The 66163-nt window shown below is 33.9% G+C and overlaps 1 protein-coding gene across 1 annotated transcript; it reads right to left on the bottom strand.

Moving 5' to 3' along the window:
* Positions 1–12074: 12074 nt before the first annotated feature.
* LOC145273791 (neurogenic locus notch homolog protein 3-like) lies at positions 12075–27966 on the bottom strand. The gene is made up of 3 exons (XM_080127128.1): positions 27884–27966; positions 25577–25731; positions 12075–12214 (listed from the first exon to the last, which is right to left on the bottom strand). The coding sequence occupies exons 1-3, from the start codon at positions 27938–27940 to the stop codon at positions 12076–12078; spliced, it is 351 nt and encodes a 116-aa protein (XP_079983254.1). The 5' UTR covers positions 27941–27966; the 3' UTR covers position 12075.
* Between the last annotated feature and the right edge of the window lie 38197 nt (positions 27967–66163).

The following is a 66163-nucleotide window of genomic DNA, read 5'->3' as shown; positions in this document are numbered from 1 at the left end:
AGTTAATGTTAGTTGGGTCCATATAAACCCCCCTGTCCCCACTTTTGGGTCTTGTGCCACATTTTATGTATATACATGAATAAATAGAGCTTAGTTTAACTGTTCTGAGTGAACCCTAGAACTCTTTCACCTTATAATTATGACCCCTTAAACCAGACCACAACATTGGCGACAAAAAGATTTAGAAAGGGGGCTCAGAAGGATCTCTTTTGGATAAACAACCAATTTTTATTCAACAAACTCATATTTTTTCTACCTTCTTTGAAAATAAAAAGATTGGCTCCACAATAGTTTTTTAACGAGATGAAAAACAACCTCGGAAAAATTTCTTACAACATAATAGACATACTGAGACTAAAGCCGCATTCAGGACTGCCAGCAACCACTGTAAAAGAGTAATAAAGAACATGAGAGTTGTATGCTCAGTTCATCAAGTCCAAAGTAGCTGAGAAGTGGCTTGGTTCCCATGAATTTTGGCAAATAACAAACCGGGTCCTGAATTGTGTGTGCTCTATCCCAACCATCATCAATGACCCTTTGCCAAAAACTTTGCAGCTTATTCTGCCCTATGCAATCAGGGCCAACAGATAACCGATATGATTTTGAGCAGCCTTGATTTTTCCATCGAATACTTGAGTGATATTCTAATGAAAAGCAAAACTATAGGGTAACATAGAAAACACATCTTTTACGTATTTGCAAGGATAAATGAGTAAAAGACACTAAATGTGGTTGGTTGTTTTTGTTTTACGGCATATCAACCTTTTTCAGGTTATTTAATGCCAAATACAGTGATTTTGAAGAAAAACTTTTTAATAGAATATATTTGTTTTTTTCAAGTCGGTTTCTATTCAACCCATAGTTGGGACCCTAACAGGTGCTACCACTCCGAGTCAGAATAGATCTGGGAGCAATGGCAATTAAAGGGTGGCTCCACACTCCCCAAGGCCCGCAATCTGGGGCCTCACCATTGGTGATAGTTTAAGGTCATATCCAGGACCCACTTTTTCCTTGAACAAAATAAAGTAGTTAAGACAGACAAAAACGATAGATGGCTTAATCCATAAAGGTCCATAGCAATAAAAAATATGCCTGAGCCACACAATATAATAACCTTGCAAAGTTTTTTGGGCTTAGCTAACTATAACTAATCCTTCATTCTAAATATTGCACGCACCTTTAAACAAACTACTTAGGAACCATGGAATGCAAGATGGCATTTGAAAAGCTGAAATAGGTGCTCACATCAGAATTATTCCTGACTCACTACAATCCAGATTTAGACATTATCGTCACATATGGTATCTTTAGGCGTAAAAGCCCGACTACTGACTTCACTATAAAAACTCTTCAGGAGTTATTTGCATGGTTTGGAGTGGTCGACTGCTTAATGTCAGACAATGGCACTCAGTTTACAATCTGGGGATTTTAAAGAGTTCATAGATGACTTCCAAATGAACCACAACTCCAACATACCACCCAAGATCAAACAGAAAGGCCAAAAGTTTTGTGGACAACTTGAAGAGGGTTTTGAAAAAGGCAAAGGAAACTCCATCTGAAAAAGCCTTGCAACAATTTCTTCAGATGTACCGCATAACTCCTAACGAAAATACACCATCCCAGATGTGTCCAGCGGAAGTGATGTTTGCTAGAAAAATATGACCAGTCTTTGACAAATTATTGCCAAAATAACTGTTATCACAAAGAAATACATGCCGCAAGAAAAAAAATTTTCCAGATGCATAAGGATAATAAAAGTTTTTGGAAGCAGGGAACGATCAAGAAGAGGATCGGTTGTATGGTCTACTCGGTCGAGAACCACATGTCATGTATAAGAAACACTTGAACAAGATGCACAAATGCTCTTCAGATGAGTCAAATGAAAAACTCCAGAAGAGATATTGGACCTACTGTATGATGTGTCTGACCTGGAACCCCCTCGAACAAGTACCAAAATATGTTATTCTGACAGAAAAAGGAAACTGACAGACCCCTTGTAGGTCAACCACAGAAAGAAAAACTATAGGGATATTTCGGGGAAATAAATATTTGGAGGTTTTTTTCTGGGTTAGTTATATCTATAGACAATATGGATTCATCTGGCTTATATAATGCCAGACATTTCTACCCTCAAGCAGAGAGTACACTCGTAGTTTAACCACTCACAGTGAACCCCTGGACTCTCACCTTATAATTGTGACCCCTTAAACTGGACCACAAATTTATATAAGCTAATATTTTTTTTTGTATCACCAAATGAATAAATCCGAAAATAATCATACAGTTTTATGTACATTTGTATTTACTTCTATGGAACTTTGATTCATGGATTATGAAAATAATAATTTTTTTTCTGAAAAAACATGTTGATTAGATTGACTTTTCAAGTACTTAATTATTCTGTAATGTATCACAGAAAAAGCAGGATTAATTCTAATTCGATTTGTATCAGGGATAATATTACACCATGATTTCAATTTTTAAAGACTAGTAGGACCCATTAACCGGCATTGCCCGGTGATAACATGCTACCACCCCCGCATAAAAATTTTAAATACGGCTCTTGTTGTTTTTGTCGTTTGCCAATGGCTTTTGGAATAGAAACCCCATTTTGTGTCTGGGGTGGGGTTGTCACAAAATCTGCTGGAAGGTTCAGGGTATTTTTCAGGGTTTGGTTCAGGGAAAGTTCAGGGCAAGATAATTTACTGGAGTTATGGTGATAAAAATCTATTGAACCATGTGTCCCTTAAAGGGAACTAAATTCCTGTCGTCACCTGTACGTTACCCAATATAAATATAAACGCGATTTAAGAAAATGACCGTTTAAATTAAGCTGTAAAAGTAAACATTATAAACAACGGTTTATTTAAATAACAAACAATGGTGAATCTGTTTCTTAAACTTTAAATGGATTAAATGTAATCACGTTATTATTGAAAATGTAATCATGTGAAAAGCTGAAATAATAATAATATTCTGAAAGCCATTCTTTGCATGGGGAGGGTGTTTAGTAACTAATCTGTGCTTCAGCCTTACAATGTAATAAAAAAAAATATCGTAAAACATGAATTTAACCTGAAAAAACTAATTCAAAATTGCGCAATACCAAAATATTCATAAGCACCAAGTTATGCTGGAATATGATCGCATATGGTATCGCGCTCTGCCATCATATGCATCCAAGATCAATATTTACTTTAAAAGTTGGTGTTTATACATTTTTGGTACCGCACTATTTGTAATTAAATTAGTGTTTTCAGGTTAAATTCAACTTTCACAATACTTTTTTTATTCAATCGTAAGGTGAAAGAATATTTACAACAGACCCTCCTCTCCCCAATGTAAAAATAATTACCCAAAATTGTACTTTGTATTGTTCAATGCTTTTAATTATAAATTTACTCGGTGTAAAACTTCATCTGGCATTATTCTCTTTAATATTATCTTATTTTGGTAAATATGAAGAATCTTTCCACCCTTGAAAAATCCTTTAAAATTATCACTTTTAATGGTGCTGAAAACAAAAATAATGTATGAAAATCCAGCATATGAGTAGTTTCCAAGATAAGAATAAATGTTATTTTCTAAAAAATCGGGGGATCACTTTTCTATAATTTAACGCAAAAGGAGCACACACTTTATGGCTACATTTATTTTCGGGAGGTAGGGTTAACATACAATGAACACAATTTAATGTAAAATGAGCACCCACTTTTTTTTTGTTTTGGGGTTGGTGCATGTCAAATCGATTATTAATGCCTGTTAGCCCCACCACCTCCCCAAAAAAAGTTGGGTGCTCAGTTTACAGTAAATTGTGTTCATTGTACACTGACCCCCCCCCTCCAACAAAAGGTGACCATAAAGTGGGTGCTCATTTTACGTTAAATTATTTTATACACGTGATCTCCTGGATTTATGAAACTAACAATATTTAATATTTGCGAAAATACTTGTTTTCCAGAATTTTTAAGGTTATTTTCATTTTCAGCATCCCTAAAACCTTTTTTGAAAGTAACATTTCTTCACATATGTGAAACTACTTGTTTGTCGGAATTTTAAACATGATTTTTGTTTTCAGCACCCCGGAAAACATATATGTCGTAATTTTAAAGGATTACTCAAAGGTAGAAAGAATCATATTTACCCTTTTTTTTTTATTTGTTAAATAACGTGGTTAAGTGAAATTAAAATTTAATGACATCCTCACATGTATAATAATAGCGTGATGTAATTTTATCCATGTAAAGTTTGTGTATATAAACAAACATGGAAACAAATCGAATTGGAAACTGGAAAACCAAATGAAAAAAAATATCCCATCCGTCCCTAGAAATACTATTGCGATATCTTTATTAATAAAATAAAAGGTTAACTTGAATTAATTGTTAACAACATCTGAACAGCGTGATTTAATTTTAGCCATTTATAGTTTGTGAAGCAGTTATAATGTAAACAAACGTGTAAACTTAAAAATTCGAATCGGCAATGCGAAAACAAAAGGAAATTAAATGTTTTTTCTCAAGCGTCCCTAATAACCGTTTAGTAAAAATGAATTACTGTCTCATTATCTTTATTACTAAAATATAATTAATAATTATTTGTCACTGTAAATGAATAAATGTAAACAGCAATGCAAATATAAAACTCCAATTTCCGTTTGTTAAATTAACACAACAATAAGCAATGAAACAAGTAATATCTTTCATAGTGATAAGGATAGTATTAATTATAAGGTAGTACAAATCATTTTTTTTTCTCAAGATTATGAATTTTGTAATTGGAATATTTAATATGTAATGATTCTACTCAGGGAAGCCATGTTTGTGTTAATCTCTGTAGTGTTCTTTTTTGAATGATGATTCGGTCAATCCGAAATCTCTGAATATGTAGACGTTAACCAATGAGATTGTCAGGAATGGTAGTAGAGAGAAATCATTATTTGAGTAGTGGTAAAGCGTTAAGAGTATGCGATGTGCAAGAAATTAATAGTCATTTAATGACGGCTTAGACCCAGGAAAGTAGAAAAAAGTATAAATGCACGCAGTGTAGAATGGGGTCGTGAAAAGGTGGAAAAATTTGAGCTACTACCTCTGTTGCTTAGGATCATGAAGATGGCACTCCTAGGAATAAATGTAATGTTTTAATATTATGAAATAATGTGTATGAAATGGCATTCTATAGTTAAATAAGGTAATGGTTAATAGCGTAAATAATACATTTTTATGTGCAATCTGTTCTTGTAAACATATGGTATTTTGGTCCATAGGGGAAAAACTGCACCTCTTATTATATAAAGATATCTTAACCAAATAGAAAAGAAAAAAAAATCAACTTTTCTCCTATTTCTAATGTAAATACAATAGTAATTTTTATTATGGAAGACCATAGACATAATCAGTTGCATTATAAATAGGTAAAAGATTAATTTTTTTTATTATCATTTGATAAAATATATTTTCTTTAAAAAAAAATTTAAGTTTTGATATGATATTATCACTGATACAAATAGGATTAAGATTAGCATAACTGTTGTACTTTGAATTTTTTTTTTTTTTTTTTTTTTATTCAATTTTCACCCCAAACAAGGCACAGTGCCACTTTGAAGCAGGGGGCTACTATTAGGGAATTAATTAGCGGGGTCATTAAGAGGGGAGAAGAGTAGAAAGATGTTTGTTAACATTACACTTGAACTTCTGCATATCATTGCAGTTGGGAAAGCAGAATCCCGGAATATTTTTTAGTCATGTAAAAGTCTGATGAGCACATTTCTCAAAAGACATCTAAAACATTTCATAAAACTGTATAATCACTATCATGTATAAAACTGTCTTTAACTCTTTCCATCTGCATTTTTTTAAAGAAAATGTTTAATTTTCAAACAAATCTAAATAAAAAAAAAAAATAGTGTGCGTTCAAAAAGCGCAGTAACAATTCTTGCAATACCTGATCTAAAAGAGACACACCACTATAAGCCATATGAATCATTTCTCTCTAAGGAGGTCTGATACTAAGAACTACCATTTAATATTTGTTTATTTCTTTATCATGTTTTGAATAAAATCATACACTTGATTTTTTTGTTTAACTTTTTTTCTACTCTAACCCAAAGGTACATGTGTTCAACGTAAATGATTTCTAAATTTTATCTGTCATTGCTAGTCAGTGTCTGGTTGGCACAAATCACAACATCCACTCCAAGATTGGATTTACTGCATTTGCTGATTGGCACCAATATTAAACTTGCAAAAACTCTCAAGCTGAGTTTTACATACAGCACCTGATATTCCCAAATGGTCACTCATTTAAATGACAGCATTGCAGCAGTTCAGGAAGTGAAAAAAAAGACAGCCGAAAGTTTACTCTCTTCTATCTTTAGGTTGATAAAAAAAAAAAAACCTGGTGTAGACATGTAGACATATTTACTACAAATTATTTCCTTATCTAAAATGGTTAAGATAAAATATGAAATAAATTAAGAAAAATCAACAAGTCATCATGTAAAAACATGGCAACATAAACTAATAGTTGTGCTAAAGCTTATCACTCAACACCTCATGTTATTTACTCACATATTATGAAGAGACCTTAACAAAAAAAGTATATTTTTGACATGATAAACTGTAAGATACCATGCTTTGATGTGACACAAAATGACAGCTGCAGATATCACATATAAAAGAATAAAGGAAATTTAAATCACTAATGTCTAAGTGATTATTGTGGCAACATAAACATATCACAGATACATAATTGTGCTGAGAGTGAGAGTAATGACGGTCAGGCCAGTCAAGTATTTTACATTATAATCTAAGAGAGATATAAATATTTATATTCTTTTAAAAAGATTTGAATAATTTTGAAAGGCAATAAGACATAATTACTATTAAAGCAGTGTTTTTTAAACTGCATTTACCATGTTTGTATTGTTTGGACAATTATTCTCATCTCGAGTGTTATTGGCACAACGTTTCCATCGATGAACCCTACGATCTTCATTAGGTTTCATAGGCAGAGAAATCGAAAAATCAGCCCTAGCAAATCATATATGGAAAAAAAAAAAAAGACACTCATACCCCAATGTGGGATGATGTTAAAATACTAGATATAGAAGAAAGATGGGGGGGGTAGAAAACTCAAGGAAGCAGCAACAACTCAAGGAAGTAGACAGCAACAACCTCCTATGCCATCCAAATATTGAATTTAACCACATTTGGAATCCATTAATAGGGATATACAAGTGACTGGAAACCACTTGTGAATTTGATATTTCCATTAAACTTCCTTTGGAGGAAGCCAATTCAACCTGCCTAGACTGAGTGCTGCTTTGGTTCAGTCTGAATGGAAGTGCACTTTACTAAAATACCTTAATGGTAACATTTAATATTCTAAAAGGTAACCGAAAAACGTTTCAAAGGCTTATTATATTGGTTCAGCTTTTTCTGATGAAAATGAAACGTTTACTCAAAAGATGATAGCGTCATCAGCATAAATGTCTACGAATGATCTTAGGATGTGATTTGGGAGATAATTGATGTAGATCAGGAAGAGAGTTGGGCCAAAGATGGACTTCCTGAGGAACTCCAGTATTAAGATTGTGAGTTTTTGATTTCTTCCCATCAACCACTACTCTTATGAACCTATCAGAGAGAAATGATTTAATAATTAAGACATTTCCAGCTATACCATAGCTGGAGATCTTGTGAAGCAGATCTTTATGCCAAACCCTAACAAAGGCCTTTGATATATTAAGAGCAATTGCCCTAGAGCTGAAGCCTCTGTCGAGAGATTCGCTAATCCTATGAAATATAACCATTAGCACATTTGCTGTAGATCTAGCAGAACGGAAACCATATTGCATGTCACTAAGAAGGTTATTTTTGCTCAGGTGGTTGACTACTTCTCTATTTAACACAGATTCCAGCAACTTACTCATGACGCACAGGAGACTTATTTGTTTATACGGAGAGGTTGATGACCGATCATCTAAATTCTTAAATACAGGGCATACTGATGAGGTTTTCCAAGGTGTTGGGAAGCAATTCTCCTTAAGACAACACTTATTTTTAAGATTTTAATCTTATCTATTAAACACATTGTAATTAGAGACAAATTTTTATTTCACAAAAAAAAAAAAAAAAATATATATATATATATATATAGAATTTAATTGTTTACAAATTAACAATAAATAAAAAAAAGAACTGATTGTCCTTTTCTCAATGCCTTTCCCTATACATTCATTAAAAAGCGATTAAGTATTGTAAAATTTGTGAAAATTGTTTGATTTTTACGAGATTTATTAACAACAAATGTCTGCACTTTAAAACTGGTTACAACATAAGAACATTGTTTTGAGGCATCGATAATGTAAACATGATGCCCTTTTGCTTTAAGCATTTTAAGATTCTTATTAAGAACAAATTTATCATTACGTCAGTTTAAGAGGAATTCTCCAACAAGGAAAAATTACATAACGAAAACCATTTTAAAAACTATTTATAAGATTTAACCTTTGGAAAATGACGGGGGGAATATTGTTCTTTTAACAAAAAACTTGGGGGCTGACACTTATTTTCCATCACTTAGGAAAAGTAATACTTCATACTGTATGATTTTTTTTTTCATTTCTGATCACTTCAGAGAAATATACAATTTCAATAATTGATGAAATGAAAATAGGAATTACATTTTGTAGCCAACGCAGTGAAATAACACACAAAAATTATATTTAATATTCCAGTTCACATGTACATGCAAACACAAAACCATGGCGATGAATGAGAATGGATATCTTATCTGAAATCAACACCTAAAATTATGTTTAAGTAAATCAAGTGTAAATAGAATTATTTAGATAAAAAAAATTTTTTAAGTTATTTTATAATGGTGCCAGATTTATTATATTACTACATATTCTAGGAAGAAAATACACAGCATAAAATGACATGTCATATTGTTATGAGGTGGCATTTATAAGAATATTTCAGCGAGAGACTTTAATAAACATAATGAATTAGCATTACAAGTTGTTTTTTCTTTTTATATAATTGTTATTTTATTAACTTGCATGAAAAGAGATATGTAAAAGATGTTTAAAACCGTTTGAATTATGCAAATACCATCAGTAGTTCAAAAGTTATGAGAATTTTAAGTGCCAAAATTTATGCTTTTCCGTGGACATTTTTCTGTAGAAAAAGTGGGCTAAATTACGGAAAAAAAATTTCACCACCATTTATTTATTTTTCAAGCTATTCTCATGAAATTTGGCAGTCTTATGTAAAATTATGTGCTCTTTTTGATTATGCAGTCAAATCTGATGTATCTCTTTACCATAAACCATGAATTATAAATTAAGATGTACAAAATTCAATTTTTTTTTTAAACTAGTGCATGGGATCATACAATGGGTGTCTATTTATGAACAAAATTATTATAGTAGTATTTAAATATAGCTTTATTGTGAATAGGCATTTTCCTGCCTCCTCGCCAAATGAGAACTTAATCTTGGGTGTAGGCATTGAATGTCTAAAGAGCATTCATTACCGGTATTTACTATTCCCTTGAAAGGAAAAATAAATTGATTAGATATGAATTAATCTCAGAAATAAATCAAAGAAAAATTTTCATATAGATTTTGGATTTCTGTAAAAGATGGAAATTCCCATAGTCGATCAGAATTTATGCATTTTGGGACCAGTCCAATGTTTAATTTTGTAAATCCTCTCTATCTGACACAAAATATACCCCTATTTTCTGAGATGCAGCCCTAAATCATACTCTATATGAATCTTCGATGTAACTTTCACAGTACCAAGATACCAGGAATCCTGATAAACAACAACTATGGAAATTTTTGTCAGTTCTATTCTGTTGTTTTACTGAAAATTCAATTATGTAAACAAAGAAATAAAACAGTAATTTTTTACCTTGTTTCCACCTTAACATTTAAAATTACTTCTATAGGTTTTAAGGTATGCTGAAAACAAATATTGCATTTAAATTTCTGCAAATAAATAAGGATATTAAGCAATGTCGTGTCTTATGTTATCGCTGGTGGCCATCTTGATACATGCAAGCATGCAAATGCAACCCCGAGAAATTATGCACAAATGCGCATACCAAGATGGCCACCAGCAATAACGTAAGAAATGACATGGCTTAATATCTTGAAAGCTACTTATTTGGGGAAAATTTAAATGTGATATTCGTTTTCACCATACCCAAAAACTTTTAAAAGGTAGTCATTTTACAGAAAAATGTTAAGGTGGAAATAAGTTAAAAATTTACAAAATGCATCCCAATGAAATTCTTTATCAAACCGCCTAATTATTATCATTATTATTATTATTATTATTTAGATATCCTCAGTTTAAAAAAAAACAAACGGGTTTGTTTTACAGATTCGAAAAAATAGTCTTGACAATGAATTAAAAATAAATTCAAGTTTCACAATATCTTTTTTTATTTAATTGTTAGGTAAAAGTACAGAATAGTTAACAAAAAACACCCTTCCTTCCCCATGTTAAGAATGGGTTTCTAAATAATAACGTTATTATTTCACCATGGTAGCATAAGTGCACAAGTACCTTTTATTTGTTATGTATTTGTTTTTTTTGTTTTGTTGTTGTTTTTTTTTTTGACCACTAAAAAACACAATTCTACCTTAAGTACAAATAAGAAGTTAAACGCATGTATTTAGTACATTTTGTTGTTTTTTAACGCTTTTAGTGCACGTGTACTAAAAGCGTTAAAAACAACAAAATAGTATTGTTTGGAAATCAAATTTGAAAAACTTGAAAATAATTTTTTTAAATTGAGGAACTCAGAATAAAAAATGACTAGTCTAGTAAGACGAAAGCAGAAACGGTTTTCTATTTTTAAGAAATGCTTTAGTCAGCTCAGCGACCGTTTTTCCGTAAGCAAATTTGATTTCTATAAAAGATAACATTTGAAATAAAATTCTGCGCAATTAATAATTATCAAATATTCACATATTATATATGAAAATAATTCTGAAACTATTATCTATATGAAAATGAAGGACATATGCAGATTTATCGATCAATTTTTGAAATATTCTTTGTCAACTTTGCTCGGTCGTAACTTTGCTTCCTGTGGTCGAAAAATAAAAATTAAACACCAGTAGAGATGGACTTCTTTGTTTATATAGCCTGTAAAATTTCAGCCATATCCAATCAAATTTAACCCCGCGCATATGTCTCCAAACGTAACGTATAAAATGTAAACATTGAAAATAGTTTTGTTTTCATAATTTTTTACCGTTTTTCATTTTTAACTTGGAGCATAAAAACAGAATAAATTATCATCATTGGAATGCTTATTCTATTCTCTTTTCATCAATGTAATTCTTTTAAAAACTGACCAACAAATAAAAAAGATGTGACTTGTTGAAGCACATTAGGTATGTGATATTGCCGATGTCTACGAAAATACAGCATACGCTTGTAATGCTAAATAAATAGGCTGCTGCAAAGAAGGTAGGCTCCCTCTACCATGCTTGAAAAATTACTCACATCTGAAAGTATCCTATACTTCTACAAAGACACCATTCGCATATACCACGCATGGAGTGTTGTTGGTGCATATGGGCTAGTGCATCCACCACTAGTCTCTCCCTCTTAGACATTGTGCAAAAAAAGAGTCAAATCTGATAGGTTCCCAACTACCCAACCTCTGTCCCACCACTGCAACATTGCATTCCTGTGCTTGTTTTACAAGTACTTTAATGGAATGTGCCAAATCAACAAACATACTCTGGACCAACCCGATAAGCAGCAAAATTGCACCCTTTCCACTGTTGTGATCACTAGATGCCTTCTACTCTATTAGCGTTTTCCCTCGCTAGACGTTGAAATTCTCTCCCTGTTTTCTACTTTCCTGACTATACTGACATGCAGAAGTTTAAATGTAATGTGAACAAACATCTCACTACTCAACTCTCCACAATCCTCTGTTAGACATGATCCCAAATCATAACCCTATATAAGCAAGTGGCAATATGCCTTGTTTGAGGTAAATAAAGATTAAAAAACAGACAAGAAAATATTGTAGAATTTACTTACAGCAAAGGCATTGGATCATATCTCTAGATGCATAACAGGCAGCCCAGTGTAATGGTGTATTCTGATTCTCACTACTGTCTTTTAAATTGACATCCAAGCCAGATGCCAACAGCTGACATACACGACCCATGCTACAAAGACAGAAATAAAAAAATAAACAGTTCATGAAAAGAACTTATCAAGATACGTACTGCAAATGTCAATAACTAATTTATAAAAATAAATCCTTCACTATCATGTGTTTTCTTTCCATAGCTAACATTTAAAGTGAGTGCACTTCAAATTATGTAAAGTTTATTCTGCAAGCAAAGGAATGAGTGCGAGGCTTTCCTGGCTTGAGGTAGTTGCTAGTCTAACCACACTCGAGCTGTGATAGAGCAAAACAGTCTCTCTGCCAATGATTATAAATGCTCCCTATCTTGGGTTGAGTATATTGGGAGATGAAATGGCAAACTGCCACTAACAGATAATACAATGTTCTTTGTGTAAAAAAAATAAATAAAATAAAAAAAATGTAACTTGGGCATTTTGACAATGATTGATCACTACAATTTCACAGCAGCAGCCAAATAGTGTCATAGTTAAGTGTTGATTGTCACCTAGACGGTCAAGTAGCTATAGGTAATTACTAATCTAGACATACTGTAGTGCTGTCATACAGAAGAATGGTCTGTGGAGAGAGATAAATATGTACCTTATACTTCACAAGGAATAGACATTCATTTTCTTTTTTCATGTTAGAAAGGTTAGGGTTTTTTTTTGCAGCACCTGAATACAATTATTTCGGCCCATAGCTATATAATAATATAGTAATTTATAATAATATAGTAATATATATGAATATTATAGGTCATGAATTAAAATTTTATAAACTAGGCAGCTCATAAGCACAAAAAAAAAAAATACAATTTTTCAAAGTTCTCAATAAGCTAATAGACAGACACCCATCATCAACATTCTGGTATGCACTATTTTTTACTGCATACCCTCAACATTTGCTATGCATCTATTGGCAGAAAAATTTTATGGTTTTGTTAAGTACATTTGTCTTTATGTATCTCTGACTTTTGTTTGATTACAATCATTTTTGAACTGCTTATTTTAATCCATGCTGTATTTTGCCATTCCAGAAGTGGAATATATATATGTATATATATATATATATGTACTAGCAAAAGTACCCGTCGTTAACTGGGTTCAAAAACAGTCTACAGAAAATGGACTCTGATTTAGGAAAGTATGATAGATTATGAAAAGGAAGGGTTGTAAAGAGATAGCTTTGAACTTGGGGGTATCAAAACCAAAGCAAAATATGATGAAAGTAAAAATAAAATAGATAAACCCCATAATTTATTATACCATACCTGTTCACACTGAAACACTCATCACAATATTCTGTTGATCTGTATTAAAAAACCTTGTTAAACTTTGTGACATATTTCCATTCTATTTGAGGTCAGGTGTGAACGAACACCCCATAATTTTATTATACCATATTTTTTCAAACTAAAACATATTTATCAAAGTATACTTATGCAGATAGATATGAAAAGTTTTTATTAATGTTTGTGCCTATTTCCATTCTATGGAGGCCAGGCGTGAATGCAGACCCCACAATTTTATTATACCATCCCTATTTTAGTTAAAATATACTTATCAAAGTATTCTTATGTACATCTATATATCAAAAACACTTGTAAACGTTTTTTTAATTTTTTATTTCCATAATTTGCGGACCAGGTGCGAACGCAGACCCCACAATTTTAATGAACCACCGTTCTGCCAGATCAAACATACCCATTCCTGTATCTCGATACATATTCTATCATTATATGTAATCAGTTTTTTAAAATAGTCAACCATATAGGAGCCTATTCGTGACCAGACATACACAGACAGACAGACATTCAGTTTTATATTATATAAACAAACACCAAACAAAGAGAAAGTGTATGTTTTTCATAAGGAATTAGTGTGCCCAATTTTGTGTTTCCTTAATGCGAATAGTGGAAATTCACGGGAAAACTCTTAGGTATTAGTGAATAAACAAAGAAAACAGTTTAGTTATTTATATAATAGCAGACCGTAAAACTCATCAGTTATAATTGTTTATCATGAGATTTTACTATTCCTCTGTCATATGATACAAACAAACTGCGATATGCTAGTAGATTAACCTAATCAAAAGGAAAGGGAAACACAAAGAAAGCAAACTGCTAGGAGAATGGGTGAACAGACGCAGTGTCACATAGGGCAGGCGATAAACAAATAGGGAGAGAGTGGAAGAAAGTGAGAGAGGAGGGGGAGCAAGTAATGACGAGAATAAGTGAAAGAAGAATCCGTTTCATGTAGTGGATGAATAAATATAATAGCATATTTAATGGTTCAATGTAAGATCAGGAAAGATCAGAAATGCAAACTTAATATAGCTAATAACAAATAAATCTAGTGCATAAGGTTTTAAAAGAAACAAATGAACAAAATGGCGGCGTGTTTCTAAGGATCAAACCGTTCGTTTATTTGGAAGAAGTCTTAATGTCTGAATATGAGAATGTGTGCCAAGCAGCCAATTAGATGTGGCGGATTTTGGTAAGGGAGAAATTATTATATGGAAATAGGAACATGTATAATTTATGGTATGTGTATGTGTCAAATAGACAGTTAAGAGCAGATAAACCCAGCAGTAGGAATATGTAGATACGGTGACGATGTCTGGTGAAAGCAGTGGTAGTACAAAATAGGTAGAGAGTAAAATAGGAACTACTTCCTCTAAAGATGGTGAGATTGTGATCACGTCGCTCCTTGGAAAAAACCTAACATTTTATTATAACGCCTGTGGTTATAAAGTTACATAAGATAGTGGGTAATAGTATAGACTTAATAAATTTGCATGTGCCATCTGCTGTTGAAAAACTATAGTATTTTAAATCAGAGGGGAAAAGCTGCATCGTTTCTATTATATATATAGAAGGTTGATAACATTTTTGTGGAATTTTTAATTTGGATTTCAAATGCTGTATTGTCAAATAAGTTTTCAGTTTTACTTTATATATCATTTTAAAGAGCATTTTTCACTTTATCTAATCGTTTAAATTACAATCGTTTTAAAACAATTATGTTTTCTTTTCAGAATCTTGAATGCAAGATGGAAAAAAAAGCAAATTCGCACAATTTTCTTATTTCAATTCAAGCTCGGTCGAAAAGCTGCTGAAACAGCTCACGATATCAACAAAGTATTTGGCCCAGGAACTACTACTGAACACACAGCACAATGGTGGTTTAAGAAATTTTGTGGTGGCGACGAGAGTCTTGAAGATGAGGAGTGCAATGGTTGGTCATCGGATGTTGACAACTATCAATTAAGAGCCTTAATCAAAGCCAATCCACGCACAACTGTCTGTGAACAGGCTTCTGAATTAGACATAACATATACGATGATTTCCAACCACTTGAGAGAGAGTGGAAAGACAAAAAACTTGATAATTGAATGACAACTAAAAGAAATGCTGTTATCAAGTATTGTCTCCTCTTCTTTTATGCAACAAGAACAACCCATTTCTCGACCAGGTTGTGACTTGTGATGTAAAGTGGGTTCTTTACGACAACTGACAATGCTCAGCTCATTGGTTAGATACCGCTAAAGCTCCACAACACTTCCCAAAGCCAGAGCAGATTCCATGACTGGTCTCATGAATTACAGTTTTTTGAATGCAGGTAAAAATCATTACAGCGATGAAATACTATCAATAAATCGATGAAATGCATCAAATTTCAACAATAACACTCAGCATTAGTCAACAGAAAAGGCCCAATTCTCCTCCATGACAATGCCCAACTGCACGTAGCACCGACCCTGTAGAAGTTGAATGAATTGGGCTACGAAACTGCCTCATCCACCATACTTTCCAAATCTTTCACTTACCAACCACAACATCGACAATTTTCTGCGTTAGAAATGCTTAAAAAAATCTAAGCAATATCAAAAACGCCTTCAGCAACTTCACTTTTGACAGTACTGGCATAAATACACTTTTTTGTGTCAACAAAAGCGTGTTCATTCTGATCAATAAATTTTTGTTTGAGCCGAGATATATTCATTTGAATTTTAAAATTTAAAACCTTAAGGGCTTTATTGTCAACCTAATATATATATATATTACATATACACATATATACATCTTCTTTGTGTGTGCATGACCTTCCTACAGAGAGATTACATTTATTGTCCTACTGGACATAGGATCATGCATAACATCTTTTATCATTGTTACAATATGAACACAAGAGAATGATCAAATTTCATGATAAAATTCTTTTATTTAAAGTATTTTTTTTTTTTTTTACAACGTAGTCACCATTTATCAAGGCCCGTAAACCACTCAGGCATAAGGGTTGTGTGTACAGTATGTTAGTGTTGAAGATTTGATAAAGTGTCTTACTTAAGGAGGCGGTTCATCAGGAATTTGTTACATTGGACTTGAAGACATCCAAGTTGTAGTCAGGTGGGAAACGGGCAAACGGAACAGAGTTCCACAGGCGTGCACTTCTAAGAAAGAAGCTTTGTTCATGGAATCTACATTTTGATTTTGGCACAGATAAGGAGTGGGGAAAATTTTTGACAGTGGTTTCAGCTAAGTGGATGTTTATCGTGAAAAATTGGCGTGAGGGGACCAGAGATTAGAGTTCAGAAGAGCACCTGCCATGGTAGTAACGATAAAACAAAGACAGGCTCGCAACGTCTCTCCTGTGGGAGAGAGGTTGCAGGGAAGAGAAAAAGCATCACCCACTAGGCCACGAAGCCTATTTTGTACTCTGTCAAGGCAGGATAGGCTGTTTTTAGCAGCTCCTGCCCAGATGTGGCAGCAGTACTCCATCCTTGGATGTACTTGGCTTTTATATAGATAGAGAATTGCATCAGGGGTGAGATATCTTCTGGAGCGGTAGAAGGATCCTACCATTTTTCCAGCGACCTTGGCAACTGACTTGATGTACGTATTCCATTTCAGGTCAGGGGTAAAGGTCAAGCCCAGAAGCTTATCAAAACATGGAGCTTTCCCTAGACGAGAGCCACCCATTTTAATTGATGCCAGATGGGGATCAGAGTGTTGATGATGTAAAGATAGGAGTTTTGTATAAGTAAAGAATTGGAATTAAATATAATCTTCATAATAGCAGGTGTTTATATAATAGCATTACAAGCACATGCTGTATTTCCGTGGACATCAGCAATATTACATACCTAATGTGCTTCAACAAGTCATATCTTTTTTATTTGTGGGTCAATTTTTAAAAGAATTACATTGATGGAAAGAGAATAGAATAAGCATCCGAATGATGTTAATTTATTTTGCTTTTATGCTCCAAGTTAAAAATGAAAAAACAGTAAAAAATGACGACAGCAAAAAGGGAAACTTTTTTCAATGTTTACATTTCATACGTTACGTTTGGATACACATGCGCGGGGTTAAATTTGATTGGATATGGCTGAAATTTTACAGGTTATATAAACATAGAAGTCCATCTCTACTGAACTTTGATTTATATATTTTTGACTACAGGAAGCAAAGTTATGACCAAGCAAAGTTAATGAAGAATATTTCAAAATTGATAAGATAAATCGGTAGAAATCATCCATTTTCATACAGATAATAGTTTCAGAATTATTTTCATGTATATGTAAATATTTGATAATTATTAGTTGTGCAGAAATTTCTTTATAGAAATTCAAATCCGCTTAATAGGCAAATTGCTCGCTACGCACTTAATGCGTTGACCAGCACTGAGCTGCCTACAGTTAGCGCATTAACAAGTTTCATTTGTATTTTCTTAAAAGTGTTTTTTTCTGCTTTCATCTTACTAGACAACTCATTTTTTATTCTGAGTTTGTCAATTTAAAAAAATTATTTAAGTTTTTCAAATTTTATTTCCAAACAATAGTAAGCCAAAACTATTTTGTTGTTTTTAATGCTTTTAATACATGCATTTCTGTTATCATGGTATTTATAACTTATTTGTACTTAAGGTCGAATTGTTTTTTAGTGGTCAAAAAAAAAAAAAAAAAAAAAAATATATATATATATATATATAACAAATAAAAGGTACTTGTGCACTCTTGCTACCATGCTGAAATAACATCATTATTTAGAATCCCATTCTTAACATTGGGAGGGAAGGGTGTTTTGTTAACTATTCTATACTTTAACCTAACAATAAAAAAAAAGATATTGTGAAACTTGAATGTAACTTGAAAATATGATTTGAAAATTTAGCACAGTAACATAAGTGCATAAGCACCCAAATAAATATTACCAAAGGCAAGATAAGCTACTCTTCCACCTAGTTGGATAAGTTTCTAGTGTATTTAGTTAATGTTAAAATGTTCATTCATTTTGAAAAGTAAGTAGTGTCAAGCGTTACACAAGCATAAGAAAAATAGCCACGTGGTATCTCATGTCTTTGAAATCTCAACAATGACTTAAAAATATACAAAATACTGTTAGAAATGCAACCAATAAATGTCCTCATGACATTTATTGGGTGAATTTCTAATAGTATTTTGTATAATTTTTTATTTTTAACTCAAGACCATTTTCTTTGAATCTGTAAAACAAACCAGTTTTTTTTAATTGAGGATATGTAAAAAATAACAATAACAAAAATAATTGTGTCTTCACCTTTTTATATCGGAAAACTTTAAGATATGAAAAATATACATAACGTCTTTTTTCGTTTAAATATCTGTTTCATTTATAAAATAAAATATGTAATTGTACTTTTAATTAATAATTTCATTTTTTTTTGTTTTTAATATTTATTTAGATAAATTTTCAAACATTACCTTGGTGCGGTAAAATAACAGGACAGAAATCACAAAAAAGTGGGTGGGGGGGGTTAAAAACTCATTAGAATGAAATTCTCAACTAATTTTTAGGTATCAAATAAATGCATAAAAAAACATGTTTCAAGGATTAGGGTTTTAAAATAATGTCGGCTCTTGACACGTGTCCATTCTTGATGTTTTTAAAATCACTTTTAATAACAAAATATTTGGTTTCCAAATGTAAAAATTAGGCGGTTCAATAAAGAATTTCATTGTGATGCGTTTTGTAAATTTTTACCTTGTTTCCACAAGTTGTTTCTTTTCTCTTATACAAAATGTGTTTTGTTCTTTGTGGCAAACTCAATACCTACTAACAACACATTTTTCTTTAAAATGACTGCCTTCTAAGGTTTTTGGGTATGGTGAAAACAAATATCACATTTAAATTTTCCCCAAATAAGTAGCTTTCTGGATATTAAGTAATGTCATTTATTTTATTGCTAGTGGTCATCTTGGTATGCGCACGTTTGCGCATAGTTACTCGGGGTTGCATTTGCACACTCACCTGTACCAAAATGGCTACTAGTGATAACATAAGAAATTACATTGCTTAATATCCGAAAAACTAATTATTTGCAGAAAATTTAAATGCGATAGACGTTTTCAGCATACCTTAAAAGCTACAAAAGTAGTCATTTTAAAGAAAAATGTTAAGATGGAAACAAGGTAAAAATTTACCATTTTATTTCTTTGTTTACATAGTTGAATTTTCAGTAAAACAGAATTGAAATGATGAAAATTACCATCAACTAGTGAATATATAGTTGTTGCTTATCAGGATTTCTGATATCCTGGTATTGTGGAAGCTACATTGAGGATTCATGTAGAGTACGATTTATGGTGCACCTCAGAAAATAGGGGTATATTTTGGGCCAGATAGAGAGGATTTACAAAATTGAAAATTGGCCTGATCCCAAAATGCATAAGTTCTGGTCGACTATGAGAATTTCCATCTTTTACAGAAATTCCAAATCTATATGAAAAATTTTCTTAAATTTATTTCTAAGATTAATTCATATCCACTCAATTTTTTCTTTTCTTTGAGGGGAGTAGTAAATACCGGCCACGAATGCTCTTTAGGCATTCAATGGCTACACCCCAGATTAAGCTCTCCTTTGGTCAGGAGGCAGGAAAATGCCTGTTCTCAATAAAGCTATATTTAAATACCATTATAATACTTAGTTTTGTTCATGAATAGACACCCACTGTATGATACCATGCGCAAGTTTAAAAGAAATTGAAATTTGTACATCTTAATTTATAATTCATGGTTTATGGTAAAGAGATACATCAGATTTGACTGCATAATCAGAAAGAGAAAATGGTGGGGAAATTACTGAATTTCTTGAAATGTTGAGGTCTGTAATTTGGCCCAATTTTTTTAAAGAAAAATGTCCACGGAAAAGCATAAATTTTGGCACTTAAAATTTTCATAACTTTTGAACTACTGATGGTATTTGCATAATTCAAACGGTTTTAAGCACAGCTGTTTTTGTACAAGTTGATAACAATTATCTAAAAAGAAAAATATCAACTTGTAATGCTATAATAAGAAAAAATAAAGCTTTTCACTATGTGTGGCATCTCTAGAAATTAATAAGATAGGAATGATGTTAACGAGCCTCATCAAGGCAGCCAAGGAAAATTAAATAAAAAATATTAACAGATGGGAAGAACAACTAGTAATTCATGTGACTGACTGTTAAATTCTAACCTCATTTTTTTGTAGTGTCAAGCAGAAGAATTCTATTCTTAACAATTATGACATACTGTTTTGATTAGTTAGTCTGGAACAAAGTTTTCTTTTCCTTAACTCTAAGAAAACATCCATATATTTAGTGCAAAATAATTATTAACCGAGAGAATTGTGTTGGAAGATGTAAAAGGCTTGATCTAAAAAAATAAATTTATAAAACATTCAACTGGTGCAGTCAAATTAACTGCCAGTGGAAAAATCACACACACACACACACACACACACACACACAGGGGAAAAAGACAGAATTAAATGTAAGTGGCACTGTCATTCTAGAACCGTTCGAAGATAACATAATTATGTTCTTATGTTTCACAGAAAATCAAGTTGTTTCTTTTCTCTTATACAAAATGTGTTTTGTTCTTTGTGGCAAACTCAATACCTACTACAACACAATTAATTGGATACAATTAATACATAAAAGATGTGCACAGCTGCCATTTTGATTTAAAGTCTTACAGATGGACACAGATGTTATTTTGAACCAAGGTCTCACATATAGGCACAGATGCCATCTTTAACGATGGACCCACGGATGAGCACAGATGCCATTTCGAACCAAATTGGCACGGATTGGCACATATGCCATTTTGAACCAATGAGTCACAGATTGGCAGAGATGCCATTTTTCATTAAAGTCTCACAGATGGGCAAAGCTGCCATTTTGAACCTAGGTGTCATGGATTAGCAGAGATGCCATTCTGAACCAAAGTGTCATGGATTGGCAGAGATGCCATTTAGAACCCAAGTGTCATGGATTGGCAGAGATGCCATTTAGAACCCAAGTGTCATGGATTGGCAGAGATGCCATTTAGAACCCAAGTGTCATGGATTGGCAGAGATGCCATTTAGAACCCAAGTGTCATGGATTGGCAGAGATGCCATTTAGAACCCAAGTGTCATGGATTGGCAGAGATGCCATTTAGAACCCAAGTGTTATGGATTGGCAGAGATTCCATTCTGAACCAAAGTCTCACAGATGTGCACAGATGCCATTTTGAACGAAAGCCTCACAGATGGGCAGAGATGCTATTTCTAAACTAAGTGTCACTGCGTTTCAGTGATGCTATTTTGAACACAAGTGTCACGGATGAACAGAGATTCTATTTTTAACCTAAACATCATTGGACCTCTTATTTGTGAACTTCTAATAGAGATATTCTGACTCTTCATACATAAGGTTTTTCTCATTCCATCTGCATGTTTAGCAATAAAATTGCTCTTTAAAACCAAAATATGACAAACTGAACATTATCTAGAGATGCATGAATGCATTAAAAAATAAAACCATCCATAGAAATTAAATAAAATAGAAGATAGAAAATTTAAGAAATTAATTATGGAAAAAAAATAATAATGTAGGAGTTTAAGAACAATCTTGTAAATGATATGAAATGATGGAAGTAATGCTTTAAATATAATAATCACAATGTAGTTCAAGAGTGAAAGTTTTACATGTGGTTTAGTTGCAGTTTTCATTATGAGAAAAATATGAAATTTTATCATTACTTTTAGATGTTATAGACAACTTTTGCAAACATACAAATGTATTTTTAATTCTGAAAGAAAAATGGCTCATCTACGAGACAAATTTATTGTAAAATCAAAGCAAAACATGACCATTGTTTTTAATAAATATCTGAATACTAAAAGAAGTAGATGTTAAGTGTTGTTTAAAGAGAGAAACAAAAAAAAATCATCTCTGAACCCACATACACACTTTCTCATTATAAATATATAAAACAATTTTTCATTGCTCAAATATGTTCTGATTATTTTGAATAGAATATTAATCATAACTATTTAATTCAAGTGAACTTGTTGGAAAAATAAGTAGAAATCTACGAGTAATTTGATTGAAAAGATTAGAAATTAACATATGCAAGAATGACATTTGCTGAGTGGCTTTTCTTTAAATAATAGAACACAAAAAGTTCAAAAGTTATTGAATTGTTGTCATTTTTATTATAATAAGTCAGATGTGAAGAATATATATTTGGGTTAGATATTGAGTTTTGTTAACTTAGTGATACCTTTGGAGCACAAAGAAGAGCTAATATGATTGTAAGAGTTAAGAATGGATAGAAGTTCAGGGAATTTCTATCATTACTAATTAGCAGAGCATTATTATTGTTAACCAAAAAAGTTTATCGGGTACGTGTATTCTGTGTGATATTATATTGAAGTGAAACCAGACTACTGATGTTTAAGAGTATGTTTAACATAAAGGCAAGTGATACGAGAATAATGCAATGGATGTGTAGTGTAAATCTTAAAGACAAGTTTAGATCTGATAACGTCAGAGAAAGATTAAATATGGACAGTATTGAAAGAATGGATGAGTTCTTGAGTTAATAGATGTAGAACAGTTGAGGTAGCAAAAGAATGAAAGCCACAGAAAATATGGTTGGTTTGGAAATGAAAACTGATGATCATCATTACCATGATGATTTTTTCTTTACCAAATGAATTTAAAGTACCTCAGAATGAACAACAAACAAGATTTTTACAGTGAAAAATCCAATATTTAAAAGTATATATTTTTAAATACAATATATTTTTAAATATTAAAAAAATATAAATTTTTGTAAAACATTTCTGCACAAAATACTTTTATTTATATGCTGGTTGTTTGCTTGTTTCATTTATTTAAATTTTGCTTAAGTAAAGTTTTGTAAATATAATTTTTTTTATTTTAATAAATGTGCATATAACAAAACATGTTTGTAAATAAAACTATGTATTTTTTAAGCTATTAGTAAAACTTTTTGTAAATAAAACCCTTTTATTAATAAAAACAATATGTGAAGGCAAAGTTAATATTGTTTAGTTTATAATTAAATCAAAAGTAAAATAAAAAGAAAAAGTGTTAAAAAAAATGTGTCCTTTTGGTTATTGCACATTTTGGGCTGCTTCAAATCCAACTTATTCAATGATTTTTATTTATTTTTTTTTTTTTTTTCAAACATTGACAATTATTGTGGAATTCTACTTCTCCATACAATCTATGATAGATTTCATTCAAAACTGACCATACATATTGAGATACAGTGTTTACTATCTACACAAATAGTGTTTAACAGTGTAAATGAGATTCTACCGTATGTAATTATTTAAAAAAAAGTTTTAATAAATAATAGTTCAATTAAAATAAAACAATGAAATTAAAAACTACTAATATTGAACAATTATTTATCAAAACTTTAAAATAATTACATAAAGTTCACTGAGAACAGTTTTTATGAGAAAGCGGTAATTTTTTTCAGGTTGACAAGAAAGTTCCTGTAGTTTTAACTTTTAAATGCAGATGAACATATCTCAACTCAAACAAAAATTAATTAATCAAAATAAGCACCATCTGAATCAATGCATTTTTGCCAACGCAAAAAAAGTTTATTTATGTCAGTAATGTAAAAATCTTGTGTTCTAGTGGCGATGAAGTTACTAAAGGCGTTTTTGATATTGCTTAAGTTTTTTAAGCATTTCTCACACAAAAAGTTGTTGAGACACTTGAAAAAGTGATAGTCGGTAAGTGTGAGGTCTGGAGAGTACGGCAGATGAGGCAGAGTTTTGTAGCCTAATTCGTTCAACTTCTACAGGGTTGGTTTAGCAACATGCGGGTGAGTATTGTCGTGGAGGAGAATTGGGCCTTTTCTGCTTTATTGCTGAGTGTTGTTGTTGAAGTTTCTGAAGCATTTACTCAATTTGCTGAGAGCACTTCATCACTAATGGTTTCACATGCATTCAAAAAACTGTAATTCATGAGACCAGTCATGGAATCTGTCAGCATGAGACCAATTGCAGACCATAACACGGTCAGCATGACATTCTTTTAATGCAACTCTGGCTTCAGGAAGTGTTATGAAGCTTCGTTGGCATCTAACCACTGAGCTGGGCATTGTTAGTTGTCATAAAGAACTCGCTTTACATCACAAGTCACAACCTGGTCGAGAAATGGGTTGTTCTTGTTACGTAAAAGAGGAGAAGACAAAACTTCACAACGGCGTTTCTTTTAGTTGTCATTCAATTCGTGAGGCACTCATTTATTAAGTTTTTTTGTCTTTGCAATTGCTCTCAAGTAGTTGGAAATCGTTGTATACATTATGTCTATTTCAGAAGCAAGTTGTCAGACAGTTGTGTGTCAATTGGCTTTGATTAAGGCTCTTAATTGACAGTTATCAACATCTCATGGCCGACCACTATGCTCATCTTCAAGACTCATCACCACCAAATTTTTTAAACCACCATTGTGCTGTGCATTAAGTAATGGTTCGTGGGCCAAATGCTTTGTTCATATTGTGAGTTGTTTCAGCAGCTTTTCGACCTAGCTTGAATTAAAATAAGAAAATTGTGTGAATTTGCTTTTTTCTGTCTTGTATTCAATGTTTTGAAACAATTGTAATTTAAACGATTAGATAGAGTGAAAAACACTCTTTATCATGATATATAAAGTAAAGGTATTATACGGAAAACTTATTTGAAATCAAAATTAAAAATTCCGCAAGAGCTTTTTTGTCAACCTAATATATTAACGAGTCATCAAAAAGTCAATCACGGATAAGGTTAATGAGATTGTCATTTAGATGATGGACAAAATGAGAATTGGAAGCAATGGATGGAAAAAGCAGAATTTGTTTATTTAAGAACACGGTTTGACAAGTATTTGCTGACACTGGACTTGAAGATTACCATGTAGTCAGCAAAAAATCTGTTGCGTAATATTGCATTCTACAGATGGCAAATAAAAAGTATCCTTTTTTATGTATTCACAAAATGAAATATTTGCAAAGTGAAAATAAGATAAAAATAATTTTATAATGAATCAGACAACGAATACATAGAAAAGTAAAGACTCACTTTGAATGAGCTGTTGCCTGTAATAATTCTTCATTGAAGACGGTTCTCACTTTCTCTAATTTAGCCAAATCTAATGGAATTTTTTGCTTGTTGTTATGTACTCCTGGATCAGCACCAGCAGACAATAGTGTACGCACAATGTCTGCTTCACCCAGCTGCAAGAATCAAAAACAGAAATAGTTAAAATTGTGTGACAAAATAAAGATTAACACATTAAAAAAATTATTTTTAAGTTAAGCTTCCATTTGTGGGTTTTAAAATGTTTGAAGATTAGAGAATCAGCCTAATTTTGTATCTTAATGTTTCTGAATTTTTCAGATAATTGATTTAAATTATTTAAACTGCTGTTCTCATATTGAGTGTTATTCGCACAATGTTTCAGGTCATGTAACCTTCAACTTTCTTCAACTGCATCTTGTCAAACTAGGAATCTTTCTGTCAATCTTGGGAATCCACATGGAACTCTTTAATGCAGATTCCAGAGTTATTCAAAAAGATTCCCAAGTTCAAGAAGATACATTTGAAGGAGGTTGGAGGTTATGCCAGTCAAAATGTTGTGCAAATAACACCCAAGGCAAAAACAGTAATTTGAATGATCCAAATAATCCTTTTAACAATGATTTGAAACTCATTAAAATCTGAAAATAAAGATATTTGGTGAGGGTGATCATGCCCCTCCAAGGATCCTTACAACATTTAATGAGGTTGTAGCTATAAAGTAAACATTCAAAAAGCATCAAATGCATTGGAATATAATAAAAACAATGTGAAAATACAATTTACATAACTTACATGCTTAGAAAAGTGTTAATTTTGTGGAGTTAGGGCTTCTATTGGGAGGTCTTAAAAATATCAAAATTTCAATCCTTGAAAAGTCTTTAAAAAATTAACATTTGTTTTACAATTTAACTATAAATCACATTCAAAGAGATAAAGAATTCCATATGGAGTTTTATGCTGGGTCAAGATGACTTCATACAAAAAAAAGATAATGATAATCTACATTTATAAATGATCCTTTTTAGAAAATTCCAAGTTTCTAGGTTTTATATCAGAAAAAAGAGTTAGCAGACAAACATCTTTTATATGAATACAGATTAAGTTTTCTAACCGCAAGATCATTCTTCCTTATAACAAAATAGATGTTTCATTCATGATATTTACAGTCATCCACAAAAAAAAAAAACAATAAATAAAAACACATTTTTGTTTTTAAACTATACATCATTTTGAAACTACAATCGAAATAATGGAGTTCAGTAAACTCCATCTTTTCATATGGGTTGTTAACATGTACATACACCACCACTACACACATTGGAATGCTGGAGGATTGGCCTACCTTCCACCTACATACAGCACCTTAGAAGTTTTAAATGGTCACCTATCTGGTATTGGTCAGGCTCAGCATTGCTTAACTTCGGTGATCTGACGAAAACCGGTCTGTCAACATGATTGTGTCACACACATCACAAAACTATACAAGAATGTTTGACCTAAGAGAAACTATCATGGACTATGAAATTGCTTATGTCAATTTCAATCCAATCAACCATTGTAGTCATTTACACACTAAATGTTGTAAAAGGTATAACTCTACAATTTCTCCCCAGCAATAGATAAAATAGCAACTTGTCTTTAATTGTGCACAATGAATCGATTACAACCGGTATTGTTATATTATTATGATTTTTCTATGGAGGAGGACTTCTTTGCTTCTTCTGCTGGTTGGGACTTATCTAGAGTGAATTTGTTTTTGTAAACATTTCATCTTCAGATGAGGAAGGCAACATTTTTTTGTCTGTTACCTCTGAACTAATTTTCATTATATAAAACAATACACATTTTAAACTCAATTTAAATTCAATTATGATTCAATTTTCCAAATCTCATTTTTTACATTTGACCTTTAAAACAATTTTTTTTTTTCAACAATCTTTATCTTGTCTGCGCATTATCCAAGTTTGACACAAGACAAAGCCACATTCTAACATTATACGTTGGCATTAAATAACCAGAAAAATTGGCTGATTTGACATTATAAAGACATGCTTGTGTAGTCAGAGGTTTTGGAAGAAGTTAGAGTCAAACTCATGAGAATACTATAAATCAAAGTCAGATGTTTTAATCTCCAAAAAATGAGAGTCTAAATATTGAAAGATTTTAAAATAAGAAGTTGAAGTCAGAAATTTTGGAATAGTCCGAGTCAGATCTTATGCATTGAGACTTCACAACTCTGGTTAAAGAGTCAAATCATACCCACACACTATCCATTTCATCAAATAAAGAAATTGTACAAAGTCTCACCATTGTAGCTAGATGAAGAAGAGTACCCTCTTCAGAACAATGCTCATTTAAAACCATTGGTAATTCATTTATTTCCCCACCTGAAAAATAAAACATGAAATGCTTATTTGCAAAATGAAAAATAAAAAATCATGAAAATAAATCATTAAAAACAGTTTACATTTTTGTGTCAACACAAACTTTAAACTGTTTTAAATTCTTAAAAATGTATTCCAAGATATTAATTACATGTGTTTATTAAAAGAAAGCTTATGTGTTTGCTTTATTTTATGAATTCAAGGTTTTGGTCTATCATGTCTACTTTTTTTCTTTCATCTCACTCAACTATAATTAGGTATCACGAACCAAACTAGTTTTGTGTGCAAAAACACATAAATAGGTAAATTCCCTTCAATTTCAATTTGATATCATATTTGGGGAGTTATTTTGATAAAACTTGGATCCAAATAAAATTTAACATTTTTCTCTTTATAAATCTACAATTCTTTCTCTCATCATAAATAAATTTGTTTTGTTTTTTCAGACTACAAGATAGGGGATTATTTTTGGAAATGAGTGATTTCTATATGAACAAAATGGCAATGTTTTTCACATTTTAGCTTTTATAAACTAATTTTATTAAAACAAACATAATTCATTCCTTGATGAAAAAAATAACTATGAATTATTGTTGTGGGGTACAAATCACCCCTATTTGAGAACTAAGTGATCAACCAGTCCTATGAATACTTTCAGAGACTAAATGGAGACATTCATACCATGTTTAACCGCATGCTACGAACACGTTCCTCTCATACCACTTTAGTGGCTCCTGTATTCTTTATGATAAATACATATATTTTATACACTTTACACTACTTGTGGTTTCTTTCATTTGTGACCTCTAGCACGGGTCTACAACAACTGGCTGACGAGGACAATTTAAGAATTTCCCGGATCAATCTACAATAATTGCTAACAACAACTGAACGATGAATATTCGGGCAACAAATTCATTCTAAAAAAAAAAAAAAAAAAAAGGCTATTAGAAAACAGCATTTGACGACCAAAAGGGTTCAAGAAAAAAGAACATGCAGATATTCAAAATAATTTTTTCCTACACTCAGGGGAAATTCAAAACTTCAAGAGTATTTATTTTTCAAAAGTTTGGTGAAGAACGGGAAAAACTACTTGTCTATGTTATGAAAAAAAACCCCAACATTTGAGCATAAAAATCCACAAACATGGGATGAAGAGGACTTCAAAAAAGGACAATTCTTGCAGAAAAAAGGATTTTACAAAGACGTTGTCAAAAGCCATCTTGCTGTTAAAAAAGCTAATAAAAGCGTAGACTACAAGTTGAAACAGAACTCAGACAAATTGCATGAAGAATTATTACTACTGAATTAACGAGATCAAGTTTTCAGTAAGTACAAAAAAAAAGAATACTTTTTTATAGGGATGGAAAAAAGTTATGTTGAAAAAAAAGCTTTTTCGTTCTAAAAAGCAGGTCTTGCTAATACATTGTATAGTTAAAAGGCGTTAATGTTGGGAAAAGAAAAAGAAAAATCCTGCAAAAGTAAATGATAGCATATTTTATTTTATTGGCTAAAGCGAGTATTCACACATACAAAAAAAAAAAAAATTCGGATTTTAATCCAATTGAAATTTTCACTGGTCGACGGGTCTGCACATCGAAGAAGAAAACAAAAACGATTTCGCTAAGCACGCCAAAGTGTTAATGAAAAAAGGACATTCTTTTTCCCACAGAAATCGAAAGGAATAGCCAATAGTAAATAAATGCTATAAACTCTTTTTCACAGATAAGTAACTTTTTCTTTTTAAGAAAAGAGAAAAAAATGTGTAGGATCAACAAGGAATTGAACGCAGTACCTACATGTTATGAAAATTGAAAAATGACAAACAGAATTTACTGCTTTCTGTATAAATGCAAATGCAGAATTATTTTCTCAGAAAAAATGCCACACGAGGGAATAAATATATGAAAAAAATATTTGTTAAATAACCAGGTACGAATTTTGTAAGTTTTTTTTTCTATGGAGTTGGTACTATAGGAAAAGTAAATCAACGAATTGGGTTGTTTCTGAGAAAACTCATTTTGTCATATGAAGTAATTCCATACCGCCCCCGCCCCAAAAAGGACGATTTTGCAAAACAAATTTTGGAAATGGTGAAATTCCAAAGTCAACAATTAGAACTTGAAAAAAGGTTCAGAGAAGAACAATTGGCAATGCAGAAACAAAACGACGAAATGCAACTGACAATAAAAAAACAGATGAAGAGAAACAGTTAAATTTAATGAAATATCTCAAAGAAAAACAAAAAAGAGAAAAGAAATGAACGAACAAATATTGGAATTAAAAAAATGACATTTAGAGCAACAAAACCAGTCGGATAAAAAAAATGGATTTGGGAACGCAAGTTTGAGTGAATAAGGACAATGGAGAGGAAACCAGCACGGCTTTTTCCTAAAATGTGATCTGGTCAGCTATTGATACATTTCACTATGCTCCTGAGGAAGACCTAACGTTTGAGGCATATTTCAGAAGATTTGAAGACCTCTTTTAAGATTGATTGCAGTGCATGGACTGAGCAAAAGAAGGTTCGTTTATTACTACGGAAGTTAGGTACGTCCGAACATAACAAATTTGTGGACTTTATTTTACTAAGGAAAACGAACAAATTGTCGTTTGATGAGGTAGTCAAACTATTAATGGAGTTTTACTGTCCAAAAAGAAGCCTTTTTCATAAAAGATGGAAATACAATTTTCCAACAGGTAATTGATACTTTGCTAAGCGATTTGGATTTCGCAATAGGCTATCTGGATGATATTCTTATGCGTAGTCAAAATGTTGAACAAAATAGAGATCATGTATTTCAAGTTTTTGATAGAATAAAAGAATACGGCTTCACATTGGAGGAAGCAAAATGCAAATTTTTTTTTAAACGAATTAAATACCTGGGTCATATCATAGATAAGGCCGGGAGGAAACCCGATCCAGACAGGTCCACAGCTATAAAAGACATGCCAGAACCTCATTGCAAAGTTTTTTAGGGCTCGCGAACTATTATCAAACGTTCATTAAGAACATGCATGAATTACATGTGCCATAGAATGTAATATTAAAAAAGGACAAAAAATGGGACTGGATGCCTGAGCGCCAGGCAGCGTTTAAGAAATTAAAAGAGGTATTGACATCAGATGTATCCCCGACTCATTTCAATCTGAAACAAGAGATTATTGTCCCAACTGATGCAAGTTCTTATGGGATCGAAACGTGCATTCTACACAAGATGTCTGATGGGTCCACTAAGCCGATCGCCCATGCGTCAAGAACTTTACTTCCTGCCAAGAAGAATTACTCCCAAATTGAAAAGGAAGCCCTGAGAATCATATTCGGTGTTACAAAATTCCACCGATTTTTACAGTCGTAAATTTAAATTACAAACTGACCATAAGCCGCTTATAACCATCTTTGGCTCTAAAAAAGGTCTGCCAACTTACACAGCCAACAGACTGCAAAGATGGGGGACCATTCTACTGAATTACGATTTCAATATGGAATTTCTTACATCTGCGAAGTTAAGTCACGCAGACGGATTGTCGCAATTAATCCCGAAATCAAGGGAACTACTGGAAGACACAGTAATAGCATCACTACAAAGTGAAAAGGACTATACGCAAATACTATTCAATATGATCAAGCAACTACCAGTCACTTTGGAAGATATAATAAGGGAGGCTGAAGAAGATAGTTTCATCAAAGAGATAAAACAAAAAATTCAATCGTCAGTGGAAGCTTATTCTATGTGCAATGAGGTACTGTTATACCGAGAAAGAGTACGGGGCACCCAGTGGCTACGCGACTGAAGAACCTCATAAGGTCCTATGTTTACTAGAAGAGTATGGACACTGATATAGAAGCACGATAAAGTCGTGTAAGGGATGCGCATTGGTTGCAAAAGTGTCCCCAATACAATTTAGCCCGTGGCCTAAAGTGGACCACCCATGGCAAAGAATACACATAGATTACGCAGGTGCACTGGATGAAAACTATTATTTAATAGTGGTAGGCAGTTTTTCAAAATGGCCTGAGGTATTTCGATGTAAAAGTCCGACTGATTTTACAATCAGTGCTCTTCATGAATTGTACGCTATGTTTGGTGTGGTTGATTGTCTAGTGTCAGACAATGGCACACAATTCACTTCAGCAGATTTTAAAAGCTTCTGCGAGGATTTCCAGGTTAACCATATAACGATGCCAACCTATCATTCCCGATCGAACGGTCAGGCAGAGAGGTTTGTAGACATGCTGAAAAGAGCCCTGAAGAAGGCTAAAGGAACGCCCTCAGAAAAGGCGCTACAACAGTTTTTACAAGTTTACCGAATTACGCCAAATGAAAACGCTCCATCAAAGATGTTACCGGCAGAGTTAATGTCTGCGATAAAAATTAGGCCGGGCTTCGAGAAACTTTTTGCCAAAACAAGTGAAACTGCCAAATACTATAGTTCCTAAAAAGAGGTATTTACCTGGTGAAAAGGTATTTTTCCAGATACACAAAAATAATAGTACAATGTGGGAATTAGGAAAGGTCCAGAAAAGGATCGGGCGGATGGTCTACATTATCAAAGGTCCAAGATTTACACACAAGAAGCATTTAAACCAAATTCGGAAACATATAACAGATGATGAAAGACAACCTCCTGTTAAGCAAGAAGTAATGGACCAGATATATGACACGTTGGTAACACCACAAGCAGCCGGACAACGCCGGTCCTCCACGAAAAGGAAAATAACTGACCCGATAGAGATCAACCCCAGGAAAAAGAGCTATACGATCATCCCAGTTCCTCTCATACCACTTTAGTGGCTCCCATATTCTTTATGATAAATACATATTATATTTTATACACTTTGCACTACTTGTGGTTTCTTTCATTTGTGAACTCTAACACAGGTCTACAACAATTATCTATATATATAAAAATGTAATTCTTGATTTGTTCGTTATTAGTAGTCTAAATAACCACTGGAACGATTACTTCGACATTTTGGTATAATATGTTTACTGTACCCATGCGTGTTTTTATATATCTCTAATTATAACATTATACTTAATTTTTCTTTAATAAATAGGTGGTTTTCTTTGTACCGATAGGCCAATTTTTTTATTTGGGGACAATTATTTATCACCGCCTGCCATCACGTGACATCACTAAAAGGATCTTTTGGTCTCACCACTACAGGCCGTAGTCTAGCTTAATGTAAACAGAATGTGTTTACAATATCGATAAATTTTCAATGGGTTTAATCACATAATTATTGATAATGTAACCATGTGATTGAAATTTAATTTAAATTAACCACATGTGGTCGCTTTCCTATCAAATATTCATCAAAAAATGGTAGGTACGGGCAAAATGAATGCCAATGCTCAAAATGTATAAACATTTTGACCCCCTCCCTTTACTTATAAATTCACCAAAAATCAGGAAAGTAACCAATTTTAATGGAAATTTCAGTATTTATCAAATAATGATCGCAGCATATAACAAATTAATTCTTTTTACTTAAATCTTAGTGAAAATGTATTATTTTTTATTATTATTAAAAATAGCTTTACTAAAGTTATGGTTTTCAGTAGTAAATAAAAAACGCAAGAATTTACTTTTGCTTTTTTATATAAATAAAGCATCGTAATTTGTAACAAAAAAAAAAAATAAAATAAAAAATAATTTTTACAGGAACATAACGAAAATAGCCCTAGAGTCCGTATTAATGAATTCGATATAACTCGAAGAAAAATGAATTTCACGCACTACCGATATTACCATTGAATTAAGCATTGTTTGTTTAATATTTTCACAAAAAAAAAATTCTAATTGCAAAAAATATTTCTACATTTTTTTAAATTACAGATTTCGCATGATTTTTATATGCAAGATTTTAATAATTTCCTTGCTCGCAAGAATGTGAAACTTTAGGCGTAACATAATTTTTATATAATATTAGCCAATAATTAAAAAAAAAAAAAAAAAAAAAAATTTAATTTAAAAACAGGAACATAGAAAAATAATTAAATTAAAAAATGGTAAAATTTATACAAACATTTACAATAGAAATGTACGGATCCCCATCTGGAGAGGGGGGGAAGAAACCCAGCACCCCTCCTTCCTTTTAATTACAGGACGTTATTCTCAGCCAGCTGTCTCAGATTTTGGACCTCTGTATATTCTGTATTTCCAAAAGTATGGTTTGTTGTGCTTATGCGAACAGCAAAAACACTTGGTTGTGGGGCTAATTCAGCTATTTTTAGCACAAACAAGCTGCTTTTTTTATTTAATTCAATATCTTAGGACTTTACTAATTATCTTTGAAATAGACCCAGGAAACTAATATGTATCTCTAAAAGGATTTTTACAATGAATAAATTTAACTTCAAAATTTAGCTGAATTGGTAAGCTCGTTGTGAAAACAGTTGTCATAACTGTTTTTTTTTTCATGTGATCAAATGTTTTTTTCCTTTGGGGAATTAAGTTTAGTCCTTAATCTTTCAAATACAATCAAAAAGTTGTTGGAAACCTACAAAAAGAATTATGATAAATCGGCTTTTAAAACTAGGTTCCCTTATTCTTATTTGTTTATTTTTCCCTGTACCTAAAAAATGGATATTAGCAGCAAATTGACTATAGTGGATCATCTTTTACTATTCAGGAAATTAAAGACTCAATTAGATTCCTATTTCAGTCACCGAAATTATTTAGGGTGAAATGAGTTTAGGAATTTATATCCAAACCTAAATATGTTTCTACTTAAAAAAAAAATAACATTTACATTCGGTACATTTTTACATTACGTCCAACTCATCGTTCACATTTGACATGTCAACTTTTATAGGTTTTCGGGTATGCTGACAAGGTTAGGAGTGTCTATTCCGAAAGCCGTTCTTAACATGGGTAGATTGGAGTGTTTATTTGTTGTAAACGTACCCGACAACATTTCCAATGTGAACGGTAAGTTACACTTATGTAAAAAATAACTCTGGTAGCTCAGTGTCAAATCTGCTTAAAATATTGAAAGAAAAAAAAAAAAAAATAGAACCTCTCCCAAACATGCTGGCAATAATTTGGTTTCATTCTTCCCTTGAAGGTTTCCAATAAAGGGGATTGATTTACTAGGATTTGTATTAGAAGCTGAGCACTTATTAAAATTAATTGTTGAATTTTTTGCATTTTAGTTAAATTTGTTGGTTTGCAATCGCTGATAGCCCACTCAAAAAATTGAACAAAAGACGAAATTAAAAAGAATGGTATTTATTCAGAATTTGACCCCCCTCCCCGATTCCAATTATGGTTAGGGTTCGACATGCAATCACCGGATTCAACCAAGTGTTGTTCAAATCTTGAAACGTTAAATCAACATTTTATTTACTTTTTCCATAATTAATTAATGATGGGAGTATTTTTTCTGTTTATTTTCTTAACATTTTTTGACAAAAAAATAATTTGTACATTCTCTAAAGAAAAAAAACAAAAAACTTTTCTCTACTTTCACCTAACTATTTACAGTGTTCATATAAAGCATTCATCTGTTCTTTTTATAATAAAAATTCCGTTTTCAAAAAGAAACGTTTACTGCCAAAAAGTTCAAGTTTTCCTGAAAAAGAAAACCCAAAAAAAACTTTCACCTAACTAACAATCTATGGTAAAAAATTAATCTTTTCTGGTGGAAAAAAAAAAAAAAAAAAAAAAACTTTTATTGATAAAAAAAAATTGTAAAAAATAAAAGTAAATAAACAATACAAAATGCAATTTTTCTTGAGGAATGTGTTCCATTTTAGCAAACTGAGCCACAGCAACGCGTGGCCAGGTACAGCTAGTATAAAAATATATCTTCATAATTTTTTTAATTATGACCTACAAAAGCCATAATAACCTTCCCCCCCCCAAAAAAAAAAACACTAATATATAATTAATATAAACATGTATTTAATATTAGTTTTCTGTGGAATGAAATATTATCTGTGAAATATGCATTTAAATATAACAGCTATCTTTGGGATGTTTCTAATCTGAAATCATTAAGACGAGAGCTGTCTTTCAGATATGATAGTTGTCTATTCCACTGCTTTACTATATACAGATGCAAACAAATATATTAAAAGAATTAATAATAATAGCCTTTATTAACTAAGTCAAAAAGTCTAAGTAAAATATTATTCATTAGAAACGATCAATAAAAAGAATACTATCTTAATATAAAATAAATATAAAAAAGTACAATCCTACAAGGCCATGAAAATAAACATGAATAAAATATAATCAAACAAAACATAAATAAAATATTTTATTATAGATTTTTTTGCTAAATCAGATACTTTTTACATCCAAATATAACAGCTATCTTGGGATGTTTGTTTCGAAAGAACGTTTGGTTTTAGAGAAAGAAAGTTTCTTCTGAAATACCTCAATATTTTTCAGTAGCATCAGACTATCAGATATCTTTTTCAATTATTTGTATTCATCTATTTCATTGTTACTTTTTTTTTCACATTGCAAATACTTATATAAAAAAATTTATTTTAAATCTTAAATCTTTCAGTGATAGATTACGACATTCAAATTTTCAACACAGCTGCTAGGAATGTCCTAAACTCTGGAGAGGGCAAATTTGAGCAATGTTTCGTGGCATACTTGGTTTCAGATGATGCATTTTGATAACAGTCATGTCATAGAAAAGTGCCAAGAATAATGTTAATAATATTCTCCAACATCCTTCTCCAACATCAGGGGTCTACGTTCTAACCTTCCAGAGGTTGAAACCCAATTACAGGAGACTAAACCAGACCTTTTATTTTTAAGTGGCATTGGACAGGCTATTTCCCTAGAAGAGTTTGCAATTACAGGATACTCTAACTTAACTTCTAAATCTGACCCCCAAGATCGCCATGGGCATGGAATATGTGCCTATATTAAAGATAGTTTTCCATGTGGTAGGGACATCTCCAGGGAAGATCCTAACTTACCCTATATGTGCTTCCGGGTTGCTTTAGCTCACACTACTGCATTTATATTTACTCTCTATTGCCCCCACAACAGCGGAGTTACTATCTTTCAAAGCATATCTGAGAAAATTGACCAAGTCCTATCTGCTTATCCTTCAGCTAACATTCACGTATGTGGAGACTTCAATGTTCACAACGTCGAATGGTTGACCCACTCAAACAACACCGATGATGAGGGGAGGTTCTGTCATGATTTCTCCATTGCCTATGACCTCACTCAGATTGTTCAGGAACCCACCCGTGTGCCCGACAATGACGGCCAGTATGCAAGCCTACTAGACCTTTTTCTCACAACTTACCCTGAACTATGTTCAGTTTCTGTTCTGTCTCCTCTTGGATCTTCTGACCACTGTTGTATCAATTAAGATAAAAATGAAATGTAATAAGTCCCCAGATGTACCTCTCAATCGTACAGTATATCGATACACTAAGGCTGACTGGGATAGCTTCCGTACATTTATATCTGATCTACCTCTGCATTCCATGTTTAAAAAGGATGTGTCCTCTATAGTATTAGATCTGACGGAATGGTTAATTGTAGGTATTGACCGTTTCATACCCTCGAAACAGTTTCAGCAAAAACCTAACAGCCAGCCATGGTTCTCTCCAGAATGTGCTGCTGCCATTGCGCACAGAAATCACTTTTTCCACTGCTTCAAACGTAATAGATGTATGGAAACTAAAGCCGTTTTCAGGACTGCCAGCAACCATTGTAAGAAAGTTATAAAGAACGCAAGAGAGTTGTATGCTCAATCTGTTAAGTCCAAAGTAGCTGAGCAGCGGCTTGGTTCCCACCAGTTTTGGCAAATTGCAAACAGAATCCTGAACAGAAGCATGTGCTCCATCCCAACTATTATCAATGGACCTGAGGTAATCTCGTCAGCATCAGACAAAGCCAAACTCTTTGTCAAGAACTTTGCAGCTTATTCTACCCTTTGCGACCAAGGCCGCCAACCCCCAATATTTCCTCCTGTATCAGAAAACACGCTATGTGATATACGTATATCTGTACGTGATGTTGCCAAGCTAATCAAAAACCTTGATTCCAGTAAAGCAACTGGCCCTGATGGTATTCCAAAAAACTTCAACCTGAACTAGCACCCATACTTACAAAACTGTTTAAACGTTGTCTTAAGGAAAATAGTTTCCCATCTCCCTGGAAAATTTCATCAGTATGCCCTGTATTTAAGAATTCAGGTGATCGCTCATCCCCCTCTCATACAGGCCAATAAGTCTCCTGTGCGTCATGAGTAAGTAGCTGGAATCTGTGTTAAATACAGAAGTAATCAACCATCTCAACAAAAATAACCTTCTTAGTGACACTCAATATGGTTTCCGTTCTGCTAGATCTACAGCAGATGTCCTTACAGTTATATCTCATAGGATTAGCAAATCTCTCGACGGTGGCAATCTTTCTAGGGCAATTGCTCTTGACATATCTAAGGCCTTTGATAGGGTATGGCATAAAGGTTTACTTCATAAGATCGCTAGCTATGGTATAGCTGGAAAAGTCTTCTCAATTATTAAATCATTTCTTTCTGATAGGTTCATAAGAGTAGTAGTTGAGGGGCAAAAATCAGAAGCTCACAGTATTAATGCCGGTGTCCCTCAGGGGTCCATCCTGGGCCCAACTCTTTTCCTGATCTACATTAATGATCTTCCAAATCACATCCTTACATCATTTGTAGACATTTATGCTGACGACACTACAATTTATGGTAGCACATCTAAGACAGTAAACGACCAAGTCCTCTCTGATTCTCTCTCCTCTGATCTTGAGCACGTAGTACAATGGGGAAAGGAGTGGCTGGTTACTTTAATGCATCTAAAACCAAGCTTCTCTCTTTACATCATCAACATTCTGATCCACATCTGGCATCAATTGAAATGAATGGCTCTCGTCTTCAGGAGGCCTCAAGTTTTGACAAGCTTCTGGGCTTGACCATTACTCCTGATCTTAAATGGAACACGTACATCAAATCTGTTGCCAAGGCCGCTGGAAAAATGGTGAGATCTTTCTATCGATCCGGTAGATATCTCACTGCTGATGCTATTCTCTATCTATATAAGAGCCAGGTACGTCCAAGGATGGAATACTGTTGCCACATCTGGGCAGGAGCTGCTAGAAAGGACTTGTCCTGCCTTGATAGAGTTCAAAATAGACTTCGTAGCCTCGTAGGAGATGTCCTTTTCTCCTCCTTGCAACCTCTATCTCACAGAAGAGATGTTGCGAGTTTGTCTCTGATGTATCGTTATTTTCATGGAAAGTGTTCGACTGAGCTTCAATCTATGGTCCCCCCCCTGCCAAACTTTCACAAGAAACACTCGTCTAGCTGTAAACATTATCAATAATTCCCCCCCCACTCTTTATCTGTGCCTAAACCTAAACGTAGATTCCATGAACAAAGCTTCTTTCTTAGAACTGCACGCTTTTGGAATTGTCTTCCGTTTTCCTGCTTTCCGGCTGACTACAATATGGTTGTGTTCAAGTCTAACGTAAATAAGTTCTTGATGAGCCGTTCCATGTAAGTTATCAAATTTACCAAATTTTCATTACTAATGATTACTATATTGTCCAATTTCTACTGTACACTCTTTAACCCTTATCCTTGAGTGGCCTCTTGGCCTTGATAATGTGGTGATGCCTATGTATAAAAAAAAAAAGAAAAAAATATACATGTAGTTAAATTGCTAAATTAAAAGAGGGAGAAAAACTTTTTGAATAATTTATTCAATAATTTTATTCAAATACAATCAATGTTTAACTCACACCCTTGACATTTTTTTGAATGTCATGAATGGGTCACTAGTTAGCAACAATGGGATTTTGAGAATGAGATGAGAAAACATGAATTAATGAACAAAATATATTTATGTAACAACAATTTTTCAGAAATGCAAAATATCTGATAGACCAAAGTTTGAGAAGTTTTAAATTTCTTGAATAAGGGTAGACAAAAGTTTATTTCAAAGTTGTGTGTGTGTGTTTTACCTTCTATGTTGTATGGTTCAATGGAAATGAGGCATCAGGCTTAGAGGGATTTCAGCATAGCACATTCCAGTCATCTGGAATGGCTGTTGTAGAGTTGAAACAGGCACATTGTGTAGTAGGCAGACATTCATCAAGTCACTGTTTTATAGGCTTGTTGAATTTTCACATAGGATTGTTAGGTTTGGAGTTTGAAATGATTTTTACTGGTGAGAATATATTTTCAGTTCACATGTTTTGTTGAAAATTTCTGCCTTTTGAAAGTGACAAAGAAAGTGAATCTAATTGGAGTGGAGAAAGAAAAGTGACAGCAGCTTCCTCAGTCTTCAAGAAACGCAATAACAAGTGTTTTGGCTAGGAGCAAAATATAATATGTGTTCTAAAGATAGCATGCTTCAACTTTTTTTGTCCTTTATGAATCAAGAAGATATCCTTCTATACGGAGGTTATTTTTATTTTTGTTCCAATCTAGAGTGCCCCTTTTTGGGGAGTTGGGACTTTCCCCACGTTAAAATAAAAAAAAAAAGACCTTATATCTAACTTCTGCCCTTGTGGAGAGGTAAGTAAATAGGAATACAACAACGAGCAGTGATAGTGTGTATATATATACTGTTCGCCGTCAAAATTGCCATCATATCTGCATTGGTGAAATCCAACTCAGATTAGAGAAAAGGCTCAACGAACATAAAAGAGATATACGAAATAGCAATTCTCTGAATGCATTATTCTCTCATTCATTAATGCAGAATCATACTTTTGACTTCAAACAAGCAAAAATAGTTCAATTTATTTCACATGAATTGTGACAAATACTTCTTGAATCAGCGCTTATCGCAAATTCAAGCACAATTAAACAATGTGGGGTTTCTATAATGTATCGCCATTAAGAAGTAAACTTTTATGAAAAGAACATAATTTTATTTTAGATAGAAGTTAACTCCCACAACACTGATTACAATCAATACAAAGTGTAGTATCTGTTCTTCAGATGCTGCACTTCTATTTCTTGTTCTCTTTCGGTGGAGGAGAAATCCTTCCCGACTGAGACAATTTTTATTTTTGTACCTTTTCTCCACGTTAAAAAAACGACCCTGGTGTCTAACTCTGTCCCGTGGGGAGGCATAGTAAATAGGTACAATCAATACATGTAATCAATCAATAAATTACATAACAAAAAATGCACTCATTTCATTTCAGTTACACATCCATATTTGATTTATAATGGACATATTTGTTCCAAAAAGAATATGAATTGCATCATATCTTTAAATAGATTAAAAAACAAAAAAATGTTACTCTCTTTCACAAAGCTATACCCCCCATTTTTTGGAAATTTCTGACTTTTTTCTGTTTCTGAAATGGAACAGTCATACATTTCATTACATCAAAATATATTTTCAAATATTTTTATTGGTGGTTCATTTAATTTCATTGATCCAAAGGAAGTCTCGAAATAAAGACAAAATGTTGATGAACACATAACTTGATTTGTTGCTTTTTTTTTCTCTATAGTGTGTCTATCTATGATTGGTATTTTTTTTTTATCTAAAATCAGCATCTCATATTGGAAACCAGTGTAATCAGTCATTTTTGTTCATTTTAATTTTGATAAGATTTTTATATTTTAGCCAAGCATTGCCAAAGAGTCTTTACTTTAATTCTTCTTTCTCTTATTCCTCCCCTTCTTTTTTGTCTTTTCTCTTAATTTCACAGGAGAAAATACTTACATTACAAAAAAATCCAATGAGTGTTACTAAATCAATAGATTTACATTTTTGGAAATAATTCAATCAATATGTCATTAAAAAACATGGGTTTTCAAATAAAATCAATAGAAAGTCTATCTACGCTACTCTTTCAAACAAGGATACTTTTCTTAAAAGTATTGAGAACAGATATGTATAACTTGTGTGTATGTACAGTCATGACACATTTATCTATGTATACGAAAGATTAATATACATAATTTAGCTATTTTTATTATTTTATTTACCAAACTGATATCAAAGCGGCACTAACCCTATGCAGGTTGAACCAACTTCTTCTGAAGAAGGAAGTTTCATGGGAATATGAAATTCATAAGCAGTCACCAGTTGCATGTATATATTATTTTATTGAACTTAATGTATTTTTTTATTATTATTAGTAATTTAAAATTATTAAAATGTAAATTATTTTAAATTATATTTAATGAAAAAAATCAAAGTTTTGCAAAAAGAATGAAATAAAAAATTAACATCAATATTTTGTACATTTTAGGTCAGGAAGAGCAATATCTTCAGGCAGTGTGATCTAGTAGCACCAGATTAAAATCAACAGAATGTCTTACAAAATAGAATCTACAACCAAAAAATTTGAGCTCAATTCTTTGCTTATTTTTTGTAAGCCTTAAGTTTAGCAAAAAATACCTGATATTACCTGAGAATAAATAAAGAACTGTGTTCTCCTGCAAGCAGCACTGAATTTACGTTATTGTATTGTTGTTTTCAAAATTTATCCCCCACTGAACAAAATCGTTTCAACCCATCCTCTGTAACATTAAGATACATGAGTAACTGATATGCATTCTGGTGAACTTTTAGGACATTAAATGTTTTAAAAAAGATTTTTTCAAAATTTTTTACTGTTACTTTTCAATAAATATTTTCTTAATAGTGAATAAAAAAATAAGTTGATGTGTAATTATCAAAGTTATGTTGATATGAGAAATACACATCTAAAACTGATAATTTTATTAAATTAGATTATTTCATCTTAAAGTAAACATTTAGTTGGGCAGATTGCTGAAACAATCTTTCACTTAGTGATACAAGCATAAAAATTGGCACACATGTGCTTCAGAACTCCCTCATTCAGAAAAGCATGTTAGCCAACTTCAAACACAAAATGGCCACAATCTTTCAAGATGGCCGCCATTCATACCAGTACAAAACAGTATTTGCACTAAATGTTGTCAAAGTAATGACATTTTGATGATCTGTACATCAAAATATGTTTTTTGACACAAAGAATTGAATTCTGCAATCAAAATTTCAATATCATTAAGCGTTACAGTGATATGATGACAATTATATGAACTAGTACCGTTTCAGTGAAGTTACTGATGTGGTATGTCAAATTGTTGTGACAGAAGCACAATATACTACAACAGACTGAAGTGACTTGCTTGAATTTAACCTTGGATCATTGTTTTACTCTTAGCATTTACAGCTACACATTAGTGTGCACTTCAGGGTGTAGTGATAACATTTGCATGGTCCCCGACATTCACCCGTGCAACATTTTATCAGCTGCTGGCTGGACTGAGCAATGGTTGACCAGAGAACTTCCCAGGCTTCACCTTTTTTTTTGCCAGCCCCAGTTGCCAGGACTTTCTAGTAGCATTGTACATTCTGTTGACTGGCCCCATATACAAGCAGCTTGGAATGTAGATCGTCTAACATGCTGAACTAGAGATGCACTAGTTGGTGGAATGGAGTCATAGGGTCTTTGCTTCCACGCAAACAAGTGCAGTCTTGCCTCATCAACCTTGGTAGTGTTGCTGCATTTGTCATACATAGTGACAACAAATTTCTTAAGAATATTGAGATCAGCATCTTCATCTTGGGTACTGACTCAATTTGCTGAACACTGGGCACACTTCAGGACAAACTGCCCATGTTTGCCATACAGTTGTCTTCCCTCTACTTCGAAAGGTTGAGACCATATCACAACCAGTGAAGGCATGAAAGAACATTTTTTTTTTTTTTACATAGGCGTCCCCACTTATCAAGGCCGATAGGCCACTCAAGGATAAGGGTTAAAGAGTGTAGAGTAGTCAAAAGGACAATATAGTAATCAATACTAATGGAAGTTCGGTAAATTTGTTAACTTAAATGGAACGGCTCATCAGAAACTTGTTCACGTTGGACTTGAAGACAACCATATTATAGACAGCTGGAAAGCAGGAAAACAATTCCACAGGCATGCAGTTCTAAGAAAGAAGCTTTGATCATGGGATCTATGTTTAGGTTTAGGCACAGATAAAGAGTGGGGAAAATTATTGATAATGTTTTCAGCTAGTCTAGTGTTTCTTGTGGAAGTTTGGCGAGGAGGGACCATAGATTGAAGCTCAGTCGAACACTTTCCATGAAAATAACGATACATCAGAGACAAACTCGCAACATCTCTTCTGTGAGATAGAGGTTGCAACAAAGAGAAAAGGACATCTCCCACCAGGCAACGAAGTCTATTTTGAACCCTATTAAGGCAGGAAAAGTCTTTTCTAGCAGCTCCTGCCCAGATGTGGCAACAGTATTTCATCCTTGGACATATCTGGCTCTTATATAGATAGAGAATTGCATCAGCAGTGAGATATCTATTGGATCTATAGAAGGATCCGACCATTTTTCCAGTGGCCTCGGCAACAGATTTGATGTACGTATTCCATTTAAGATCAGGAGTAAAGGTCAAGCCCAGAAGCCTGTCAAAACTTGAGGCCTCCCCAAGACGAGAGCCATTCATTTTAATTGATGCCAGATGGGGATCAGAACGTTGATGATGTAAAGATGGAAGCTTGGTTTTAGATGCATTAAAAGTAACCAGCCACTCCTTTCCCCATTGTACAACGTAATCAAGATCAGAGGAGAGAGAATCGGAGACAACTTGGTCGTTTACTGTCTTAGATGTGCTACCATAGATGGTAGTGTCATCAGCAAAAATGTCTACAAATGATGTAAGGATGTGATTTGGAAGATCATTAATGTAGATCAAGAAAAGAGTTGGGCCCAGGATGGACCCCTGAGGGACTCCAGCATTTATACTGTGAGCTTCTGATTTTTGCCCATCAACTACTACTCTTATGAACCTATCAGAGAGAAATGATTTAATAATTGAGAAGACATGCTACTATATTTCTCTTGGCCGAGGTTCATCACCAAGTCATGAATTGGGAACCATGGACTGTCCCTGGTCGAATTCTATCCAATTTCTAAGCCAACATTCTGAAGACTCGTAAAGACACCAACTGCTTTGACAAGGATGTCTGTATCACATGCCTTGACCAACACAGACTGTCTTCTGTTTGGCTGCATGAACTGCGTGTGAAAATCCTGGAGTCAGCTTCTTCATGATTGCAAGGTTGTAGACCTTCAAAGTTGATTAATTTGTTTGACAAGACCTTCTATCCCTTGATCACAACTACAACATTGTCGGGACATATAATTACAATCTTGTCTGCTAGATACTCAAACAATTCTGTCTTATTATCACTCTCTCACAGAAAACTGAACCAGATGAATGGCAGCTTAGTTTTGTCTGTCACTCTACGCTGACTTCTTTTGCCTCGCTTTGATCTCGTTTCAGCTTTGAGGCTTGAAGACATCAAACACAATGTCTGTTTGCCCATACTTTGATGAGTAACTGAATCTTTGGCACTACATCACGGACAGCTTATTCCTTAAATGTCTTCGAGGTCTTTAGTGAGAGAGAGTGTACAAGAGCCGCACCATCTATAATGATGAATTCACATTCTGGCTGAGAATCAAGAAGAGCAATGCCAACAAGGTCAGACTTTTTTTCCAGGATAGAGATTCCTTGTAGCCCTCAGTGCTGCAGGAAAAGCCTGATTTTCATGCCTGAAGAATTCTAACAATTCTGCAGCACTGGGATGTGCAAAGATCTTTGTGTCCAGTGTGAGATCTTTGGACTCTTCCTGGAAAGGATTGCCTAAATCCTTCATTGCACTAAACAACTTCTTGACATTGTCAGTGAAGGATTTCTGAGACTGGCTAGTCTGCTCATGATGTCTGATATTCTCATTCCCCAATTTGGCCTGGAAAGCCAACTCATATTGGTGAACCAGCTCGCTAACTTCTGGTCCAGACACCGTCCATCGCTTCAGTGCATATCGATCCTCAGTAATGCCAATGGTACCACCATCACTTTTGACCACTGCATTAGCTTGTTCATGGGCTTAGTCAATGGCTATAGCAGAAAACTTCCTGTGAGTCTTGTGGACCACAAACTTTCCAGGTTGGAATTCACAGAACACTGCAGGATGAGTTTGTTCCAAGGATACCATGTCTCTGAGGTGGATGGGCAGCCATCAAGCATAGTTGACATTGCTGTTCGCAAAGAAGAAGGGGATCAGAGCAGAAAGTTCTTGACAGTACAAGTTAACCTCTCTGGAAAATCTAACCAAGAACCAATTCCATCGACAGAACAAGCTCCCAGAACTGAAACTGAGGGTTCTCTTTCCTCCATGTCTTACACCAGCCGTCAAAATTCAAGACTATTTTCTTCTGCAGAGTGGGAGTCATGCTTCCTTTTGGAGCATATCAAGAAAGCATGCTGTGACCACGTGCATATGGCGTGTTTTTGTGACACTGGATGCAGAGAGAAACGAGTCTGCAGTTCTAGAGGAAGCCACCCCAGCCTCCATGAGAGCACCTATCCATTCGCTATTCTGGAGCAAGGTCCCAAGTGATCTGAATGCAGGCATCTCTATGTGGAGGCCACTAAACATTACCACAAACCTGCCCTCACCATACCAGTCAGGCCAGTGCCACTGGACTTGTTTAGCAAGAGTATAGATTGGCTAGTCTGCAGTTATCACAGGAACCTGGTTTAGATTGAGGCGAGAAATAGCATCCTTAACTTTGTCCATATGTGTCACCGTAGCAACAGAATGAGTCTCCTCATGTAGAAAGGGCAACAATGAAGTTATGCTGTTGTTGAACATTAGACAACATGTTTGATGGTACTTTGCACTATTTTGTCTCAATATGTTCTCAATGCCACCTCCATCATCTAACCCTAACAGGTAAGAGTTTATATCCTCTATATTACTTCTAAGCCCACGGATATTTGTGAAAGGGAACCTCAAGAGCGGAGTCCAATTGTTTGTTTTTTGGGGGTTTTTTTACGTGGTAGTCACCACTTATCAAGGCCCGGAAGCTACTCGGGGATAAAGGTTATTGCATGTACAATAATCAATGGGATAGTATCGTAGTAATCGTTAGTGTTTGAGACGTGATAAGGTGTCTTACTTAAGGGGGCGGTTCATCAGAAATTTGTTTATGTTGGACTTGAAGACATCCAAGTTATCAGGTGGAAAACAGGCAAATGGAAGAAAGTTCCACAGGCGCGCACTTCTAAGAAAGAAGCTTTGTTCATGGAATCTACGTTTTGATTTAGACACAGATAAAGAGTGGGGAAAATTATTGACAGTGGTTTCAGCTAGACGGGTGTTTATCGTGAAAGATTGGCGAGGGGGGGGCAGAAATTAGAGCTCAGATGAGCACTTGCCATGCAAGTAATGATAAAACAAAGACAGGCTCACAACGTCTCTTCTGTGGGAGAGAGGTTGCAGGGAAGAGAAAAGGGCATCCCCCACTAAGCCATGAAGTCTATTTTGTACTCTGTCAAAGCAGGATAGGCTGTTTTTAGCAGCTTCTGCCACGATGTGGCAGCAGTACTCCATCCTTGGACATACTTGGCTTTTATATAGATAGAGAATTGCATCATGGAGTGTTAGAAGGATCCCACGATTTTTCCAGCAACCTTGGCAACAGACTTGATGTACGACGCGCTCGAGATCAGAGGAGAGAGAATCAGAGAGAACTTTGTCATTTACAGCCTGTGGTGTATGGTCATAGATGGTCAATGGCAATGCTTAAACAGTTTTGTAAGTATGGGGGCAATTCTGATTGAAGCTTTTTCAACAGTATAATTGGAATGCCGTCAGGGCCAGTTGCTTTACTGGAATCAAGGTTCTTGATTAGCTTGGCGACATCACGCACTCATATTTGTATGTTGCATAGCGTGTTGTCTGTTATAGGAGGAAATACAGGGAGTTGATGGCCTTCATCGCATAGTGTAGAATTAATGGCAAAGTTCTTGGCAAAAGTTTTGGCCTTGTTTGATGCTGACGAGATGATTTCAGGTCCATTGATGATGGTTGGGATAGAACACATGCTTCTGTTCAGGATCCTGTTTGCTATTTGCCAAAACTGGTGGGGACCAAGCCACTGCTCAGCTACTTTGGATTAAACGGACTGAGCATATAGCTCTCTTGCAGCTTTAGTTTTAGTACATCTATTATGTTGGTAGTTATGGAAAAAGTGATTTATGTGCACGATGGCAGCAGCACATTCAGGGGAGAACCATGGCTGGCTGTTAGGTTTTTGTTGGAATATTTTGGATGCTATGAATCGGTCTATGCCTACAATTAAACATTCGGTCAGGTCTGATACTATAGAGGACATATCTTTTTAAACATGGAATGCAGAGGTAGATCAGATATAAATGTATGGAAGCTATCCCAGTCAGCCATAGAGTATCGATATACAGTATGGTAGAGAGGTACGTCTGAAGACTTATTACATTTCATTTTTATCTTAACTGATACAACTGAACGGTCGGAGGATCCCAGCGGAGATAGAATGGAACATGAACATAGCTCAGGGGAAGTTGTGAGAAAAAGTTTTAGAAGGCTTGCATACTGACCGGTAGTATCGGGCACACGGAGGAGTTCGTGAACAATCTGAGTGAGGTCATAGGCAATGGCAAAATCATAACATAACCTCCCCTCATCATCTGTCTTGTTCGAGTGGGTCAGCCATTCCACATTGTGAACATTGTAGTCACCGCAAATGTGGATGTAAGCTGAATGATGAGCAGCAGGAGGTGGTCAATTTTCTCAGATATACTCTTAAAGATAGTAACTCCGCTGTTGTGGGGGCGATAGAGGGCAAATATAAATTTGGTGATGTAAGCAAGTGCAACCCAGAAGCACATATGAAGTAAATTAGGGTCTTCTCTGGAGATATCCTTACCACAACGCTCTGATCTCCTATCTGCATCAATTGAAATGAATGGCTCTCATCTTGGGGATGCTCCATGTTTTGACAAGCTTCTGGGCTGGATAAATGGTGGGATCCTTCTAGCGCTCTAGTAGATATCTCACTGCTGATGCAATTCTCTACCTGAGTAAGAGTCAGGTACATCCAGAGATGGAGTACCATTGTCACATCTGGGCAGGAACTGCTGGAAACCTCTTATCATACTTCGACAAAGTTCAAAATAGACTTTGTAATCTGGTGGGGATGCCCTTTTCTCTTCTCTGCAACCTCTTTCCACAGAAAAGACATTACGAGCCTGTCTTTACTCTATCACTATTTTCATGGCAGGTACCTGTCCGAGCTCCAATCTATGCCCCCCCCTCCTCGCTAAACTTTCATGAAAAACACCCGTCTAACTGCAACCACTATCAATAATTTCCCCCACTCTTTTTCTGTGCCTAATCCTAAACGTAGATTCCATGAACAAAGCTGCTTTCTTAGAACTGCATGCTTGTGGAACTCTCTTCCATTTCCTTGCTTTCCAGCTGACTACAATTTGATCATATTCAAGTCCAACGTAAACAAATTCTTGATGAGCCATCCCCTTAAGTAATTCAATTGACCAAATTTCCACTACTAACGATTACTAGGATATTGTGTCATTGACTTGTGTACACTCATTAATCATTATCCTCGAGTGACCTTTGGGCCTTGATAAGTGGTGACTCCTTTGTAAACAAAAAAAGGAAGAAGCTATAAAGGGCTATAGTGCCATGGGTTGCTTCTTATTGATTTATGCCCGTTATTTTTTTGGGTGGGGAGATAAGATTGTAATTCCAGATTGATCCCGAACTAATCCAATTACCAAATTCCATTTGGCAATTCCACTGGATAACTTTCAGATTACACTTCGATTGTTATCCAATGTAATCCACAGTGATCCCACTCAAAGACAAAACTTTCATTGATCTTGTGTGACATCACAACCAAAATGAAAACAGCTTTCTAGACAGGATTTGCAGTGATCTGACAGACCGAAGTATCTTGATGAAGTGGAAGCATTAGCATTACATTACAGTACAAAATATGAGATATCTCCAAAAATAAAAGCAAGACCATACAAAAACTGCTAAATTGTGCAAACCACTGTTTAGGGAGCAATTAAGCTTATTCACCAAACCTGTTTTCCTGCTCTTATTTACTTGCTTTCCTCTTTTTGAAAATCATAATTTATCATTCTATGACTAAGTGTAATGTTTAAATATAAGGCCTATATTGGCCACATGTATATTGTTACTGATGTATGTTACTAAAATAACTGGCACAAATATTGTTTTTAAATGTCTGCTTCAAAGGAATAATGCTTTGTCTCCAAGACGCCTTCCTGTCTGTTTTGCATGATAAACATTAAAAATCCTTATACTCTTAAATCCTCCCCAAATCCCTGTATATCTATATTGTATATTAATGCTGTATTTTTCTAAGTTATATCATCTCTTGTTTCAACAATTGCCCTTCTCCCCAAGCTGATATAAAATCACATACTGTGCACGTACGTTGGGAAGAGGGTTTAGCTTCCGGTCCTAAACTTTAGTAGGCTGACCTTTTCAAAATCGATAAATACTAAACATCTATAGATTTCTATTGCTAAGGGATGCATTAGCTTAACCTATATTTATACTAGTGTTGGGACGATTCCTAATTTTTATACGATTCCGATTCCGATTCCAGGAAAATATTGATTAACGATTCCGATACCAAGTACGATTCCGATTCCTAGGGAATTATTGTTTTGAAATATACCAGGTAGTTTTATACTTATGGTCGGTAGTTCCCAAATATGTTCCCTAACTTTGGAAGAGATATTTTATGTCTACACAGTCGTGTTTTGGTTTAAATAAAATTATTATATAGTAAACTAAACGGAAAAATTAGCAAAATTTATTTTAGAGAAAATTTATTTTACTTAATTGGAATACAGAAAAAAAACTCAAAGAAAATAGAATTTATCCTTCAGAGAAAAAACAAATAAAATAGAATTTATATAACAGAACAAAAACAAGAAAATTAGAGAATAAATACACACGATTCATTATTTTGGTCCTCATAATTAACAGATTTAATGAATTAAATAAAAAAAATATAGCGGAAGAGAAAGAAAATATATACTAATTAAATATAAAAAAGATAAATATTTAATTTAATAATTTATAAATGAACGTGCGTAATGAAAAAAAAAAACAATATACCATGTGACATGACGCCGTAGATACAAAATAACCTTTCCAAAGTTAACGACCATATATGAGAAATACCATTAATCGAAAGTTTTTGTGCTTTATACCAAAAAGGTAGGTATAGCGAAAAGTTACAATTAAAGGAATTTCAAAAACGATTTTTTGTTTGGCTATTGATAGTTGTATTTGTGACGGCAGTTCTTCAGACCTCCATAATTCACAAGGAGTAGTTAACACCTATTATTTTTTCTTACTTTTTCATTGCTTTTACACGTTGTTTCTAATGTGACGAATAAGTTTAGCCAAACTAATTTTGAAATAGGGTATATCAAAGGAACACATATAAAAATGATACCACTATAAAAACAAATGAAATACTAGATAAAATTGAGCAAACATAATTACCAAAATTAAAGAAAAAGATTAAAAAAAAAAAAATGGTGAAGTTTGTTGAGTGAAATTAATTATTGAAAGAAAATTAATTGAACTAATAGAAATGTTAAATAAAAAAATGTCACATTTCAATATTTTTTTAATAATTAAATTCTCAGGGTTGTCGAAATTAAAAATTAAGTGATTTTTTTTTATTAGACTTCTTTCGAAGCTTGTTACTTTGAAAAATACATTTAAAACCCTGTTTTTTTTTAAATAAATTGAAAAATAAACGCAATTAAAAAAATTTAATTGATAATTGAAACTTTAAAAACATATTAAACATTGAAAAATTACTTATCTCACAAATTAACGTCCAATAAAGTAGATCCAGTTTTCATACAAGAATTCGGTTATAATAAATATATCTTTCCCAAACTTAAAAATTACATCTTTTTTTTTTTTTTTTTTTTTTTTTTTTTGGAGAGAGAGAGTGCTTTAAAATCGCCTGGGAGTGCCGCCTAAAATTTTAAAGAAGTAAATTTTAAAAAAAAACTTATAGAATTTAATTTTTGAAACCAATGTATAAAAGTTTACATAATGAAATGCAAATATGCATTTTCTTTTGAAGTTTTTTTTTGGTTGACTGTGTTCAATTCACACATGGTTGATGCGGTTCAATATTGCTAAACTATAAGTCTTAAGTAAAATTCTATTTATAAATACTTTTTAAAATGAAATTATTTAATTAATCGTAAATATTATTTAGACATAAAAATTAATTGATTACAAAACCTTTTAAAAATATATATATTAATTTCTTTTTCGTTCGGCAAAAAACTGCACAAAACACTTTTAATTTTCAATTTAAAATTCTAGAAAAAAGATTATATTATTCTGCTTTTAATATAATCAAATTCAGGGTTTTATCTTTCTGGAGAAAAAAATTTAAAAAATGGATTTTATTTCAATGAAATTAAAAAAAAAAAAAAAACTTGACTGAATTGAATTAATTACCCTTGAATTAACGAAGGGGTTATTTAATAACTTTAGGTTTGGAAGAGATAGGTATGGGGTCGATTTTTTTGAAACTTCAAAAGAAGCTGACTACTGTCAAAACTTTGCGAAATAATACAACGTGATCAATTTCATTTTAGAGATATTTCTTTCAAAAGCCTTCTTTTAAAAAAAGAAAAAAAAAAGTACATTGTTATATTAAACCGTTTACTGTTTAAATAATTTGACTTTGCTCGTTTTATTTTAAGAAAATATAAGTTGAAAAAGCATTTTCATTCAGTATTAGAAGATTTGTCAGTAAAAAAAAAAACAATCGCCAAAAAGATAAGCGTTTTTTTATTTTTACTCGCAATGTAGAGCCCTGCATACTTCTTTTCAAGTTAACTCTTTTGTAGTTTTGATTACAATAGATCTGAATGAATGAACCTTGTAAGGGAGGGGCACTAAGCATTGCCCTGTTAATAATGAATTTCTTTGGGTTTTTTTTTATAACATGCTACATTTCTCTCTTGTGGTTAGAAATATCAGGAAATTTTTTTATTTTTTTCAACATCAGACTAAAAGAATCGTAATGAAGGAATCGGAAAATTAAGGTATTTCTTAACGATGCGATTCCGATTCCGATACCTCCCAAAATACACGATTCTTACGATTAACGATTTCGTCCCACCACTAATTTATACTCTAAAGAATATCTATAAAATGGATAACTAATAGCCACAGTTTGTGCCCAGATTATAAGTGATCTATATTAATTAGCAATTATATATTTCTTTCATTAGATGGGATACTGCTGTCGAACAAGTTTGAGGGTACCGGTTTGATAGTTGCTCGTTGCTGTTTCCAACAGACAGTACAGAAACCCTTTGATAGCGCTTAGAGCGGCTGTTCTAGCATCAGTTATGTAATATCGGGATATTTGTAGTGCCATGTCGTGCATGGAAAGGCATCCTGCACTCATCTCTGGTGGGTGTTCCCGAGACCACATTCTTGTGAATGAGGAGCCAGCTGATGGTCTACTTGTGTTGCATAATGGTGCCTATGCACATGCGTTTTGCCTAGCATCTCAATCTAGATCTGAAACTGCTAAATAGACTGAAATGACAGCTCAATCTAAAAAAATGTTCAAACCAGACACACATACACGCCTCCTCCCTTGGGGCTTGCATTTACACATATCCGAGGACTTAGAACTATCTTAGAGGATGTAGAATCATTTCTCCTAGCAAACTCCCCAGATATCTTAGCACTAAGTGAAACTAACTTGCACTTCTCCATCCCCTCTAACATGTTTAGCCTTTAACATGTTTGGTTATCTTACACTTTTTCGTAAGGACTTTAACAGGAACAGACTTGGAATCTATATTTGTAACACCCTCTCCATGTCTAGGGAATCTAAATTAGAATCAGGTGACCAGGCCTTTATGTGCTTTAAACTAAATTTACAACATAGCGTTAGCTACTTGCATTTTCTTTATTGCTCTCCATCCAGCCAGGACTGTACTATAATCAATCATGTCTCTGATAGCATAGATGTAGCACTCTCCCTTGACACTAGCGCCAAAATACATATATTTAGTGACTAACGCCCGCCACAGAAATTCGCTTGGCTTGGCTACACTGACACAGCTAGTAGCATCATCCATAATTTTGCTATATCCCATTCCTTGACAGACAGTAACATTCCCGACCAGTCTCCCAGATCGCCAAGACCAGCAAGCCTCATTTGTGGATCTATTTCTGACAAAAGATCCTGAGGATCGTGTAACAAATGCTGATTGCCCACTTAGAAATGCTGATCATGCTGTGATAATGATAGAATCACTCTAAACTCTCGATCCCAAGTTGAAGAGCCATTGCTCAAAACAATAACGTACTAAAATAAGGCTGACTGGGATGCCATTAGCGATCGCATGGGGAAGTCTTTTCTCTTTCTGCAGAATAGTGCGCAAATGAGACTACTGAATGGTTCAAAGCAGCAATTGAAGCATAAATCCCACCCTCCCCCAATGGTTTACTTCTACTTGCGCAGCTGCCATTGCTTAGAGGCAACATGCATACGTAAGATTTATCCAGCATAAGTCCTGTACAAACAGACAAAGTATATAGAAGCTAGAAGTAATTGTAAGAAAGAAGTAGCAACAGCTAAGAGTGAATATACTGAAACCACCAGGAAACGCATTGAAGCGCAGAAATTAGGAACTCATGATTTCTGGAAAATCTACAATAGTGTAGTAAATAATGGGCAATCAATAATTCTCCCACTATCCAACAATCATGAGGTTGTTTGCACAGCAACTGAGAAAACTAATATGTTTAACCATCATTTTCCCTCAAACTCTACCTTGGACCCAGCAAACCATTCCCTCCCTGATTTTCCTCTGTGGACAGAAACCACACCAGACGATCTGAAAATCACCCCTTCTCAAGTACATGATATCATAAAAAACCTAGACACCTCAAAAGCATGTGGACCTGATCTCATGCCGGCTGTGTTATTAAAAAAAAAAAAAAAAAAAAAATGCTCTGCTGAGGTTGCTCCAGTTCTCTCTAAACTCTTTAACAAATGTCTTACTGAATCTTGCTTTCCTGACAGCTGGAATATTGCTTCTGTGGTACCAGTTTACAAAATCTCTGGCAAATGAACTGACCCATTAAATTATTGCCCAATTAATCTCATCCCGCTTTTTGCAAAAATATTTGAGTCTTTAATTAATCAAGCTCTAGTCCCACTTATACCTGCTAAACTTCTGTTTGACCATCAATATGGATTTAGGCAAGCCCGTTCTACTGCAGATATTCTAACTAATCTCTGAACGTATATACCAAGCACTGAATAAGGCAGGGGAGGGGAGGGCAGTAGCCTTATATATATCTAAGGCTTTTAACAGGGTATGACACGATGGTCTTTTCATTAAAATAAAATCTATGGTATTACTGGACGAATACTTAACATAATTAAATCCTTCTTAAATGAGAGAAGAATCCAGGTTGTCCTCGATGGGCGTACGTCCAAACAATATAATATAAATGCAGATGTACCTCAGGGATCGATCCTTACCGAATAAAATTGTCTTTGACATGGGTATATTTGCTGATGACATCACGCTCTATAGCAGGTACGTGGGGAAAACTAATGAGCACACATCTACGGCAATGGCGGAAACCCTAGAAGACCTTCACTCTTTAGTGGAATGGGGTCAGAAATGGATGGTAACGTTCAAAGCTGCTAAGACAAAGCTCGTTTCCTTTAATAATTACATGAAACCTTACCAACCACCAATAGTTATGGCTAAAGATACATTACCTGAAAGTACTTCGTTCAAACTCCTTTGCTTAACGTTCACAGGGAACATAAGTTGGAATAAATACATTGAAATCATTGCCAGGGCTCTGCGAAGAAAATGGGCTCTTTCTATCGTGCTTGAAAGTTACTTACGCCTGAAAGTATCCTGTACCTCTACAAAGCCACCATTCGCCCATGTATCGAGTACTGCTGTCACATTTCGGCTGGTGCATCTGCTACTAGTCTCTCGCTCCTGGATAGTGTTCTAAAGAGAGTCGCCAACCTGATAGGTCCTGAACTGTTATCTAAACTTCAGCCTCTGTCCCATCGACGAAATGTTGCATCCCTCTGCTTGTTTTACAAGTATTTTAATGGTGGATGCTCTGACGAACTACAAGCTCTTGTACCTCCTCGATGAAAATACCCCCAACAAACCCAACAAGCAGCAAAATCCCACCCCTACACAGTAGAAATCCCTAAATGTAAGAAAGCCTTCTACTCTAATAGCTTCTTCCTCAGAACTGCTAGACTTTGGAATTCTCTTCCAGTTTCTTGCTTCCCTAGCTGTACTGACATGCAGAAGTTCAAGTGTAATGTAAACAGACATCTTGTTGCTAAACTCCCTACATAGTACCCCTGAAACTTAGATCCCTGATAGTAGCCTCCTACATTAAAGTGGCAATGTGCCTTGTTTGGTTAGAAAAATGTAATTAAAAAAAAATGGTAAAACCAAACAGGAAAACCATGTAAAAAAATATATTTATTGGAGTTGGAGTCGGATAAAAAATTTTGACTGACTCCAGCTAAAACCTCCAACTCCTTCCGACTGCGATACCGCAACCCTGCTCCTAAGGACGAACATCGACGATAAGAGAGCAGTGAATTTCAGTGTGGTGAAAAGAAAATTAAAACAATTCCACACACGAATAAACAAATGAATCTAAGTTTATTCGCAATAGTAATGTTCTTATAGCGTTTCAGAGTCTTGAAGAAAGCCGGTGTGTAGCTATTCTGAGAATATGCACGAAAACGGCGGCTTGTAACTTCGACAGTACCCAGAAGTAATCGTTCACTTCCGGTGGCTAGCCAAAAGTTACTTCTAGTTGTTTCGAGGAATGTTCTGAGTTGAAATAAGGCTGTCAGTAGTTGAAGAAACGTGTTAGTTGAAGCCCACTCTGCTAGATCTTTACATGGAGCCGATCGAGTATGAATCTCATCGAACTAATTTTTGGGTTGCTGTTGTCGAGTATATATACACATTCGTGCCTGCCCTTTGGATGTCACGAGTATATCTTCCTTTATTTAAAAAAAAAAAAATTGCCCATCATTTGATCTCCTGAACTTTGTTTTCCAAAAATAAACAACCGCTTTGCTTCAAGACTTTGATCTTTACAAACAATAAATATTTGGGTGCATAGTTTTTTTTTTTATTATTATTAACCACAGAGAGTCATATGATGCCCACATTTTTTTTGGTTATTTTTCTTCAACAGGATATCAACCCCATACCCGTACTTGGTTATATTACCTCCCCTACTTAAAAGAAACAATATTGGACTCAATATTTTTTCTAACCCACTTCTTACTGGGCCTTAATATCATGGCTCTCTGTGGTTTTACAATTCATAATAGTTCGTTAGTTGGTTAAAAAAAAATTTTTTTAACTTTATCGTTCATGCACATGCAAAAAGTTCTTTTAGAGTTTAGTGTTTTTCAAATCTCATTTCAGTTCATATGATTGTCCAGAAACCTCATTATTTTATATATATTATTTTTTTTTTATGCATGCAACTATTAATTTAATAATCCATTTTTCCTCAGATTTCATTCCATGGATCTTTCTTGATTACCCGGCCTCAGTCTTCTTCACATATGTATCTCCAACGTTGGTAGGGTATTAGATGTGGAGTTCGCTGGTAGTCTCGATTTTGTACCAGATTGATCAGGTCTGGGTGTTTTATCAAAAACCATGGCAGCGTCTCATTTCATGCTCATCCCTATTCATTTCAAACAACGAATGGACTTTTCCTTTTAAGCGCTCTAATTGGGGGTAACTCTCATCCTTATCTATTTTATTAGCATCTTTTCCAGCCCTTAGGATGCTATTGATGTGGCTTACTCTCCTTTTCATTCGCCATCGATCTGGGAGCGCATCAGAAGGTTCAAAGGGAACTAGAACATGTTAACTTAGTGGCGGACTTAAAGCTGCAAATGCAGAAAAATCAATCAAAACTTAGGATAAATTCTAATACAGCATTATTTGTATCACTAGGAGGACGGTTAGATAAGATGAAACAAAGACTGATACATTGGAGGATATTTTAGGGATATTGGATTATTAGCAGCAGGAGGGACACAGAAACGAGTTAGAAAGAGATCTATACTACTTTTCGTAGGTAAAGCACTACACGTATTATTCGGTACCTTATCAGAAAGTGACGCAGAGGCATTAGAAAAGCATATAAGCGGTTTAGAGGAAACTCGACAAGATAAAGCACGTCGTAGAGGAAAGTTTATCAATAGTGAACGTTACTAGATATGAACTGACAGACCATAGACAAAGAATTAACTGGCTATCCCATACGATCACCAGCCTAAACGAAAGTTTGACTTTTATAGCTAGAAGAATAAGTACGGTAGGAGCTGTAATTAAGCAAAGACTGGAACTGATGATGATGATGAAAAACCATCTCGACTCATCAATTCAGTTATTGACATTGGCAATGGAACATGTTAGGACACAATTAGATTTACTTTCATTAGCGCACATGTCACCGAGCATCATACCCCCAAAGACTTGAAAACAATACTTGGGATGATTCAGTCAGACTTGCCACATACTTTACGCTTACCAGTAGATCCAAAGAAGAGTCTATGGGAATATTATGAAATTGTGCTACGATGTTACAAAATGATAAGATTTATATAATGGTTGATTTACCTTTATTGAATAGAGAAACTGAAGAAATAGCTTTTAACCCCACCCGAACCAAATTCATAATGTTGTCACCTAGTGAAGCACTAGCGTGTAGCATAAATGGCCATCTATGCAACTAACGGACACAAGTTATGCGTAGTTCAATTATTCCAAGGTAATGAGGAGGGAATCGATAAATATTGTGGAGCAGAGGTGTCGATTGATATACTATCCCTCCAAGCTATACATCTATCTGATGGTGTTTGGGCAGTTGCCTAAACTCGTGAGCAAAAGTTGTTAAAAGTCTGTAAGGGATGGCAACAAGGGGAAATACTTATTCATCCACCTATGACCATTATAGATCTACTTATGAATTGCGCAGCGTTTGCCTCCCCCATGTCATTTATCTTTTCCCTCCCCCGTGTCATTTATTTATTTTTTCTCCCCCCCCCCCTATCATTTTTCTCCCCCCCCGTCATTTTTTTCTCTCCTCCTGTCATTTTTTTCTCCCCCCCCGTCATTTTTTCCTCCCCCCCGTCATTTTTTCTTCCCCGCCCCCGTCATTTTTTCTTCCCCGCCCCCGTCATTCATTTTTTCTCCCACCCCGCCCGTCATTTTTTTCTCCCACCCCGCCCGTCATTTTTATCTCTTATTCACCCCCTGTGTCATTTTTTTATCTTTTCCCTCCCCTGTGTCATTTTTTATCTTTTCCCTCCCCCTCTGTCATGTTTTTCTCCCCCTCTGTCATTTTGTCTCTTTTTTCCCCCCTCCGTCATATTTTTTCCTATTTTTCCGCCCCCCTGTCATTTTTTTTCCTATTTTTCCGCCCCCTCCGTCATTTTTTTTCCTATTTTTCCGCCCCCTCCGTCATTTTTTTTCCTATTTTTCCGCCCCCTCCGTCATTTTTTTTCCTATTTTTCCGCCCCCTCCGTCATTTTTTTTTCCTATTTTTCCGCCCCCTCCGTCATTTTTTTTTCCTATTTTTCCGCCCCCTCCGTCATTTTTTTTTCCTATTTTTCCGCCCCCTCCGTCATTTTTTTTTCCTATTTTTCCGCCCCCTCCGTCATTTTTTTTCTATTTTTCCGCCCCCTCCGTCAGTTTTGTTCTATTTTTCCGCCCCCCTCCGTCAGTTTTGTTCTATTTTTCCGCCCCCTCCGTCAGTTTTGTTCTATTTTTCCGCCCCCCTCCGTCATTTTTGTTCTATTTTTCCGCCCCCTCCGGGGGGGGGGGAGAAAAAATGACGGGGGGAGTGGAGAAAAAATGAGTGACGAAAGGGTGGAGAAAAAATGAATGACGGGGGCGGGGAAGAAAAAAATGACACGGGGGGAGGGAAAAGATAAATGACACGGGGGGGGAGGGAAAAGATAAATGACACGGGGGGGGAGGGAAAAGATAAATGACACGGGGGGAGGGAAAAGATAAATGACACGGGGGGGAGGGAAAAGATAAATGACACGGGGGGAGGGAAAAGATAAATGACACGGGGGGAGGGATAAGATAAATGACACGGGGGGAGGGAAAAGATAAATGACACGGGGGGAGGGAAAAGATAAATGACACGGGGGGAGGGAAAAGATAAAAATAATGACACAATAAGAGATAAAAATGACAGGGGGGGGTGGAGAAAAATGACAGGGGGGTGGAGAAAAAATGACGGGGGGGTGGAGAAAAAATGACCGGGGGTGGAGAAAAAATGACTGGGGGGAGAAAAAATGACCGGGGGGAGAAAAAATGACCGGGGGGGGGGGGGATGACGGGGGGGGGAAGAAAAAATGACGGGGGGGGGAGAAAAAAAAAGAAAAAAAATGTCCTTTTGTAAAATACTTTCTGCTTCAATTAAATCTTTTTAAGGCCTCAAAAGAAGCACCATTGTTATAAAAAGAACCTAACCGTCATATTCTACTTTTATTTATTGGCTTTGTCTCCTCACAAAAGCATGCAAGGCTATCAGGACGTTTTGTTTCTCTCTCTTTCCCTAAAAATTTAAATATAAATTATTTAGTAAGAGAAGCTATTAACTTTTCAGGTCTGTAAATTAAAATTGACAATTTATTACTGGGGGGGGGTCTAAATGTTCGGATTGCTGACTTCTTTATGTTCGCAACAGACAAAATTTAAGCTTTCAAACAAACAGACAAAAAAAATTTTTTACTATAAAAACTTCTTTAGGCTAATCAGAAAGCAACTATGTTAGAAAAATTTCAAAGATATTTTTTTAATATTGAAATTGGCTTCTTTTTTTTTATTTCAATTACTTTTTTTTTTTTTTACTTATGAGAAAAATAATTTTACAAAAATAACAAAAAAATAATTTTTCAATCCAATACATTTCTATTAGATATAGTATTATTAAAAGACAGAACAAGTAAATGTAAAGAATTATATCTGAAAGAGAAAAAAAAATCAATATTTCCTGAACATTTCATTTTACATACATAACATATTAAGTTTTGTATTTACCAAGTAACACATGCACTGAATATCAATAAAATGTAATAAAAAAAAAAAATCAATTTCACAAGTAAAAGTTTCAGCTGTTCCTTTATATAAGAAAAAGAATGTAATGGAATTAAAGTGTTTTTGTTTGATGAAAAATTAGATTATTTCACCCTAACAAAAACACAATGACTTGCCAACAGGATTAAGTTTGTTAATTTTGTCACATGTCATTAGGTTTTTAGTAATAAAAAAAAAGTAAGGCTTTAGGCTGTCTCGCCAAAAAGAACAGCTATTCCTAAGACATGGCCATTCGATCAAAATGGCTAGGGTTAACAATATTATTTCAAATTGAAATATGACAGACCAGAGAGAATGTCATTTCAAACTGAAACACGACAGACTATAGCGTGATATTATGTTTCCAAATTTTTTAGATGAGAACTCCTGGCAAAGTAAAGAAAGTATTTGATAAAATTCAGTTGTAAGTTACTCTTCTTTAGGTTGAAGGTTCAATTCTCAGTGTGAGCAACACACAAAATACAATTGTGAATTACTTATTACATGACTGACGGAATGAGAGCACGCTATTCCTTTGAATTAAATAAACAGTTCTGTTTGAAATTTTATCCAGATTCTTGAGTTTAAAAGAAAGATTCCTGTATTTCATAAGATAAGAAAGATTCCTGTATTTCATAAGGTAAGAAAGATTCCTGTATTTCATAAGGTAAGAAAGATTCCTGTATTTCATAAGGTAAGAAAGATTCCTGTATTTCATAAGGTAAGAAAGATTCCTGTATTTCATAAGGTAAGAAAGATTCCTGTATTTCATAAGGTAAGAAAGATTCCTGTATTTCATAAGGTAAGAAAGATTCCTGTATTTCATAAGGTAAGAAAGATTCCTGTATTTCATAAGGTAAGAAAGATTCCTGTATTTCATAAGGTAAGAAAGATTCCTGTATTTCATAAGGTAAGAAAGATTCCTGTATTTCATAAGGTAAGAAAGATTCCTGTATTTCATAAGGTAAGAAAGATTCCTGTATTTCATAAGGTAAGAAAGATTCCTGTATTTCATAAGGTAAGAAAGATTCCTGTATTTCATAAGGTAAGAAAGATTCCTGTATTTCATAAGGTAAGAAAGATTCCTGTATTTCATAAGGTAAGAAAGATTCCTGTATTTCATAAGGTAAGAAAGATTCCTGTATTTCATAAGGTAAGAAAGATTCCTGTATTTCATAAGATAAGAAAGATTCCTGTATTTCATAAGATAAGAAAGATTCCTGTATTTCATAAGATAAGAAAGATTCCTGTATTTCATAAGATAAGAAAGATTCCTGTATTTCATAAGATAAGAAAGATTCCTGTATTTCATAAGATAAGAAAGATTCCCTGTATTTCATAAGGTAAGAAAGATTCCCTGTATTTCATAAGGTAAGAAAGATTCCCGTATTTCATAAGGTAAGAAAGATTCCCGTATTTCATAAGGTAAGAAAGATTCCCGTATTTCATAAGGTAAGAAAGATTCCCGTATTTCATAAGGTAAGAAAGATTCCCGTATTTCATAAGGTAAGAAAGATTCCCGTATTTCATAAGGTAAGAAAGATTCCCGTATTTCATAAGGTAAGAAAGATATTCCGTATTTCATAAGGTAAGAAAGATTCCCGTATTTCATAAGGTAAGAAAGATTCCCGTATTTCATAAGGTAAGAAAGATTCCGTATTTCATAAGGTAAGAAAGATTCCCGTATTTCATAAGGTAAGAAAGATTCCCGTATTTCATAAGGTAAGAAAGATTCCCGTATTTCATAAGGTAAGAAAGATTCCCGTATTTCATAAGGTAAGAAAGATTCCCGTATTTCATAAGGCAAGAAAGATTCCCGTATTTCATAAGGCAAGAAAGATTCCCGTATTTCATAAGGCAAGAAAGATTCCCGTATTTCATAAGGCAAGAAAGATTCCCGTATTTCATAAGGCAAGAAAGATTCCCGTATTTCATAAGGCAAGAAAGATTCCCGTATTTCATAAGGCAAGAAAGATTCCCGTATTTCATAAGGCAAGAAAAGATTCCCGTATTTCATAAGGCAAGAAAGATTCCCGTATTTCATAAGGCAAGAAAGATTCCCGTATTTCATAAGGCAAGAAAGATTCCCGTATTTCATAAGGCAAGAAAGATTCCCGTATTTCATAAGGCAAGAAAGATTCCCGTATTTCATAAGGCAAGAAAGATTCCCGTATTTCATAAGGTAAGAAAGATTCCTGTATTTCATAAGGTAAGAAAGATTCCTGTATTTCATAAGGTAAGAAAGATTCCTGTATTTCATAAGGTAAGAAAGATTCCTGTATTTCATAAGGTAAGAAAGATTCCTGTATTTCATAAGGTAAGAAAGATTCCTGTATTTCATAAGGTAAGAAAGATTACTGTATTTCATAAGATATACCTAAAGAAAGTTAGAAGTTACATTGAACAAAACATTGTGAAAATAACACTGAAGATAAGAACCATAGTCCAAATAATGCAAATGAAACATTTAATTTTTTTTGTTTTTTTTTTAATACATTTGAAACTAAAGCATAACAAAACAGAAGGGAATCATTTGGATTATTCATATTATTTATACTATTCTCATCTTGAGTTATTCTTACGTTTCAGTTGCAGAACTCTTTTCAAGGTTAGTGGTTCAATTCTCAGTGCGATACTAAAAATATAACTGCGAATTTCTTAAGACTTCTACCTGGTCACCAATGAGAGCATACCACCTCCATGGATTAAATAAACGGTTCCATTCAAAATTTCAACAAGATACACCTGAAGAAGGTTGGAGGTTACATTGGCTAAAACGTTGTAAGAATAAAAAATGAGAACAGTAGTCTGAATAATCTAAATACAAATTATCAATCCTCATATTAAAAAATTTAGAAACATAGAAATGCTATTTCAAACTTTAAGTATGACAAACTGACAGACAGAGCCTTTTATATAGATGCATAGACGCATATTAAATGTGTCAAATGGTTATTAGAGAGAGCTTGAATGTCTATTAGGCACCAACACTGAGTGTTTTCAAGCTCTCCGTGCAGAGGTTTGTCAGTGACCCTGACAAGAGGATACTTCTCGTTAAAAGTAAACCATGACCCAAAAAAAAAAAAAAAAAAATTATAAAAAGAAAATGGTGTGGACAGAGGTTCACCTTTTACTCAGAGGGCAGCTTTTAATAAGAAAAATAAAAAGCTGCTGATAATGAGGAAATCATATATAAAAATATGAAGAAAAATAAAAGCAAATATTGGCAGGTCAGCACCTAAGACAAAGGTGGTCCCTCAACCTGTTTATATATCAGGTGGGAAGAGGCAAACAATGGTCCTTCTTGTCCTTGGAATTAGCACTTCATCCATGACAGAGGCCAACCAGAGTCAGCCATCAGACCTTGATAACAGAGGTCCTGGCCCCCTATCTCCATCATTTGTACCAACAAATAAGCTTAAAAGCTCGACCAGGGTTTGCTGTTTAAAAGAAGGTGCTGCTGTTTTGCTACCACTACTTGAAGTTTGAGAAATAGGGCAAAACAGCAAATCAAACCCTGTCCAAGAAAATAATGCATATGTCATGGAAAATATTATTTCAAACTAAAACAGGATTGACTGACAGGCAGACATCCTCTAGAAATACATAAAGGAAGAATGTGTGCATGTGTATATGTATCATCATTTAAACATGTCACAATCATTTTCTTCTGCATATTAGTAAATAATTAGACGATACTGATAAGAAAAAAACATTCAACCAATCATCGTTGTGAGTAAATGTTTTGTAAGGCAATAAATGAGCTGATAAGAATGTTTGCTTCTATTATTAATGCCAGGGAAGAAGACGCTACTACATTTTCATTGTCCATCATTGTCCATCATGCTAACAAGTGTTAGCAAGATTAAGCAAAAAACACTCAACTGATTTTAAATTCGTCAGGGAAGGTGGCAAATAAATCACGAGAATCAGCCATTAAATTGCGGTGATGAAGCAGGAAATTTTATTTTCTTTACTGTTCGCACTAATATGCATATAAAATAACATCTGAATCAGTGAAGTTAAAAAAGAAAACATCTCAAACTGAAAAGTTAAAAAAACGAAAGTAAAAAAATCAAATTAATTGGTATAGAAAGAAAAAAATAAAGAAAACATCTCATTTTGATATAACAGTGTTTGGAAGGACCGGACTGTGCCAAATTGCACTGCTGAATTCTCAACACAATTGGCCGCATTCTGTGGCCAACACTTCATTCTGCCTACCACTGGAATTCATGTCATTAGGAGACAGACCCCAGACGTAGGGTTGACATTGCTAAACAAAAATCACTTAAAACTTGATAGCCAAACCCATCCAAAAACTAATTAGAAAGTACATTTAGAATTTTTTTCTTTTTCTTCACAAATGCAGTATAGTAAGATTTTACTCAGAATAATAATTTTTTATGCAAAAATGAACTGTCGAATTGCTATTTTCTTGCCTAAAAATGACCTCTGCTCCTCACTGATAAATCTCTTATGACCAACAATGGACAACTGCCATCATTATTTTAATAATGTGATGGGAGTAGTAATCTGAGGAAACAGGATTCTTCAACATCTGCAGTCTTCATCAGAATAGTAACCATTTTGCAAGCAAGTGACCAGCCAGAACACAGGAACGGCCAAAGTTGAGGATATCATTAGAAAAGGGAGGAAAAGGGTACTACAGCTTTTGAACCAGACAAAACCAATTTTTGCCGATGAAGAATTACATAAAATAAGAAAAAGCCAAATGAAAATGAGCAGGCATGAAAACAAGGTAGTGTTCCAACAAAAAAGTGATAGAACAACATTTAAAGCAAGACAAAAACATTCACCCTATGTTTATTTTTATGAAAAAAAAAATAATGAAACAATTGTAACAGTTTTTATTTTCATGAAAAAGTTAAATTTAAAAAAAAAAAAGACATTTTATTTCAGTACTAGCCCAGTTTTTGAAGCGACAAATTAAACCATTTTTTTTTTACCCTAAAGTACTTTTATTGGCTTTGATAACAGTTATTTGTTTTGTCTTATTTTAACCACTTTTTTCAGTTGGAAATGTTTGGCAATCACCAATATACGATTTGATCAA

Source organism: Euprymna scolopes, unplaced genomic scaffold (genome assembly GCF_053919585.1).
Source record: "Euprymna scolopes isolate OS-2025 unplaced genomic scaffold, ASM5391958v1 sca166, whole genome shotgun sequence".
NCBI lineage: Eukaryota > Metazoa > Mollusca > Cephalopoda > Sepiida > Sepiolidae > Euprymna > Euprymna scolopes.
The sequence above is the reverse complement of the archived record's forward strand: the minus strand, read 5'-3'. Positions and strand labels throughout refer to the sequence as shown.

What these genes read in the sequence shown, in the direction of transcription:
- LOC145273791 (XM_080127128.1), bottom strand. Translation starts at nt 27,940, where the DNA reads ATGGTTTTAAATGAGCATTGTTCTGAAGAGGGTACTCTTCTTCATCTA. An exon ending in TTCTTCATCTAGCTACAATG is followed by an intron (nt 25,732 to 27,883) that starts GTGAGACTTTGT and finishes TGATTCTTGCAG; the next exon opens with CTGGGTGAAGCAGACATTGT. An exon ending in CAGGCAACAGCTCATTCAAA is followed by an intron (nt 12,215 to 25,576) that starts GTGAGTCTTTAC and finishes CTGTCTTTGTAG; the next exon opens with CATGGGTCGTGTATGTCAGC.